Source organism: Ursus arctos, unplaced genomic scaffold, assembly GCF_023065955.2.
Source record: "Ursus arctos isolate Adak ecotype North America unplaced genomic scaffold, UrsArc2.0 scaffold_3, whole genome shotgun sequence".
NCBI lineage: Eukaryota > Metazoa > Chordata > Mammalia > Carnivora > Ursidae > Ursus > Ursus arctos.
The window spans coordinates 72,612,918-72,685,006 of record NW_026622985.1 but is presented as its reverse complement, the minus strand read 5'-3'; positions in this window follow the sequence as shown (position 1 = coordinate 72,685,006).

Genomic DNA, 72,089 nt, shown 5'->3' with positions numbered 1-72,089 from the left:
TGGGAGGCTGGTAGTCCCAGATCAGCATGCCAGCAAGGGAAAATGAGGGCCCGCTTAGACTTCTCCTTGCACGGGGGAAGGGATGAGGTAGCTCTATGGGATCTTTTATAAGAACACTAATCATTTATGAGGGCTCCATTCTCATGACCTAATCTTATCCCCACATCCCAAAGGCCCCACCTTCTAAAACCATCATATTGGGGATTAGTACTTCAATATATGAATTTTGGCAGGATGCAAACATTCAACCTATAGACAGAAACGTGTCGTACAGAACTTGAACAGCCCAAGCTAAGGGTATCACCACTTTAAGAATTTTACCAAATTGTATGTGTTTATTATGTATATATCACATTGTATGTGTACATATTTGGGGGGGACGAAGGAGTACTTAACAATGTATATGAAAAGAGGAGTTTACAAAGGCATGTTATATGTCCTTCATATAATTACAATGTCATGAGTCAATATAAACCAAGCAAAACTCTCATTATTTACTTTCCCATCATATAGTTTACTTTGTCTATAATGAGAAAATGTTCTGGACCAGTCAAGTGATCCATTTAATTGCATTTCTCATTATAAACTAATACATCTTCTTTCTGAATTTATATATGTATTTAACGATGTTTTTAAGCCTCGTCACCATCAACATCAGAATATGAACAAAAATAATTTTTAAACATTCAAAAGTGGTTGATGTCACAGGGTAAATGCCCATTAGTAGGACAATTCAGACTTGCTGACAACTTTCTAAAATTTCATCTGAAGTGCCTTACATTTACATTTAAATCTTTTTATAAACTGGGGAGAGAAAGAGAATGAAAGATGTCTTCGAAAGCAGGAAAAAACATGAGAAAAGGCTATTTAAAAATGAAGGCATATATCTAATACTATATCGATTACCTTTTTGGTACAAATGATGTTTGAGATTAAAACAAAGGTTAAGTAGGCAAAAGTATAAGAAAAAAAATCATAAGAGATTAGTGCTTTGTTGTCTAGGGCACATTATAAAAGGTGAGCTGTATCTAAGGTCAAAATATCTAAGGTCAATAATATGATACAATAGTGAGAGTAAAAATAATTAATTGGACATTAGGAAGAAAAGAAGAAATAGAGTTAAGGAACTGCAAAAGAGTTGCTGCATCTATTGGATTACTGACATTTCTTTATAATTTGTTCATTAATGCTTTAAGGTAATTCATAATTCAAGGTGATAAATGATAGTAAAAAATTGGACTCTTTGAAACATGTAACCCCTGGAAAGAGGGATATAAGGGAAAGAGGTCTATTTTTACTGTAGGTCAGTATTTTTTTTTTAAGTGGAGTTTTTTTTTTTCTCTTTCCTTTTCTTTTTTCCCCTAAGCCTCTCTTCCATTTAAGTTCTGAGACTTTTAACTTGTTTCTCTACCTACTATCCTACTTGTTTCTATTATCTTTACACAACATTTTCTAATAGTTTTAAGTTTGAGAGTGTGGGTGCTTGAGAGTGCTTTAATTTTTTATAGTAAATTGGAAATTGTTCATTGATGTGGGAAACAAAGGCAAAAGAAAAAAATTTCCCTTACTGCCTACAGCCCATTGACAAGTCCTTGAAACAGGTAGAGTGCCCTTCCTCTAGGAACTCAGCTGCCTCGATGCTGACACTTTGCTAAGGGCAAAAGGCAATATTAGCTTAACATTATCCTGACCCCCCCCCCCCAGGATCCTGTAAGTCTACTTTAACATATAAAAATTCCTTTGGAAACTTCCTTTATCTCCACCCCCCAAGATGTATGTTAGCAATCATCCTCCAAACATACGGCCCACAGATATAAAGCTGAAGGGTCTCATGACTAATGTTTTATTAGACAATAATAAATGACCTTTTCCCAACAATAGCTAGCCTCCTCAAGGTCCTGAAAACTTTGCTTCCATAATTCCTTAGGAAAAAAACAAAAAACAAAAAAACCCACAAAATTCCTTAGAGACTTAACGCTATCCTTAATCCCCTCCCAACTTGAAGGTATATAATTAGCCACAACCTCTTTCTGCCCATGGGTCTTGTCCCCGTGCTTTAATAAAACCATCTTTTTGCACCGAAGATGTCTCAAGAGTTCTTTCTTGACCATTTGCTCTGAACCCCAAAATTGTCACATCATTCACTATCATTACTGTACATCTTGACATCTTGAGTTAGGTTGTTCAAATAAAGTTTCAGTTAAATAGTCACACTCATACAATCAGAGTAGAATGGTGGTTGCCAAGGGCTGGTGGGGAGGAGGACAAGGGGAGGTGATGGTTAAAGGGTACAAAGTTTCCGTTATGCAAGATAAATAATTTCTGGAGATCTACTATACAGCATAGTGTCTATAGCTAACAATATCTTATTGTATAATTAAATTTTGCTAAGAATAGATCTTATGTTAAATGTCCTTAACACATACAGATAATTAAGGGAGCAAGAGGAAAGTTTTAGAGGTGATTACTTTGTTTATGGTTTTGATGGTGGTAAGTTTCACATGTATACACTTAATCCCGGATTCATTAAGTTGTATACATTAAATATGTATAGGCTTTGACACACCAATTATACTTCAATAAAGTAGTTAGAAAATAATGTATTTCACTTATTCTCTAGGCTATAATCTGCTTTCAACTTCTACAGTGCTTTCTTGGATCTAATAACTTCCCTGTAAGTGGAGATCCCAGATCAGACACTCTTCCCTGTCATTCTGAGGGGATCAGATGTACTTTACACATATGCTTTATGTGCTTCATGTGAATAGATTAGTGTTATTCATCAAGAGTCACAGATGCCTTGTACAATTCCTGAGACTCATTTTTGATCCTATAAAAATGGTAGAAGGATTAGCTAGACTTTAAGTAAATATACATTTTCTGAAGGAGAAAAAAAATCAGAATTCCAGTTGAAGCATAAATCAAGGGGTCCATGAGTGCCTCAGTCATTTAAACATCTGATTCTTAAACTCGGCTTAGGTCTTGATCTCAGGTTTGTGAGTTCAAGCCCTGTTTTGGGCATGGAGTTTAAGTTAAAAAAAAAAAAAGAAAGAAAGAAAGAAAAAAAGAAAAAATCATAAGGAAGAGAAAATACATTTATAGTACAGTACTGTATTTATAAAAAAATTTTGTGTGTAAGTGGGCCTGTACAGTTCAAACCCATGTTGTTCAAAGATCAAGAAACACATATACTTTACACAAATTAAATAATAATAATAGAATAAAACAATACAACCATGTAAAATCAACTATAACATGAAACAAATGATCATTTTTTAAAAATTACGTTTAGTACAGTAACAAGGGTAGAGAAAACCCTAACAAAATGATTATTATCTTGTATCATTACCCATTCTATTGCACAGGTTTTCTTATATACCTCTTGTTCTAATTTGACTTTTTTTTAAAAAAATATTTTATTTATAAGTAATCTCCACACCCAGCGTGGGCTAGAACTTACAACCCAGAGATCAAGAGTCTCATGCTCCACAGACTGATCCTGCCAGACGCCCCTAATTGGACTCTTGAGGTAAGTTTAAAAACCTGCATGCTTTTGTTAACTTGTCTGTTTAAGAACCTATTCAGCTGTCTTATATAATGTATGAAAAATATATACTTTAAATTACAATTTTAAGAAATCCTTGGCTTACTAGAACCATGCCGTGATTAGATATCATTACTAATAATTATAAACATTTGGGGAATAGAAGTGATCTTGATATTATTTTTCTTCTTTTTATTAATAGTATGTGGGAGATTCATTTCTGTACAGAACTAAATAAACCATCTGAATGTATCTATAATTCAGAATGATAAACATAATGCCGACTAAAACACTTCAATATACACTTAGCATCATATATGTATATAAATTATACACCCACATATATATGAATTTTAATGAGCTACTGATTAAGTGGAATATAAATACATTCACCCATTCAAATGTAAACATTAAAAAAGGAGGAAACCAAACGGCACTTGATTCATCAATAACAGAGTGATATAAAAAGGAAATGGAAATGAAGAAGAGTAATGAGTCTTTGATGTATTCAATGAAAAGGAATAATACTCTCTCATAATCAGGCCTAATATTTCCATATACTGGAGGAATCCAATTCTTAGGAATAGGAATAGGCTGTCAATTCAAAGCTTTAATATGGGGGTAGTTACGGGGTTACATTCATATTTCTACATACTTATCATTGCATCCACATCTCTTCATCGTTTTTTAGTTAATGGGTATATTCACCTTAGCTGTAGAAATATTTTACGTACAGAAATGTACTGCTGACATACAATTTTGCAGGATGATTACAGAACAATCTAAGACAACATGATGGGCTGGAACTAATGCTAGTTCTGAGGAAAAAAAGACAAATTGAAATCTTCTATCTGATATTTTTTAACTGAATGAGATTAATTGAGTGAAATTACTAAATCCCCTAACCTTTCAGAGTGCTAGTACTGTCTCAATAACAGGTAGTGATTATTAAAATAAAATGTTTTTATTTAAAATAACACATTAATACAAAGCACTATAAATAGGAGGATTTTACTAGTAGTTTAAAAATGTTTTCCCTCTAGTCTCTCCCTCTCTCTCTCTCTCTCTCTCTCTCTCACACACACACACACACACACACACACCTAAAAAAGCCACAGTATTTCTTTGGTAAAATTATTTTACATTTAATAATAAAGCAATCGATTTTAATTTTCTTGTGAGTACCAGGGTTAAAGATGATTCCTAATGATTCATTCAACTACTTCAGACATATCCTTTTCTCAGGAACGCAAAGCCTTCCCCAGGAAAATGCTTTCTTTGTTCCACAAGTTTACTTCCTTACATTCTTTCGGTCTTTAATCAAATGTCAACTTCTCTGTGAGGCCACTATGGACTATTTTATCTAAAGTCTTAACAAATGTATACAATTGTTAGCTTTTTCCCTTTAACACTGCATATCGCTATCTGAGATATTATTTATCATTTTTATGTTCATTTTCCATCCCTTTTCCTCTTCCTAAATGTAAGTTTTATATTAGCAGGGATTTTATATTAGCAGGGATTTCCATTTGATTTTTTTCCCTGCTTTTTTCCAGCACCCATAACAGCATGTTACACAGGATAGGTGTTAAGTAAATATGTACTGGAAGAATAAATAATGTATTATTCTTCATATACTGAGCTATAAAAAAGAAATCTGGCAATGCAGAAGATATTCTAAAGACTATTAACTCTCATTTGATGCCAATAGAGAAATTTTATCACTTTGATAATCAAAATGTTTCAGATACATATATGAATTGATAGAGAGAGGGAAGATAGAGACCCAGAGACGTATACAAAGTATCCCGACCTTCACTTCTGAACAAGACGGATATACAGGGTTTGGATTTACTTTCCTTCCTGAAACAACCATAAAACAGACCAAAAAAAGTGAAACAATGGTTTGCAAGGCACTGAACATGAAGCGATGAAGGACAGTGATCCCTGAGAGGCAGGAAATAAATGAGGGAAGTCCTACAATTGCCATAGTGAATTGCCTCGTGAGATATTTCGAGTCCCAGCACAAATGGGGCAAGCCCAGGCAGAGCCCAGCAGACGACTGGACTTCAGAAGGCAGGCTGAGGGTGCAGGGTGACAAAGGAAGCTAGATCACACAGGGAAGAGCACAAACAGAACGGCATAAAGACCCTGTGGGGAGATCGGCAGGCAAATCCCTAGTAGTTAGCTGAGTACTCATCAGTTCATTCACGTATGGAAGCTATGTGGGGAAACAACAGTGTGAATTCTCGTGAAGCAAACTAACTGCAAAACTAAATGCCAAATCCAAAAGTACAGCAGGAGATTTCAACTTTTCTTTTTTAATAAATGGCATGTCAGGGGAAATCAGAAACGAAATCCTGAAATCAGCGAATTTGTCCTGACATTTATAGAGCACTTTGTCCAACAACAGAATGCACATTTTTTCCCAACAATATTTAGAAATTTCTAGTCATTCTGATCAGAAAAAAAAAAAAAAAAAAAGTACCTGACAGTGGTAAAACAAATGTCAGGAAGGGAGAAGGTGTGAGATTCTTATATACAGTGTGGTATAATTTCACTTGAAGGTAAATGGTACTACATTAAAGATACATACTACAAACCCTTAAGCAAAGTGATAGGAAGGAACATTTGGTTTTATTTTTCCTGATTATTATGTATACATATGTCAAAATATATCAAATAGTTTAATTTAATTTTATTTACTATTGTATGTTGTTATACCTCAGCAAAGGTTTTTTTGTTTTAGTAAATGTCTTAGAAACTCACATGTGGGGAAACCTGGGTGGCTCAGTCGGTTGAGCATCCAACTCTTGATTTTGGCTGAGGTCATGATCTCAGGGTACTGAACTGAGCCCTGTATCAAGCTATGCAGTGGGCTTGGAGCCTGCTTGAGATTCTCTCTCTCTCCTTCTGCTCCCCCTCCCCCCCAAATCGTGTGTGCTATCTCTCTAAAAAAGAATGAAAAGAAAAGAAACTTACACGTGTAGTGGCATAATAAAACTTATGAACACTTCTCATAAAGTTAGTTCAGCCAAAGATCCCTTTTCTACTCTTTGGGCTCTGAATAAAGTGTTAAACTTAAAGATACGCAAGCCGACTAGATTCTGGTTATTTTCGCTTCCAATAAGATATTTTCCTGGATGGATTCCCAAAGGCCTTTAGAAAAAAGGTAGCTCTCATGCTGTGAATGAATTTGGAATTTACCAAGTCTCAAACATTAAGTCAAAAGAAAACAGAACACAAAAACAGGTCAACTTTCCTTTCTGTGTAACAGAAACATAAATTTGGAAGTTTGAACTGTAGAACTTTGTACTTACTGAGAAGAGTTATGAACCTTAGAAATTTTTTCAGAGAGAAATTTATGTGTCGATTAGTAATTGCCACCTAATCGATTTACATATATAGATATACATGGTAATGCAAGTAGTGTGCATATAGATAAGCATTTGTATGTATACATATTTTGTTTTTATACCTATACATCTGCATGCACGTGTTTTTATTTCATAGAATAAAGAGATGAGTGTCCCACTTCTCTTTTCTTCAGAGTGGGTGATCGTGGCAGTGGTAAATGCTGTAATGGAACACTCATTTCTTGCTCTTGGGAGTGTTGTCCATTGTGATGGCTTACAACTGAGTCCTTCTCCAAGGATTATTCTCAGGCTTCCCCAGGGTTCTACTCTCTGGGGTAGCCTACAGGAAATGACCCATTGATGTGACAACCCCGGACACCTTGACTCAATTAGGTATTCCTTTGAAAGCCATTCCAGCCCCTCAATTTATGGGATCCTCTGATCCCCTCACCCTTGACAAGTGCTGATCCTGAGATTACTTCTCAGTAAAGTTCCTATAAGCAAATTTCCATCTAACCCTATGTTTGTCAGGATCAACTTAAGAAAATGCTCTGAATCGTTATTTCTTTTGTTGTATCTAATATGCTGGAAATTTTAACGATTATAATTTTAATTTCTAACAGATATTTTTAGTGTACCTTATCACTTTTTTAAAAAAATATTTGTTTATTTATTTATTAGACAGAGACAGCCAGCGAGTGAGGGTACACAAGCAGGAGGAGTCGGAGAGGAAGAAGCAGGCTCCTGGTGGAAGAGCCTGATGTGGGGCTCGATCCCCGAAAGCCATGATCACGCCCTGAGCTGAAGGCAGACGCTTAACGACTGCGCCACTCAGGCGCCCCCTACCGTATCACTTTTTATCATTACTTTTTTTTTTTTTTTTTTTTTTAATGTTTTCAACTTTTACTTGTATTTGACAATTCAGATTTCTGGAACATGGAAGCCTTCTTAATTAAACCAAGAAATAGGTGAAGTCCATTCTATAAATATTTATACTTTCTTTTTAAGCCCAAGCAAGTCGTGCCAGAAAGTTGGATGATTTTTTTTTTTTTTTTGCCGAGGTGGGGGGAGGAGGTGGTGCTGGTTCCTCCCTAACCCATTCCAGTATAATTGCAGCCCTTCTAGAGTTCTGATTTTATTTGATAGTCTCAGTCACAGAACCCCAAACTGTGCTCTTACGAGGCCTGTCCTGATTGTTCAAAATACGGTTCTACGTGCTTATTTCCTGACGCTTCAGGTACGTCGGTGGCTTCAGAGTTTCATGGCAGTCTGGTCACTCACTGTCTTTCTAGCTGCACCCCCCACCCTACATGTTTCTTTATTTTCTTTCAGCCATAGTTGAGCATGATAAATCAATGTTTGCTGAGTGCTATCCTACATATTTTAGTGTTGGCTAAAAAGAATTGTGAACATACCCGTTCTGAGATACTACCAAAAAAAGTCTTTAAAGCTTCTTTAACATTAGAGATTAACGATTTCTAAGAGATACATGAGAAAATGATGCTTACCTGCTGTGGTGCTGAAGAGATAGATAATGACACATTTTCCCGGTAACTATATATTTGCATGAGCAATACTGATTTACTAAACTTTGTATCCTTCAATAAAGTCTACGTATGCACACAAAAAATAATGTTTTGAAAGTAATATTCTTTTTTCAAAAAAAAATTATCTTGGGCTGCCTAGCTGGCTCAGTTGGTGGAACATGTGACTCCATCTCAGGGTTGTAAATTGGAGCCCCACGTTGGGTGTAGAAATTACTTAAAATAAAATATAAGCGGAGGCGCCTGGATAGCTCAGTCAGTTGAACTTCTGACCCTTGATTTTGTCTCAGGTCGTGATCTCAGTATAGAAAGATGGAGCCCTGCTTCAGGCTCTGCACTCTGGTTGTAGAGACTGCTTGGGATTCTCTCTCTCTCCTTCTGCCCTTCCCCCTGCTCACACGCGCACACACACACTCTCTCTCAAATAAATAAATAAAATCTTAACAAAAATATATAAATAACATAAAATAAAGTCTTAAAAATGCATTGTCCTTTTTTTTTTCTTTTGCATTGTCAGCTTTTTAAATAACTCGTAGTTCTTAAAAACTATAAAATTGTGGCATTGTTTCTGGTTTGTTTAATTCAACTGTTTCAATATATTTCATTACTTCCTTTGATTACATTATCAGAATTATAATTACGGGGTCCAAGTGTGTGAACTTGATTGATAGGCTAGAATAATGTAGTATTCTCTGGCTCTGAAATCTCACTGAGCTAGATTTGAATCCTTACTTTGTCAAGAGTTGTATGAAGTTAGACTTTTTTAACCTTCAGTTTGTTTATCACTAAAACATAGAAAATAACACAGCCTATGTAATAGAATTGTTGATATTACCTGGAATAATGGAAGTCAATGTTTAGCAGAGTAAGAATGTGGTACACATTGTTATCATGACTGCAATCTGTTCTTTTGGTGGGCTGACATATGAGTGGCAGTGGAAAGGTTATAATAACACTTTTATAGTGATTTTTTTAAAAAAGATTTATTTATTTATTTATTTGAGAGAGAGAGAGAGAGAGAGAACATACACATGCTATCAGGGGGAGGGGCAGAGGGAGAGAGAGAACCTCAAGCAGACTCCCCGCTGAGCATGGAGCCCAACAGAGGGCTCAATCCCAGGACCCAGAGACCACCACCCAAGCCAAAACCAAAAGTCAGACTCTCAACTGACTGAGCCACCCAGGTGCCCCTATAGTGATGATTTTTAAGATGTTCATATTAAAAACTTATTTGGAGAATCTTAATAAGTTCCTTCTATTTATGCTGCTAAACTGTATACCCAGAATTCTGCCATTCAATTTTAAAGATTTCACTATCACGTTTTTAATTTTATTAAAGATAGATAATTCATCAGTTCTTATTTGTGTTTATGGAGGTCACTGTTATTCAAATTTCTTTCGACTCCTCTAGTAAGCCTGTATTCACCAATTGTAAAGCAGGGTAGGAAATACGTTGACTATCTGAAGCAGCAGCATTCAGTCACTTTCTGTTGACAGTCACGGAAGAACAAACTTAATTCTAACGCGTATCAGTGGAAAACTCTCCTTGGTCCAGCAGCCACAAGCAGAAGCCTTGTTAAACACTTTACCAAGTCACATATTGTCCTCAGAGTAATCAGGCTAATTGATTCCTGTAAAACACTTGCGAATTATTTGTCACTTCATACATTTATACGACAGATTTATTTTCCTAATGCTCTCAGTTGAAAAACAGTTAGGTTGCATATATAAATATTAAAACAGCACCTTTTAATAATGCCAACGAGGTAACACATATCAAACAATGGCGCAAGTTCATCATGAAGCATTTTGAGTGATGGAAGTAATATGTTACTAATGATACCAGTGGCACAGGGGAAAGAAATTAGCTAGGCTTAGCCAAAGCAGTTGATTAATAGACATGAGTAATGCCTTTGATACCCATGAGGTCTAATGGATATCATTATATAAATGATTGACTTGTTATCAGCCACAAGCATTAATGTTCTCCAAATCGTGGTAAAGGTCAAAAAGCACCATTTAGTTTGATTCATTTTATTAACCAGAAGGTTTTGTGTTTTATAAAGGTCTCCCCATCTGATATTATTCCTGTGATATTTGATGTAAATATAACATTTGAAAATTAAAAGTGCCTCACACACACACTTCTTCAAAATCCTTGGTTAGTGTATGTTTCTTCCACAAGAAGCTGGTCTACTTTCTCACTTCAAACTCATCTAATAATCATGAAATTTAAAAAATGATAAAATACTACGCAGAAGTCCTAATGAACAAAGATAATTCAAGCATAGATTTCCTTGGGGCACCTGGGTGGCACAGTTGGTTAAGTGTCCAACTCTTAGTTTTGGCTCTGGTTATATTCTCAGGGTCATAAGATTGAGCCCCATGTGGGGCTCTGCTTTTGATGGGGAGTCTGCTTGGGATTCTCTTCTTCTCCCTCTACCACTGCCCCTCCCCTGCTCACACACTCTCTTTTTCTCTCTCTTTCTCTCTAAAATAAATAAATAAGTCATTAAAAAAAAAGACTAGATTTGCTTTCCCTTCATAGTTTGAAAATTTTTCCAATGCAGATACCACGTTCTGTTTGGAAGTTTTAATTAACTTTAGCTTTTATTATAAAATATTTCAAACCTAAAGAAATTCATAGAACTAAAACAGATATCCATCTACAAACTTAAAAAGTGCTAAAAAGAGAACATATGCAATTGTGTAGTAGACAAATATTTTAGTAGACAAAAGACACCCCACATCAGTGAATTCCTTCATTATTCAAAGCAGTTGACTCCTAGAAGACAATTGTATAATGAACAATCAATGATTTGGTAAGGAGTAGCTCTGTTTTGAAAAGATTATTTAAAAATTTGGAAAGAGGACTGCAGGCAATTAATTATAAGGGGTTGGTCCTTGGAGAAGAATATACATTTATTAGGAATATAGATATACTAGAAAATAGTAGTTGCCTGCTCCTTCCCCTCACTCCTCCTTCTCTGCACTCTTCCCTTTCCTTCCTTCTCCTCCCCCTTCTTTCTTCTTCTTTGCTTTCCTTCATTCCATTTTGCCTCCTTCTGCCTTTTTCTTTCTTCCTTCTCTTCCTGGCAAAAAAAATTTTTAAAGTCCATACATATATTAATAGTATTTATCAATATCAATATCCTGATTTTGATGATGGCATCATGCTAATGTATGATGTTAACATTGGAGAATGCAGGATGATAGGCAGAAAGGAGCTCTATTATTTTTGCAATTAAAAGTTGTCCACAAAATACCAGGGTTTAATGAAGATTTAAAGAAAAAAGGAGTTTTAAATACATGATAATAACCAGAAAACCTATAGCACCTTTCTGAGATTAGATTCAGGAGCAAGAAATAATAAGCAGAGAGAGCAGATGAGTAATTAAAAAAAAAGATTTATTTATTTCTTTGAGAGAGAGAGAGAGAGAGAGAATGCATGCAAGCATGGAGAGGGGCAGAGGCAGAGAGAGGTTTTTTGTTTTTTTTTCCTTTAAGATTTTATTTATTTATTTGGCAGAGAGAGAGCGCACAAGTAGAGGGAGCAGCAGGCAGAGGGAGGGGGAGAAGCAGGTTCCCCGCTGAGCAGGGAGCTGAATGTGGGGCTCAATCCCAGGACCCTAGGATCATGACCTAAGCCGAAGGCAGACGCTTAACCAACTGAGCCATCCAGGCGCCCCAGAGAGAGAGAGTCTTAAGCAGCCTCTGAACCAACAGTTGAGCAATTTTTTTTTTTTAAGATTTTATTTATTTGAGATAGAATGAGCAAGTGAGAGAGAGAGAGAGAGAGCACAGGAGCGGGGGGCAGGGGGAGAGGGAGAGGCAGACTCCCCACTGAGCAGAGAGTACAATGTGGGGCTTGATCCAGGATCCTGGGATCATGACCTGAGCCAAGGGCAGATGCTTAACCAACCAAGCCACCCAGGTGCCCCAGCAATTGAGTAATTTTGAAGAAAAAGTATATAAAATGTCTTTGTGAACACATCCTACTGAGACAGATTTTTTTTTTTAAAGTTATCTTTATGCCCAACATGGGGCTTAAACTCACAACCCTGAGATCAAGAGTTTCATGGTCTTACCGACAGAACCAGGCTGATGAATAATATGATGAGGGTAAATATAATACACTATGGAAAATTGGGAAAAGTTCCCATAGGTGTCTAGACTCATCAGTGCCAAGGCCTTAGGGCCCATATTTTCACTCTCTTTTCTCTCCCTCTGTCATATATACAGATATTTAGATATAGATATATATTTTTTTATTTTATTCATTCTGCTATTCTCTGACTCCCGATTAGAGTGTTTAAACCATTTTCATTTAATGTAATTCCTGATAAAGTAAAAGTTGTCTCTGACATTTTCCCTTCTTACTATTTATTTGTACATCTCTCAAAACCTTTTAACTTCTGTTCCTCCAACAGTGTCTGCTTTTGTGTTAGATAGGCATTTTGTAGGTGTCATTTCAATTCCCCCTCTTTTTTTTTTTTTTTTTAATTAAGTTTTGAAGAGGAAAATTACCTAGAGCAGACCCAGGCCAGCAGGCCCAAGAAGATGGCAAGTCTGAGAGATATATGGGAATACTGAGGGATAACCAGAAGCCCCGCTTGAGCAAGAGATAACCAGCCATTTCTGCTTCTGTAAACAGACATCCTGCCACAAGCTCCCTGCACTGCCCTAACCACAGCCCTAACCACTGTTCCCGCCTAAAGCAACCCCCCTCTCAATTTAAACCCACCTACCAGCAGTCAGCACAGTCCTTGGAACCTGACCCCCTGCATTCCCCTATAAAAGCTCTATAACTCCGCCCCCTCCCTCCTGGGGCCCAGAATTTTGAATGCGAGCTCGCCTGGGTCGGCTGGCGTAAAATAAACCCAAGTTCTCCTACTTCTCTGAGCATCACTTGGTTTCTCACTGGTCTGATTATTTTCCGCAACATTTCCATAGTGATTTCAATTAGCATCTTAATTTAAAACAACCACGCTTGGATAATACTAACTTTATTTTAGTAGTGTAAAAAAAAAAAATTCCTTCAATATGCCATCAACACAGTTCTACAGTCATTACTTCATTCCGGATACCTGTTTACTAGGGCTGCTGTAACAAATGACAACACAGGATGGCTTAAAAGAAATTTATTCTATCACAGCTATTAAAGATGGAAGTCCAAAAGAAGGTATTGGCAGAACGATATTCCCTCTGACGTCTCCAAAGAATACTTCTTTGCCTCTGCTCGCATCTGGCGGCTCTCATGAGTCCTTGGTCCCTCCTTGGCTTGCAGTTCCATCATTCCAATCGCTGCCTTCATCTGCAATAGGATTTACTGAGCAATATGGGCCTCTAACCTCTGTACTGTGGGCCCTCTGGAGCAGCAGCAAGCTCCCCAGCACTCTTGTTATTACTGGGTCTCAGACACCTTGACAAGGCAGGCTGTGTCCTGTCAGCACTCCGAGGCAAATGAGACAGAAATCTCAGGCTGGAATGCTGAAAGCATGTTTTTCAGTGAGAAGCCCGGAGACGGGTTTTTCTCTTAGCTGTTCCACACTGTGTTGGAGCAGGAAACAAATGCAAAAGACTACGTGCTCACCCAGATCTTCACCTTTGAAGCTCTCAGTCTGGCACCCTTTCCTGCCAATGAGTGACTTCGGGTAAGACCAAAGCTAGTCCCTCATGCAGCCTCTCTACATCTCTTCACATGGGACCTATGTTTAAGTCTTCTCTCTTCCTTCTCAGAGAGAAGCTGGGAGCTGGGAGTTTTCTCCCCATATATCATGCAACCTTTAGCCAGGGGGAAGGACTATGGCTAATAGATGCCACAATTTTTCCTACCACCTTCATAATAGACGGTTTTTGTGCTCAGCTGGGGTGCAGAAGCTGCTTAATTGTTTTATGGATTTTTCACGAAGAGAATTGGCCTATGTATTCCGTTGAATCAATATCTCCATGGGTGTGGGAGGTGAGGAATGGGCCTGAGGCTTCCTATTCCGCCATCTTGCTGATGTCCCAGAAAATATTATAAGCTCCAGATTGTTTACATATGACAGATAATCAATTCTTAGAAGATATTTTATTTTTTTCCTTGTGACATTCATTTATCCAACACTTGAAATTTAGGGATGTAACAGCTGACCCTCAAAGCCCCCAAGCAGATCATGTAAGTGTTTTTTGTTTGTTTCCTTGTGGGTTTTTGTTGTTGCTGTTGTTGTTGTTAATATTTGCTTTGAGCATCAGAGAGATGGAGACTGAAGTTTAATTACATTTCCATATGCTCCTAGGCTAGCTGAAATTTTCTTTGGTTAAATAAAAATGAAAGGAAAATTCATCTGTGGCCTGATTTCCCTGTGTTGTTACTGTTCATGTTCAAAAGCTCCAAAGGCTAATTTTAAGATGGGAGAAAAGTAGGATAGGAAAAGTACCGAATAAAAATGGGAAATCCTTCACAATGATGAAAATACAGTGCAGATTTTCAATGGTCTGAAGGCAGCAGATATTTTCTGAATATCTGAGAAATACCAGGTGGGCAAGAACCAAGTTGCCTCTTTAAACACCATTTGAATATGGTTATTTCATATATTTATTTAAGGGGTACAGGATGTGACAGCCCAAAGTGTGCCTCTTTGGCATAAAGATTTTAAATTAAAAGTAATAAAACCCCAGCAGATGCAGGAAAGGCTCCTTCTCCCCCAGAACTACTAAATTTACATTGGAAAGAACCCACAACAGGAAGAGAAGTACTAGTGGAGGCACCCCTTTACCAAAGGAACTCATCTGCATAACAGAACAATCTTATTTTTCCAAACACCTCCTTTCCCTTTGCTAATTAGTTTCCTCCTTTTGTGTCCTCAGGTCCTACCCCTTCCTATTCCTTCATTGTCTTCGGAATTCCCTATTTGTGTGGATTTCCTATATGTACTCTTATTTTGGATTTTCTCCTGTTAATCGGCCTCATGTCAATTCAATTCTAAATCCAGCTACAAGAGCCATAGGGTAGAAGAAGGTATTCCTCCCCCACATTATTTTCATTAAAGTTCTCTGACTAGGTTCTTTATTTTACCTTATCTTCACATAAGACCTATGAATTTAACATTCTAGATTGAAATTCTTATAATTGATAACAGTATGCTAGGCTGGGATGGATTTGTCTTCATTGACGAGCTACACTACCTCTGATTTTTATACTCATGTTCTATGATAAATAGATCAAAATGACATTTTTGTGTTGGATCATTTCTAAGTAATTGATTAATTGCTTACTACAGGAAACAAAGACCCCTCTAAGCATTTTATGTCCGCACATGAAGATGCAGGGTTGAAGTTGTGGATTTAGTCAACTCAAGCAGTATACTGTAGGATATAAATCTGCTGTCTCCTGAGGTATTAATGGATCATCTTCTACTTGATTTATTTATTTATTTATTTATTAAAAGTAAACTCTACTCCCAACGTGGAGCTCAAACTCATGAACTCACAATCCTAAGATCAAGAGTCCCAAGCTCTGCTGATTGAACCAGCCAGGCGCCCTTTACTTGATTCTTTTTTTTTTTTTTTATGATTTTTTATTATATTATGTTAGTCACCATACAGTACATCCCCGGTTTCCGATGTAAAGTTCGATGATTCATTACTTGATTCTTAAGGAACTGATTTTCAATTAAAGATCTTTAAAGGAACTGAGGCAGATATTGGACTGTTTAAAATAAAAGAATATAGAGAAGAAATGGAAACTATTAGAATCTCAAAGCCCACTTTGGGATAAAAATCACAGATTAATATGTATCAAAAAATGCATCCCAGGGCACCTCAGTGGCTCAGTCGGTTAAGTATCCGACTCTTGATTTCAGCTCAGGTCATGATCTCAGGGTCCAGGGTCATGAGATCCAGCCCCGTGTCAGGCTCTGCAACGGGCATGGAGCCTGCTTACGATTCTCTTTCTCTCTCTCCCTCTGTTCCTTCCCTAAAAAAAATGTATCAGAAGATCTTCCATAACTCTGTGTCCTTTTGAGCACACTGAACAAATAACAAAACTTTATAACCATTCTACTGTGCTTTTTGTAACCTATGAAATGTATAGATGTTTATATTAACCTGTGCAATGAGATAGCATTTAGTTTGTCACCCTGGAAACTCATTAACAGTTTGTTATTGCATCCAATATCATTATTTTTCTTTTTGGAAGAAAGGAAAAAGAAGAAAATCCTTATTAATGTTTAAATAGTCCATAAATAATTTAAGTTACACCTTAATAAGGTAAATTAAGTGGATAAGAAGTTAAACCAATAGTATTTGCTATGGTTTTTTTCTTCCACCTTCAAGCAAACTTGCGCCAAATTAAATGAATTTCACTGAGAAGATTTTTATTGCTCTATTTTCCCTGTTTAGTAAGATGCGGGGGGGGGGGGGTTAAAAAAACCTAACATTAAATTCTTAATATGAATGAAAGCTCATATAAAATCTCCTGGATTGTGGTACATTTCCATGTTCTTTATGCTGAGTAATAGAGGATTTGATATAGATTGATTCTAGTCACCTAGTCCAGACCAGTTTCAGTCTAATCATGGCTTGTGGCTGTTTCCTCATATCAATTTCAGAGACTAACAAAATTTGCAATTGCTTCCTTCTGTCCTTGAATTGAGTAATAAGGATAATTTTGTCATTCTTGTCATGTTTCCTTCATTCATGAGTTACTGCTTTCAGTACATTTCAAGTTACAGCGTAAAATCTCTGAAAAAAAATAAGAGGAAGCCGCAAGAATTTTAAGAATTAACATATTGCCTAAGGTATCATTTAGGTTTCTGTGATCTCTTTGGACCATTAAGAATTAGTTGTAAATGTCATGCATTTCATTCACGATATATTCCAAATTTAGTCCTTTAAATTGATTGTCCTCCCATCATCTTTTTTCATAGGTTTTGTGACAAAAGTTATTTTTTCAGCAAGTCTATATGGACTCAAATATACCCCTGAGTCGTAGATTCTTTGAGATATGCAATGCACTTTAAATTATTTCAGTGTAGGCAGTGTGGTATTATGTACTCATTAGTTATTTTAAATTGTATTTTAGGATTACTCAGTTTCCTTAACCAGAAATTTATACCTGAGAGGTACTTAGTTAGCATTCTAATTAGAAAGCTCAGACAGCATAAGTGGTTTCCAAAAGTGCTCCATTTCTCTTTATATCTAATCAGCACCAGCAACTTTTTGATTAGGATAATGGAAATTAGAATTTTTGTTTGTTTGTTTGTATGTGTATACTTTACATAAGTGGAGTTCAAGGATATGGATTTTCCTAACACATCTTTAAGATAGTCTTTACTATGAAAAAAAGTAGTATAAAAATCTCAAAAACTGTGTAGCATATAATCTTAGGTATAACACAATAGACTTATTTCTTAAAGTTTCTGGGTCATTTTGAATTGGAAGATTATGATTCTGGTTGACTGAAGCCAGTAAGGATACTGAACCTCCCTCCAGCATATGGACTTGTTTACATCAAATAAGTTATTCATGGGAAAATGTCATCTGAACAGTTAAAAAACAAAAACAAAAACAAAAAAAGTCAGATAGAACTTTGTCCAGATTATAGAACACTTTAAATAATTGGTTTTATGATTGCTTGATAACCAATGTTTAGAGATAAATTAGAATTCAATCTGATGAGACATGCTTTTGTTTTAATCTGGCAGCTAGACCTTTGGGTAGTGGCCCATCGTCATTGCCAACAATGAGAGGCTACTCACATCTGCCAAAATGATCTAGTTGCTCTACATGACGAAAATCCGATATAGTCACTTTGCAATAATATGAGTCTGTTACATGCAATGTTCAGAACAGGGTTTGAGCATTTTGGGGTCACATGTCTTTTTGTTGTATATATTTGCTCCATAAGACTCTTAATCATATTTTTAAGGTCTAAAGTCTCCTAACATCTACTTTATAATCAATAGTATTTTCTCTCTCCTAGGAAACAAATAAAACATAAAACATATTAAAATAGTGTGACTGTTAAGTTACCAAGCTTTATGTGCTTCTTTCCTGGAAAAATAAAACTTACTTGATATCAACAAATATAATATGTGAAATATGCAATGTTTTTTATGAGAAATCTGCTCTCAAGTCATGCCACCTTCCTCTATAATATTGTTATTAAATAAGAATGAGGTCTTGTCATTTGCAACAACATGGATAGACCCCAGAGGGTATTATGCTAAGTGAAATAAGCCAGACAGAGAAAGACAAATACCATATGATTTCACTTACATGTGGAATCTAAAAAACAGAGCAACTGAGCAAACAAACAAAAGCAGAATCTGATCTATAAATACAGAGAACAAATTGGTAGTTGCCAAAGCGGAAGAAAGTGGGGGATGGGCAAAATGGGTGAAGGGAAGTGGGAGGTACAGGCTTCCAGTTACGAAATGAATAAATCATGGGGATGAAAGGTACAGCATAGGGAATAAATCAATGGTATTGTAATAGCACTGGATGGTGACAAACAGTAACTATCTTTATGGTGAGCAGAGCATAAGATATAGATTTATTGTATCATTATGTTGTGAGCCTGGGTATAATGCAATCAAATGTTGTGTCAACTATACTTCCATTAAAAAAAAATATATATTGTATCCACCTCAAAAGAAGACATAACTTTGTGAAGGTATGAGCAGATCTCCATGTAGCCAAGTATTTTTCTTTTAATTGTATGTTTATTTGAGAAAGAGAGAGAGAGAGCACAGAGGGAGAGTGAGAGGGAGAAGCGGACTCCCGCCAAGCAGAGAGCCTGACTCAGGGCACTATCCCAGGACCCTGAGACCATGACCTGAGCCAAAGGGAGAGGCTTAACTGACTGAGCCACCCAAGTGCCCCATGCCTTGACTTTCTGAAAGTTCATTTTTAATCAAAATTGCCTTCTTTTCCCCCTTTATTTTGCACTGTTTTTCTACTTACACGATCTTACATATTTTTTCATGAAATATATAGAACATATACATAATTTTAAACTATTTTATGGGGCCAGTATGACACAATATCAAAACCCATAAAGGACATTACAAGAAAACCAATGCCACAAACCAATATCATTTGTAAGCATGCACACAAAATTCCTTTAAAAAAAGCACAGAAATTAAAAGAAAAAGAGAAAAGTAATGATCAAGTGAATTTACCTCAGGAAAGCTGAGAAGAGCCCTGAGGTACACCATGGGAGAACAGATAACCAATTTGGTACATTCTTCTGTAGGAATATTAGTGGGCAATGATAAAGAATAAACTACTGTTACACAATTTGAATGAATCATGAAATATAATGTTGAGCCAAAAATTTCAGATATTAAAAGTAACATCCTGTACGCTTTCATTTCTATGGGGATTGAGTACAGGAATCTTAGGTGATAAAAATCAGTTCAGTGGTTATCTATGGGGCATAAAACATGACTTCAAGAAGGAAGAAAGTGCTTTCTCTGTTCATGGATATAATCTAAAGCTTGAAACAGGTACTGCTTACATGGGTGCATATGTTTGCCAAAGTTTTCAACTTAAATATTTAAGATATGTGCATTTCACATATAACAAGTTTTACATCAGTTAAAGATTAATAATAAAAAAAAAATCACAAGACTTTGGATTTGATATAGGTCTTTGAAAACTTGCCCTCCACACATCTGGTGTCTGGAAGGGCTTACTGATTCTGATATTTCATGAAGCATAATAATTTTCTAAGCACAGCCAATTATTTATTGTATTAGTTTTCTAAGGCTGCCATAACAATATACCATAGACTGGATGGCTTAAAAAAAACCCAGAAATTTATTTTCTCACAGTTCTGGAAGTTGGAAGCCGCAAATCAAAGTGTTGTTACGTTTGGTTTCTCCTGAAGCCTCTCTCATTGTCTTGCAGATGGTCACCTTCTCACTATGTTCTCACAAAGCTTCTTCTCTGTGCATACATCCTGGTGTCTTTCGCTCCTCTTTAGGGACAGCAGGCATGTTGGATTAGGGCTTCAGTTTTATGACCTCATGTAATCTGAATTACCTTGTTAATGCCCTGTCTCCAAGTATAGTCACACTGAGGGTTAGGGTTTCAACACATGAATTCTGGGAGGGGAACACAATTCTTCTTAGCTTGGACGTGGGATATCAATAGTGTCGTGATCTAACCAAGAGTCATAGACATAGTTGTTTAGACTCTCCCTAAGACTGTGGAAATTACATTTGCAGACCAGTCACTGATTCCTCACTGCAACCATGAATAGAAAACTTGAAAATGAGTTCAAGTGGAGACTTCCTCAGGAAGGACATCCCTCTGCTTAAATGACTCATCTTTTGAAAGAAATGAAAGAAGTGACTCAGAGTAAGTAGCTGAGCCACTTAGTATTTTGACCTCCTTCTGCACATGGGCTTTCTCCTAGAAGAGTGAATAGTTCTTTTGTTGGTGCTGTTGTATGCAAACAATAAACTGAACTATCATCTAGAATACTCATTGTAAGAGAAGAGGTAGAGTGCATTTCTTTATATGTTAATTCACAGAGGAATTTTAGACTTTAAGTAACTCTGGACTTCAATTTCTTTGGAAATTTAATACTAGATTTTTCATTTTCTCATGTATACCACAATGGGATACTATTTATATTCATATTTCAAGTACCTACATTAATTTTTTTGAAGTATCTTGATTTTTTTAAAAGATTTTATTTACTTATTTGGCAGAGAGAGACAGCCAGTGAGAGAGGGAACGCAAGCAGGGGGTGTTGGAGAGGAAGAAGCAGGCTCCTAGCAGAGAAGCCTGATGCGGGGCTCGATTCCAGAACGTTGGGTTCACGCCCTGAGCCGAAGGCAGATGCTTAATGACTGTGCCACCCAGGCGCCCCATTGATATTTTTATTTATTTTTCATTGCATAATTGCTGATGAGGACAAAATGTAGCATTCAATATAGGGTAGATTATAGCTTTTTTGGGGGTAAAGTCAACACTGACCACAAATGGTCCATGGAGTTTCCATAAGGGAATAGTGATTGGTTTTATGTTAGTAGTTCCATGAAGGAAGAGTATAGGCTTAATGTTTAATTTCAAATTTTTTAAAGGTAATTTATTTAAGTAATTCTACACCCAGCGTGGGGGTTGAACTCATGACCCCGAGATCAAGAGCCACATGCTCCACCGACTAAGCCAGCCAGGCGCCCCTAAATTTCAATTTTTAAGAGATCAAAGATCTGAGAGATTTTCAGGGCAATGCTTAGTACCTCCTTCTGTTTTCTCAAAGTGAGCTTTTTTCCATTAATTCTATTGGGTGTCTTGCTGCTCTTTCTTTTTTAACCATCTACTGGGGATAAAATGAATCACTTAGTCGGTAAAGGATGTTTCCTAATTGGGTGTACTAAAGACAGGTGATTATTTTTCCCTCCACCATCTTCATGCAGAGTGAAGCTATGATCTGGGTAAGGGTGCTTGCTTTGGAGATCTGAGATATTCCCAAAGTGAGACATTCCTTGGATCTTGATGAGATTTAAGGATAAGGATTAACAGATCCACCTGGCTCCTACATCAAATTATGTTTTCCAACGTCAACATCACCAGAAATAACACTGAATCTTTTATATCCATTTGCTTTTGGTTCTTATATTGGCAATAAAGCAAAGGATCTTTGTTTATTAGTCCTCTCAGACCCTATAAACAAGTAATGTGAGCAGTGTCCCTCTGAAATGAAGGCAGAGACTCTGTTTACTGTATCAGTGCAGCATTGTTTATGCCATCTGTTTTGTTTTCTGCTCTTTTAAAATTTCTCTCTCCTATTACACTATAAGCCTCTTGAGGGCAGGACTAATTCTTCATCTTATCTAATATCTTCCCACTACCTGGCACAATGCCATATATATATGTTGTAGAAAATCAGTAAGTATTTGTTTGATTACTGGTTTACAATTTAATTTGAATGAATTGAGTCACTCAATTGCACTATCAGAGAATTGATGAGTTTCTTTCAGGCTTTTGATTAAATAGACAGTATTTTAAATAAAGCACTTTGGTAAAATGTCCTTTTGGTCATGAAATGCTTATGCTTTTTTGAAAAGATTCTTTAAAATCCTTTTTAAAAAGCAGAAAGCACATTCAAATGGACATATTCAAAGCCTGTTTTTGTTTTTTTGGTTTTTTTTTAAATTTAATGGAGCATATTATGGTGGGCAAGGGAAAGAAACACCACCTTATTTTGTTCCTTTTTTTTGTATTAGTAGATAAAACTGAGGAGAAAGTTTTTGTTTTTGTGGTTTTTTTTTCCATTAGTATTTTTTATCATATAAGTTGATTGGCTACATAATAATAAGGCTATAACATGTTTTCCCACTTGTTTATAGGAGAATTGGGTAGAAGATACTTGAGGTTGCAGAGTAAGTCCAAAATGTTTCCTTTAGGTTTTCTTTCCTATTTTATTTCAGCTAAGTTCTTCTAGGGCTCAGAAGCTAAGGCTAATGTTAGGTTTAGCTTGTTTTTATACCAAAGATTGATGTATGAACAGATGAAGAAATACTCTCTCTCCCCTCTTCCCACCATATAGTATCTATTTAGGACACAAATACCTTCTATGAGTATCAATCAACCAATTAAAATGAATGGTGTTCTAAAGTCCAGGTAAAATATTTTAGTTAGAAGCCTAATGCATTGATCTTGCATTTAACATAAAAAACAATCCAGTTTCTGTTCTGTGCATTTTGTATTCCTCTCTGTTACTACAGTTTGTGAGTTTACACTTCAAATAAAAAACAAGCAGACTGAAAAGTGTAACTGTGCCTTTTCGGCTTACTTCCAATGTGAGATGAATACTAATATTTCATTCCCTTCAAACAGTGTGAAAAATTGGTCATTGAAAACCCTGAGTATGTTGGTGGTGCAGTTGCTGGGTCCAATGCTTCATTCATCCTTACTTCGCTTTAAATTGAATTTCAACTCACAGAGAGGGGAAAAAAAAAATGGGAAAAGAAGAAAAAAAAAAAGAATCAGTGAAAGTAATAAAAAGTGTAGAGAACATAAATATAAATCTGCCTCCTCTCATTCTGTTACAAAGTATCAGAAATCAGCTTGATTTTTTTCTGCAGTTAAGGATTTGTAGGGAAAAATCAACCTGTGCTTTTGTTTGTTTGTTTTTGTTTGTTTGCAAACTAGACTGTCCTCTTGATTAAAAATATGTGTACATAAGAATTGATTTCGTTTCCCAAAATTGTGTTGGGGGCAGTTTTGAAAATACTGAGACAGTAAAGTATCTTAGGTCAAAGCTTAAAAGAAGTTTTATTCTCTTAAAAAACAAAAATGAATTTATTGATGTTATTTGGTTATAGGACTATATGGCTACACATTTTTGACTACTCTCACACTGTAAAAGCACTGTCTTTTCTTTTCTCTCATACTACTACATTCACTAGATTTTTCCTTACTCTTCACCGGCTTATGTTCCTGCATGAACCTTGCATGCTTCCTGTCCTTGACATAAAATGAACGCTGTTCCTCAGGATTCTACCTCGGGTGTTCAAATATTCTCACTTTCTATACTCTCTAAGCATCTCAACCACTTCATTTACTGGTTTCAGCTACTATACATGTCTGATAATGTCCAAATGTACATCTACCAACTAGATATGCCTCTCATATAACTGACCACTACTAGACATCTCTTCTTGAAGGTATCACATCAACTCCATCCAAATCCAAGCTTATTAACTTGCTTCTCCTCTATGACTGCTCAAAGTGACAAATGTCCATGCTAGGGCCTAGGCCACCATCATATATTCTCCCAATCTCCCAAACTCATTCTCATTCCTCATAATCAATAAACAGATACTATTGATCCTATTTTCTAATTTTCTTTTTTGTTCCTAAATCTCCCCACTTTTCACAATATCCACCCTAGTCAGCATAACTGATGATTTTATGACTAAGAGCCTCCTAAGTGTTGCCTTCAAATGAAGTGGTATTTCTAAAGTGCAAACCTTAAGTCATCTTAAGACTTTCTATTGTCTTCCCATTGCTACTAGGCTAAGTTTCAAACATTCACATCACATTAGCTCTCCCATTTCTGCTCTCAGTCCTTTTTTTTTTTTTTTTTTAAGATTTTATTTATTTATTTGACAGAGATAGAGACAGCCAGTGAGAGAGGGAACACAAGCAGGGGGAGTGGGAGAGGAAGAAGCAGGCTCATAGAGGAGGAGCCTGACGTGGGGCTCGAACCCGGAACGCCGGGATCACGCCCTGAGCCGAAGGCAGCCGCTTTAACCGCTGTGCCACCCAGGCGCCCCTGCTCTCAGTCCTTTTATAGTGCATTTTGAATTTTTACCTCAGGTGACTTTACTTGCTTCTTTTTCTTGAAACTTTATGTGACATTACAATCAACTTTTACTCATTTTCTGTGTGTCTTTTATATCTCAAATTAGATATTGCCACCTCCAAAATGTTCTTTGTGATCTCTCCCATCTATTTGGATTAGTTACCTCCCAAGATAATTCTAATTCTCTATCACATGACATTACTTATCACATTTATAGTAAATAGCTGTCTTCCCTCCATAACAGATTTTCATTACATTAAGAAGTACTGTATCTTATTTATTGTTGTGCCTATATTTAAAAAGATGAACATTTTTTTTTCAAAATATGTTATTCCAGGAGGAGAGTAATGAATATTTTATTAAGCAGCATTAACATGATGGGCACGTTTTCCCGTTATGTCCTTTAGTCTTTTCTATTTTTTTTAAATGTTATTTTTAAGTAACCTCTACACTCAACGTGGGGCTTGAACTCATAACCCTGAGATCAAGAGTCACACTCAAGGGCGCCTGGATGGCTCAGGTCGTTAAGCGTTCAACTTAGGCTCAGGTTATATTCTTGAGGTCCTGGGATCAAGCCATTGCTGGGCTCTCTGCTCAGCAGGGAATGTGCTTGTTCTTCTCCCTTTCCCTCGGCCCTTCCCCCATCTCGTGCATGCTTTCTCTCTTTCTCTCTCAAATAAATAAATAAATAAATAAGTAAAATCTTAAAAAAAAAAAAAAAAAAAAAAAGAGCTGCACACTCCACTGACTGAACCAGCCAGGAATCCTGTCCTTTGGTCTTGATAGCATGGTGCAGAAAGCCCTTAGAATCTTCATATTGCTCCCTAGCGGCACAGAGAGAAGAGGCAGGTGCTGAGATGAACGTGACTGTATGGTTCCTGGCCTTGCTGAAGAACACCTCATGTCACAAGCACAGTAAGAATGACTCAGGGGCTCTGGCTGGCTTAGTCAGTAGAGCATGTGACTCCTGACCTCGGGGTTGTGAGTTGGAGCCCCACAATGGGTTAGAGATTACTATAAAAAATAATAATAATAAAAAGAATGATACAGAACTGCCAGGACCAGAGGCACTATGTGGCCTGGAGGTGAGAGTTTTGTTGGTAACCAGCCATATATTATAAATGAGAGTTTGTCCCCAATATATGGTTATTAGTTAGATGTCTTAATGACTGGGGTTGAATTATATTATTCTTCAATGTTATTAAGGACAAAGAGGGGCACACTTGAAATTTGTGGACTATGATTCAAAACCACAAGATGTTAAAAGAAAAACATCCATTCTGATTAAGCACACCATTCTCTCAAAAATATTTTTGAAAACCTAATATATGTCAGATAATGTTAGATGCTGGAGATCTAAAGATGAACAAGACCAAGCCCTTCTCTTAGGAAACCAAAGAACAGTAGTAGAGTTGAATATATGAACAAATAATCTAAATAAAATAATATCAGTATGTACAAATTATGGGAATGGAAGAAATCAACTGTGTTTGATCATCAGAATAACATTCGTGAAGAAAAATAATTTGAATTTTGAGAAATGAGAATTATAAATCATGAACGATGACAGTGCTGTGGACAAAGAAAATGCATATGTATAGTTTCAAAATAGCATGCTGTTTTTAGAGAATGATAAATTGTCTATTTTCTTGACTTACAAAAAAAAAAAACATTCTCCATGTAGGTGTTCATGTGGATGTTTGTATTTAAGGAAAAAAAGTGAAAAAACAAAAATCTCCATTTTCTCCTCAGTATGAGGGTATTTCATAAATATTTAAGAAAGAAAGCTATTCTTACTTTGGAGAATATTAGAGGAGTTTTATTGTTCCAGTGGCAACATATCCTTGCACATTTTCCATTTCATAATTTTAAATAATTGTATGTTAGATCTAAAACCAGTATCAACTTACAGAAAAACAATTAGGTTTCGTTTCATTTACTAAGAGCGTGTAGTTGGCCTGCCCTGTGTTGTCGAGTACAAGATCTCATCCAGGCTCACAAGGGACCCGGTCATGCATGAGTCGCACAAGCTGTCATTCAATAATACATATGGAAGTTTTAGTTTTTGTGTCAGGTAATCAACGGGTTGCTGGAATACACCGATGGAGGGAGAAAATGGACAAAAACCTCTGTTCTTTTGGAGCTGTATCTTAGTAGAAATGGTAGTGAAAGATATGCCAAAAGAGTACATGATGAATGATTCCATTTATATAAAATTCCATCGATAGTGACAAAAAGGAAGTCAGCAGTTGCCTAAGACTAGAGTGGAGGAAAAACTGACATTGAATGCAAGGTAACTTCGGAGGTGATATAAATATTTGTTATCTTGATGGTACTAATGGTTTCCTGGGAGTATATATACATAACAAAGCTCATTAAAGTGTATAATTTAAATATGTGCAGGGTTGTTTTACATCAACTATACTTACAAGTTACAGTAAAGCTGTAAACACATGGAGGTAAAATATAGGCACTTCTGGAATAGCAGATAATTCACTGCCAACTTTCTGCTGCATTAAAAAGTATTATAGTGACTTCTTGGTGCATAAGAAATTGATCCCGATTGGAAAAACAGAAATAAAAAGCTGTATAAGGGTAGAAGTGTAGGTATATAAAATCAATATTAAATTTAAAAACAACAAGAATAATGTCACCTGGAGCATTAAGTATATTAGGAACAAACATACCCAACAACAATACAACAGCCAGTAAATAAATGTAGGTAAATTATGTAAAATCCAAAATATTGTCTGTCAAGAGGTAGAATTATTAACTTACACTGAATCATAATAAGTGAGGGAAACATTTTAGTTTTTAGGACACTCACTAAATGAATAGTAAAAAATAATAATAGTAAATTAAATACTCCAAAAGAAGGTAATAGAAAAGAGATAACCACGAGCAGGTGAGAAAAACAAACTAACAAAAAAAGAATGAGATAGTGCCTATAAACCCAAAAATAATTACATTAAATGAAAATGGACTAAGAAGAGTAATATCAGGTTAATTTTAGAGCATTTTTTTTCCTCATAAACTTGAGTGATTTAATGTTAAATTATGTTCATAAACTGGAGAAAGTAATTGACATTTGTGGCTACATTTATTAGTTTAATAACTTCTTTTTTTTAAAAAGATTTTATTTATTTATTCGACAGGATAGAGACAGCCAGCGAGAGAGGGAACACAAGCAGGGGGAGTGGGAGAGGAAGAAGCAGGCTCATAGCGGAAGAGCCTGATGTGGGGCTCGATCCCATAACGCTGGGATCACGCCGTGAGCTGAAGGCAGACGCTCAACTGCTGTGCCACCCAGGCGCCCCAGTTTAATAACTTCTTATTCAAATATATACACAGGAAAGTACATAGATCATTAATATTAAAATTATGCTTTCATAATGAATTTGCACAAATTGATGCAACCATATAATGAGAACACAGATCAAGGGACAGAGCATTACTATGACTACAGAAGCTTTTAAGTTTATTATGTATAAAATAATTAATTAAAATATTTAAAAAATAATTTCCATTGTAAGTTCTTATTTGATCTTTGAATTATAGGAGTATACTTTTTATTGTCTATGAAATAGGAGGTTTATTTTATGTATATTTACTATGTCTAATTTAATTTATTTCTGACCAAAAACAACTTCTGAACGATAGCAAAACCTTTTATATTCTTTGAGACTGTCATTATTAGCCAGCATGTTGTTGACTGTGGTAAACAATCCCTACAAATTTGAAAATAATTTGAATTCTATAATCATTGAATACAATTTTCTATATCCATAAACTAGGTCAAGTTTACCAATTGTGTTCATCAGATCTTCTTTAAACTTTTTTTTTGGTTTGTGTTTCTGTTGAGACAGGTGCATTAATTCCTCATACTATTGTTGTACATTATTTTTCCTTTTAGTTCTACTAAGTTATGATTTATATATTTTGAAGCTATTGGTTACGAACAACTAGATTTAAGATTGTGATTATCTTCTTGCTGAATTTTGGTTTATTATTATGAAATGTCCATTTTTCTGCATTAATGTTTCCTGTCTTAAAATTTACTTTGTCTACATTTGTCTAACTAAAAAAGATATCCTTTGGTCAATGTTTTCATTATAGTCTTTTTGTATCCATTTGTGGTCATCTTTCCTCAGTTTTATATTTTGAGTGTGCCTTGCATTATGTGTATATTTATTTTTGGTTTCCCAGTTTCAAATTTTAGTCTTTTTATTTGGAGTAGTCAGTCTATATATATATTTTTATTACTGATGTAGTTGTGTTAATATTTCTCATTTTCCTACTTTTGTTCCTTTTTAACCCATCTGTTTTATGTTTCTCTTTTGTCCTGTCATAAGTATATGTGTGTGTGTGTGTGTGTGTGTGTGTGTAATTTTATTTATTTTTTCGTTTTTTGAGGGGGAGAGAAAAAGAGAGAAGGAGCAGAGGGACAGGGGGAGAGAGAATTGCGAGCAGGGTCCATGCCCAGCACAAAGCTAGGTGTGGGGCTTAATCTCACAACTCTAAGATCACGATCTGAGCCAGAATCAAGAGTTGGATGCTCGGGGCACCTGGGTGGCACAGTCGTGAAGCGTCTGCCTGCGGCTCAGGGTGTGATCCCAGCGTTCTGGGATCGAGCCCCACATCAGGCTTCTCTGCTAGGACCCTGCTTCTTCCTCTCCCACTCCCCCTGCTTGTGTTCCCTCTCTCACTGGCTGTCTCCCTCTCTGTCAAAAAAAAAAAAAAAGAGTTGGATGCTCAACCAACTGAGTCACCCAGGTGCTCTTATCCTGTCATATATTTTTAATCACATATTTTGTTACCACATTTTTCTACCAGTCCATTTGTTATTTATCAATTATTATAATTTAGTGGTTACCCTAGAGAACTTTTTCATCTTGGCATTGTTGATATTTTGGTCTGAATAATTCTTGGTTGAGGAGATTCTCTTGTGTTTTGTAGAATGTTTAGTAGTATCCCTGGATTCTATTCACTAGATGGCTATCGCTCCCTTTCCCCACTGGTGACATCCAGACTAAAATGATCAGATATTGCCAAATATCCCTGGGGAGCAAAAATGCTCCCTCACTGATAGTCCTAAAACATATAACATGCATTCTTAAATATTGCAGTCAGTAAAAATCATTCATTTTACCAGTTCTGTAGTAGAGTTGAACCTGGAAATACTTTAAATTCATGTACCCCTTTCACCTTTTCCTCATTTTCATGTAGTTTAGCACAACATAAATTTTAAACTCCACCATATATTGCCACCACTTTTGTATAGTAATTTAGCCATATATTTATATATACATATATTTTTATTGTCTATTTTCGGTTATTGTTTGTTTGCTTCGATTTTGATGGGTAAATCAAATTATATTTTCACTGTAATTTCCACTCTCAAAAATCTTTTTTTTTTTATTTAGGTATAATGGATATATAACATTATATTGTTTTCAGGTGTAAAACATAATGATTCAGAATTTGCATATATTGCAAAATGATCACCACGATTAATCTAGTTAGTATCCATCACCATACATAGTTACAATATTTTCTTCTTGTGATGAGAACTTTTAAAATTTATTCTTTTAGCAACTTTCAAATATGCAAAAATACACTATTATTAACTATAGTCACCATGGTGTATATTACCAAAGTTATACGGATGCAATTTGAAAAACAAAGACTTATACATCATAGTGACAGGAAAGAAAATTAGATATGCACTGTTATAACCAAAGTTTTATATCAAATAACCCTTCCTCTTATCATGGGATAGAGTGTGCACTGATTTTGTCTCAGGCATTTTTAATCTCATGCCTACTGGTCAAAGCTCATTTGGAAATTGGGAGAAATATAAAAATTAGAGAAGTAGTCAGCACACTGTTGATATACGGGAGGTTTTGTTTTGTTTTGTTCTTTGCGTGTGCTGTTCTAAGAGCATTTCATCACTGGTGTAAGAGGATACGTATGAAAGAAAGGATAACAACATAAACATAACAGAGATCACAAGGATGCAGGTACAACCATAATAAACTCGGCTACAGAGGCTTACAAAAGTTTGCTTGGCCTAAAATTGTAATTTACCCTCAAGTCCATTAATATTGATTTATTAAATGGATATAGATAAGGAAATGCTACTCTTCTACACTGATTGTCCTATTATTTGTTTTCTAATTTAAGTTTCACTGCATTAACTAAGAGGGTAATAATCTAACCACAATTGATTGGTAGCAGTTTTCTTGATATGAATACAACCCATCGTCAGCTGAAAACTTACTTTAAAGTGAACTATGGGAGAATTAATGATGTTGTTTTTTTATTTCTTTCTTTTCCTCTAGGATTGGAATATATGGAATTTATTTATTTGTTTATTTATTTATTTCAAGTTTTTATTTAAATTCCAGTTAGTTCACATACAGTGTAATACTGGTTTCGGGGGCAGAATTTAGTGATCCATCACTTACATACAACACTCAGACCTCATCACAACAAGTGCCCTCCTTAATCCCCCATCACCCATTTAGCCCATCCCCTGCCCACCTTCCCTCCAGCAACCCTTAGTTTGTTCTCTATCGTTAAAAGTCTGTGCAATTCGTGGGCTTTACACTGATCTCACTCATGCCCCCTTTGGTTATGCTTTTTGACCCCATATTTAAAATTTGGGAAACTTCAGATACATCTTTATTCAAAATTTATTTATTTGTAAATGGTATTTTTATAATATCATTTACTACATAAGGTACATTATAGATTGTCAGGAAACAATGCTCACATATCCTTCCATCTCTCTTAGATCCCTTCTCTATCCTGACCTCCCTTACAATATTTCGTTGAAATAGGACACAAAGATTACTTTAAATGAAATTTAGTTAAAAAGTACGGAGAAGAGGAATGAAAAACGTATGGCAGCTGAGAAAGAGGCATAAGTGAGGGTGAGGCGGAGATAGAACAAATGGAAGGAGGAAGGAAAGACCCCAGGATGCATTGAGGAGAGTAGGGTGGTAGATTTGGGCAGATGGCTAGCAAGCAGAACTAATTTTGAAGAAAAATGCTATAATTGTATAAATGACAGCTCTGAAATTGCATATATATATATATATATATATATATACACATATATATAAATACCTGCATGACAAATGGAATTAATAAAGCTAATTCATTATAAGGAAAATCACTTTCTGGTAGTAAGGTTTGCACTTTGCAGGACCTTTTAATACCATTATAAAAGTACTGTATTTTGTACCCTATGAATTCTGTTTGACACGTGTGTGATTATAGAGTTACTACCAGTTATAGAGCAGGGAATCATTAAACACTTTTGACATATACAATTATGCAGCATTTTGAATACATGTGTAACACCCTTAATTAATAAATTAAAGGCCACGATCAATGTAAGGGAAAAATGGAATAGTACAGAAAAGAAAGAAAGAAAGAAAGAAAGAAAGAAAGAAAGAAAAAAGAAAAAGAAATTAAAGACAGTGCAAACCAATCATTTAAAATACAGTCAATCCAAATTCCAATTAAAATATCAAGACTATATTAAATCAGCCTTCAGCATACAAGAACTTGGAGATTCCTGTACCCACCAGCCTTTCTTGAGAAATTTACCACATCAGGGGGTAGCAGACTTTTTCCATTAATGGCCAGACAGAAAATAATGTTCACTTTGTCAGCCATATGATCTCTGCTGCAACTTTGGTAGTTTTGTGTGAAAGGAGATATAGACACTATGTAAATAAGTGGGTATGACTCTGTTTCAGTACAACTCCATATCTGGCCCATGAGATGTAGTTTGCCAGCCCCTACACTGTATGATAAGCTTCATTTAGCCGAATGATGAGTGGGAAAACTTCAGTACAAGAACAGATATGGGACATTTAAAAATATATGACTGTACATACAAAACAAAGGTGAGGATGATGGTGATCCATTAATGTGCAAACATTATATATTGTGTCAAAGTACAAATAATGCAACCAAATATTAGAAGAAGAGAAGAGACAGAAAAAAAAGAAAAAGTATGGGGCGCCTGGGTGGCACAGCGGTTAAGCGTCTGCCTTTGGCTCAGGGCGTGATCCCGGAGATCTGGGATCGAGCCCCACATCGGGCTCTTCTGCTATGAGTCAGCTTCTTCCTCTCCCACTCCCCCTGCTTGTGTTCCCTCTCTCACTGGCTGTCTCTATCTCTGTCGAATAAATAAATAAAATCTTAAAAAAAAAAAGTAGAAATAAAAAGCCATTTTTTTGGGTACAGCAAATACGTAGATGTGAAAGGATAACCGAAACAAGTAGTAAAACAAATAGTAAAAAATAAAATAGGAGAACGAGATCAAGGATATTAAAAAGTGTAAGCATGCAAATTTCACTAGAACAAAAATACAAACCCTCCTAAATTATTTTTAGGAGCAAAAAATACGTATCAATTAAGAACCATAGACATCTAACAAAATACACATTATCAAATACTTTGATAGAAGGGTGCCTGGACCTCAATTGGTAGAGCATGTGACTCTTGATCTTGGGAGCATAAGTTTGAGCCCCACTTTGGGCATAGAGTTTACTGAAAAATAAATAAATAAATAAATATCTTCAAAAATACTTTTATAGAATCAAGACAAAACATGATAGCAATAAAAACATGAAGGAAATAAATTACTTATTAATAGAAAATAATTTCAATTTGCCCTACTAGATAAAAATCATCCATATGCTGTATACCAGAGATGCATGTAAAATAAAGTAATTCAGAAAGGCTAAATATAAAGAACAAGACAAAAAAATGCAAAAAAACCTACAAATAGCAGGTAAGTGATCCTAATACCTAAGCAGAGTTCAAAACTATAAGCATTAAAGATATCAAAGAACATGATTTAATGTAAAATCTACAGTGTTCAGTGGCAATACAGGAATAACATAGGAATACTTAGGAATATTTACGCATCAACAATGACTCTTAGGAAATTAAAACTGCAGTTATTTCAAGAAGACTACAAAGAAAGTCACTAATAAGGGAACTTACCAGCTCTTTCAATAGATTACAGATCACACGGACAAAAATAAGCAAGAAGATGGAATACCTAAATAAATAATCTATAGGATTGATGTTAATATGTCTTGCAGATTTATTTTAGTCCCATAAGTGTTAAAAAACATTTACGTTTTATTTCTGGAAAAAAAAAATCTTATCAAGACACATTTGTCAAAGGAGTTAGAATAAAGGTTTAGCCAAGATTGTGTACTCTTTCATTTACAGTTGAATGAATTTCCCCAAATCTCACACATTACATTCTACACTTATTTCTTGCTCAACTGCATGTTCTCTAGAGACTGGATGATCTTTCCATTCTCCAGAAAGTTAGAGGAAGTTTTTTTTTTCATTATAAAAGACAAAATTTGCATGACAAAGAACCATAAATTAAGCCAAAAGGTAACTGACAAACTGGAAGAAAATACTGAAGACATATACTTCAAACTGCTAATATCCCTAATATACAAAGAACTCAAAAAAAAAAAAATTTGAAGGACACAAGCAGGGGAAGTGGGAGAGGAAGAAGCAGGCTCCCAGCAGAGGAGCCTGATGTGGGGCTCAATCCCAGGACCCTGGGATCACGCCCTGAGCTGAAGGCAGATGCTTAATGACTGAGCCACCCAGGTGCCCCTATTTTTAACCTTCTTGCACTTCTAATTGTCTTAGACATTTACTCCTGGTGGGGAAAGAATGATTATTTATGAAGCTTTTTGGTCACCTACACTAGGCTTCAATTTTGAATCAAAATGGGAAATGAATTTGGCAAGAAACCAATTTTTTATAGAAATAGAGCCACATAATAATTATATCAACACTAATTACAAATCACAGTAGCTTAAGGAAAATAAGTCAGAGGTTTTTAGGGACAGAAGGTGACTAGATGGGGCGCCTGGGTGGCACAGTGGTTAAACGTCTGCCTTCAGCTCAGGGCGTGATCCCAGCGTTATGGGATCGAGACCCACATCAGGCTCCTCCGCTGGGAGCCTGCTTCTTCCTCTCCCACTCCCCTGCTGTGTTCCCTCTCTTGCTGGCTGTCTCTCCGTCACATAAATAAATAAAATCTTAAAAAAAAAAAAAGAAGGTGACTAGATGAGTTCCTTGAGAAACTAGAGTGTAAATTCAACATAGAAAATCAGCGTGCTCACGTGCATGTGTGTATGTGTGAAATGATTACATCTGATAGCTTTTAGAGATATATATTATATATACCTTAGTAATGGATAGTTATATTATGAGTTTATTCAGTTTTATGAGTTTATTAAGTTTATGAGTTTATTAAGCTAGGAGAAAGGAGTCAATTTTAGGCAGAATTTAGAATATGCAGTGAATTTTTGATGCCATCAATATTCCCTTAATACCATCTTTGAAATCTTATTCTCTCCTTCCTACTTTTTAAGGTCTATTGTAATATCTCTTCACACACACTAAGTATTACCTGACTGATCAGGGCTTAGAGGACTATCCGAAGGGCATTTGCATTTTGCAAAGTACTTGAAGTGTGAATGCCATGGGTCGGATATCAGAGAGACAATATAAAGGCCATCAGACCTTTCCAGAATTCTTAAAACCGTGTTATGGTTACTTTGAGTAAAGCTGCCCTGTGCACATTTAGTTTAACCTAAAGCATGGCTATACATACCAATTGCCTTATCTCGAGACTGCTAGAAGAGTGACCAGTTCTAAGTCATCCTTCTTCCAACCATCTTTGCTCTAATTTAATTCAAAAATTCAAATTCTCCTTATTGTTTTTAGCTTTTTATTTAGACTAAATAATATTCACTTATCAATTTTTAATAAAAATGAATTTAGACAAATGTCAGAAAATGTTCCACATCGTAAATGAAATAAATTTAATTCTTTGAACTTTCTATGCCAATTTGCTTCCTAATAAGCTCATCCATGTAAATTGACCTAGTCACTAGTCACTCTATGTCCGGCTAATTTTGTCAGCTGCAGGGGAGATTATCTCTAAGATAACATTATAATAATGACATTTAAAGATTATTTTTAAAATAAAAAGACTATTATTACATGTCATAATAAAGAAAAGATTATCAGCTTCCCTCCTCTATAGCATATATTTTGGTTATTGAAATTTGGTAGGGATGACAACTATATAAAGAGGAACTATACATACTCCTGAGTCCATAAAATTTATTCAAATTAGCAGAATTAAGAAAAAAATGAATATAAAGTGAGCAGAAATGGTTTATTCATTTTTTTCTCCTGATAAGCTTGTATTAATTGATCATTCTCAGAACTGAAGGAAATTCAAAGAAAATTCAAAAATTCCCCAGCTATTAAGACCAATATGGGGTTACTTTTTGAAGGACATAGCACATAAAAATAATGAAAGCTCATTTTGCTTTCTGATTAAAAACATAATCTTTTTTTTTAAAGATTTTATTTATTTATTTGAGAGACATACAGAGAGAGAATGAGCAGGGCGAGGGGCAGAGGGACAAACAGACACGCGGCTCAACATGGGGCTCTATTCCTGGACCGTGAGATCATGACCCAAGCTGAAGTCAGACGCCTAACTGACTGAGTCACCCAGGTGCCCCAAGAACATAATCTTTACTCACAGTTTGCTTTCTTCAGTGGAAAAAAAAGTATTATAAAAAGCAATGGATATGTTTTTCCCCCTGGTGTGTGTGTCTGTGTGTGTGTATTTTTTATTGTGGTTAGAACACATGAATCTGCTGAAATTTTAAGTGTACAGTATGGTATTGTTGGGTATAGGCACAATGTTGTACAGCAGGTATCTAGAACTTATGCATCTTGCAGAACTAAAGCTACATTCTTAAGATTAGTGGGATGAAGGAAAAGTTTCTGGGAGATTCCACTGCTCTGTGCAAGAGTGCATGTTTGTGCATATAAAGAAAAAGAATGATAGCTTTTGCATAATGTAGCAAACTGGCAAGAGCATTGAGTGACTGCATCATTTCTGAGTTTGAGTCTAAATATCGCCACTGACAAAATGTGTAACTTTGAGATTCTTTTTAAAAAAAATCTTTACAATAGACATAATAGTAACTGACTATCAGAACTTTGAGAAGAAGGAAGGTAAACAATGTATACATTTTGTTTTAGTTTTAAGTGTCAAGTACTAACATACGTAAGTTCATGCGTTTTTATCAGAACCATGTCTGATATTTTATTGATGTACAATATTCCTTAGGGTATCCTATCAGACAATTAAAATTTGCCACTTAGTGATAGCTTTTCTGGTGTTGTAGGAGCAATGTTTCTGCTTGAGAGAAATAGCAAGAATTGATATGGATACAGAGATTCAGACCAATGCCACTTTACACTTTAAAGTTAAATGTTTACACAAACATTCATAGATTGTACATTAGATATATATTTATCTCCTGATACATCAGGGCACCTTATTTTCATTCTCAGTTCTATTACTAATTTGCATTTCACTGGTCCTCAGTTTTCTACAAATGTAAAATATTCAAAGGAGATATTCATTTTATTCAGACTGGACAAGATAGTGACAAATGGAGGGTCAAGAAGATGCGTCAAGAAGAGGGTCAAGAAAATCACAAAAGTAGGCTCTGGAGAGCCCTACCTACGTCAGGTCAGGCAGTACAGATCTACTTTTATCTTCCCCAGTTTCATGACAGATCGACTACACAAAAACAGTGTCAAACATGAAAATATAAAGATCCCTGTGGCTCTGATAATCTGTGATTAAAAAATTCTCTATATAGCTCTGTCATAGAAAATTCAAAACCCTCACATGTATACGATAAATATCGTGGTTGTATGACTTTCAACCAAAAAAGGTTAAACCAGTAGTCCATATGCTTTACTCCCATGGTATGATAAATGCATGTTCACACATGATATGATGCATATCTCTCTTCAACGACGATACTTTTACATTGATAATGATGGGACAGAGCTAACTAGAAAAGGACTGGAATATTCTGCAGGTAAGGCAGTCAAAAGAGGAAGGCAGAAACTAAATTATTAGACAGGAAAAGAGGAGGACGTAAGTAATAAGATTGCTGCAGGACAATCTGAGACGGTCAGGCATTAAGGGTTTAAATCAACAAGATCCAGAGTACAAGTAGACAGAGGACCAAAGTCCTCTTTCCGAATCGCCCTAGCATGGGATCTAGTTATAGCAGCTGTGATCTCTGAGAGGTAGGAAAAAGTGATGTTGTGTGGGAAGAGTGGCAGGAGTAAAATCTTTGTTGGCAAAAGTGTTTTCTACTTTACATTGACATCCTTGTACTGGCTCTATTAAGGACTACTGTTAAAATAGCAACTAATATCTAATTTATTTCAGCAAAAATTATTAGAAAATGGAAAGCATTTGGGAGGCACCACAGAAGTAATTAAAAAGAATTATGATGAATCTTGAAAGACACTGATCTTCACGGTGAAGCATGAAGAGAAAAGCAGATGAATAGTAGACTTTCAAAGTTTTTCATATTGTTTGGATTTAACTTGAATGTGAATGTTTTATGCATTTAAATGAGACAACATTATTTCTATAATATTCCAGATGAAAATCCTGTGAGTGAAGAGAAGACAAAAAGACCCTAGTAAAATTCTAGATTTTATTTCTGTCCATTTTTCAATCAAGAAGGACCTATGGCATGCTATACTCTGGAGTATGAACACAAGGATGAATAATACAGCCTACCTGCTTTCAAACAACACAGAGTGTAAGGGATATAAAAAGAGAGTAAATGGAATGTGATATTGTAAACCTCACAATAAAAAAACCCCCAAACTGCTGTGTTAGCATAAATGAAAAATCCTTTTCCTGGTGTTCATCTGACATCACTTAACTTTTTATGGGTGAGAGGATTTATATTTTAAGTGTCCATATTCAAATATGGACAAGATATCAGCTGTAGAGTCCAAAGTGGAAAATCATTTGAATCTAGATAAATACCTTGCCAGTCACTGCTGTCAAAAGCACAGTGTATGTTAAGTTGGAAAAAAGCCAACCTGAGGTTTTAAGATAATAGCATGTTGCAGTTTGATAGGGGATGAATCAACTGCCCTATCTCCAAAGCAGCATTGTATAATTTGATATTGGAGTTCATTATTTAAAAATAATCTTGTTGAGAATAAATTGATGTTAGTATAAATTGGAAATTATTTTAACTCATAATATAATGCATATTCCTTATATCACTCTCTTTTTCTTTTTGAGCAATAGGTTGAATTTTTATTCATGATTGTTCTTTTTGTTAAGAAAGCCATCTTTTTAAAAAATTAGCATTTTATTAGCAAAAGTAAATTTGCTTTCAATATTAAAAAGCAAAAATATTTCTAGAAAATTAAAGTTATAAGATTTCAACTTTAATTCTTTAATTGCTATGCTGGCATATCATTCTTCATTGGCAGAATTAGAAAAGATTGATGGACTACACTTTGCCAATTAGGAAACGACTAAATTCCAGTGTATAGACCTACTGTTCCCTAGTGCTTTTTCAGATTACAGCAATACAGCTTACAATATAATTGCAAACTGAGTTCTAAATCAAATGATAATGTTTCCCAACTGTGTTGATTATGATTGTCTTCTTATCCTAATGAGTGTCATGGCATTAAAGGGGACTAAATAGGACATCAGTGATGCTCAAAATGGGACATGATTGAAAGTCTGGTGTGATCACACCGTTCATGAATGTTACTGAAATTTTATATTGCCTTCCTACCCTCCTTCCTGCAGCAAGAGATCAGTAAAACACACACACACACACACACACACACACACACACACACACACACACACAGAGTAAAGCCTATAGAGATAGATAGATAGGTAGGTAGATAGAGATCTATCATCACTAACTTTGTTTCTATATCTATATATAATGAAATGATAATTGTATATTTTTTCTTTCTTTGATCCTCTCAGATTGGAGAACAGAAGTAAGTTTTTTTAGTTTATTTAGCTAATTCCTTAAGTTATGACTTATTTAGAGATGATAGGTAAATTATTAATTTCCTACTTTCTTCACTTGTAATACATGAAGCAAAGACACAGCAACTTCTGGAACTCAAATTAGAACAATTTTCTTAAAATTATTCAACCCTATATATTTTTGCCAGGAGGCAAAAATAACCCTTGCTTCTTTTTCAATGTGGTCGTCATATGATGCTATTTTGTTTCAGTTAGCCTCTTAAGTCTGATTATGCAGTTTGGTATTTTAAACAGCTCTCTGTTCATACAAATAAAACAGACCCAACAAAACTTTTCAAAATACCTGATTCACTGGCCACAAAAACATGAAGAGAATTAAAACAGAACCAGGCCTGTATACAAGCAGAAAATGTGCATGATTTTAGCAAAATCTTATATCAATTAATTACTTAATCAGCTCCCTAATATATTTATGGTATCAGGATATATGCTACTAGGTTCTTCCTGCAAAATACTAATTAGCATAATGATTTTGGAAAGAATGTCAAGTCCACCTCTGTCACTGAGGGAACTCGACGTTGTTGGGCTTTGTCAACTTCTACAATCAGTATTTCAATTTAAGAAAATATATTGACTGCAAACGCATTGATGCCCTTCACTGTCCTACTATAGAGTTGTAAAGCAATGTTTATCTTTTCAGAGGGTGGGTATATTTATTTCTCGTTTCAATATTTCTTTTTTATTCATATATGATTTTAATAAACTAAATTAAAATACATTAAAACCTGGAAGAAAGAATAATAACAAAAGTATTTATTTATTTATTTAAAATATTTTATTTATTTATTTGAGAGAGAGGGAGAGAACATGAGAAGAGGAGAGGGGCAAAGGGAGAGGGACAAGCAGACTCCTTGCTGAGTGGGGCTTGATCCTGGAACCCCGGGATCATGACCTGAGCTGAAGGCAGAAGCTTAACTGACTGAGCCACCCAGGTGCTCCAACAAAAGTATTTATAATCACATCACTTCAACATGCACAGGTTCTTAAAAACTTTTCTCCTGCTAGCTAACTTTATATAATTTTGTGCAATAGCGCTAGGGACACAGTTATAATTTCAAATTTTTTAACTTAATATTTTGTCACTACCAATTCTTCTAATAACTTCCAAAGTAATCATAATAAACATAGTAACATTTACATCAAAATGAGTACATCGTATCTTCAAGTTAGTGGGCCAAAATTAATTAAATATTTTATACATTTATGATGTTTATATATTATTAATAACATGGCAGTGGATATCTTCAGATACATCTTTTCCCATTAAATTATTTCTTTTGTATAAGCTTTTTTTTTTTTTTTTTAAATAAGTAAGCTCTATGCCCATTGTGGGGCTTGGACTCAAGACCCTGAGATTAAGAGTCATGTGCTCTACTGACTGAGCCAGCTAGCCACCCCACTTTTGTATGAATTCTTATGAAGAAATTGGGGTCACATTGTGTAGCCATTTCCGTGGCTGAGAAACATTTTACCATAGGGCTTTTCAAAAGAGTTTCAATTTAAACTATTATATTTATGAATTTACCAATTCAACAATGAACTTGCCAACACTAGTTGTCATAATCTTTAACCACAAATTAATATGTACCAAATGGTAACTCATTAGAGTTAAAATTTAATTAGATGCATATATTTGGTTTTTAATTACCTTTGTTCATTTTCTGTGAATATTTCAAGATATACATTACTATAGAAAGACACATGTAAAGCAAGAAGCAATACGTGGAAGGACCTTTGAAAAGAAAGCCATTAAATCAAAAGAGTAGAGGAGAGGTTAAAAGGTAGTACACAAAACATCATGTCATAATTTTGGTTTGGCTTGTAGAAAGCTTATGATCAGGAGCTGCTTAATTAATTAGAATGCCAAAAAAGAGTACAGAGGAAAAGGACATTACTGGTGGCAGTATGAGACTTATTTGTTTCTTCCTTGAAATCTGACAGTATGAACATATGCCATTTTCAAAGAGAAAGAAAGGTTCCTAATAATTTGATGTCCAGACAGCTGAATTGAGTTGATCGATATTATATATTTAGCCACAAGTACAGCCAGGAATTTTTCTATATTTCACTGCTTTCCTCCCACCACCCACCCTGAACAGGTAGCTATTTGATGTGCTTGCCATTCCAAGAACTTCAGAAATGGTTAAATGTAGGGTACAATTTGAGAGTATGTTCATCACGTGGAAAGAACACCGTTAACATAATCTGAAACTTCCACTGTTAATTATTACTTTGGTTACAGCATTCAAGGTCATTGGTAGAATTAAAATAATACTGGGAAGCGTGGCTCGAAATGTAGGCGGTTGTCATTTAGCACATGTAGTTTTTCATTTTATTCAGTCTTTTAAAGAAATGGACCACTAAACGTATAGGTTTTGATGCTATAAACAACCAGAATCAATGTACTTTTTAGAGGGAAATGCTGACAGAATGCCTTGATGACTGCCCTATAAGCTGGAACAACAGCAGGAATACACTACATTTCTCAAGTGAAAGATGGCTGGGTGCTTCAGAAGCTAAAATGGGGAAGAAGGAAAGCCATTTGGTCGGGCAGAGCAATAAGCTTATATATGTTAAAATACTGCTTATAGGGGCACCTGCGTGGCTCATTCGGTTAAGTGTCCAACTCTTGATTTTGGCTTAGGTCATAATCTCACGGTTGTGAGATTGAGCCCTGCATTAGGTTCCCCACTCAGTGTGGAGCCTCCTTAAGATTCTCTCTGCCTCCTCCACCCTACTCACGTACTTTCTCTCTCTCAAAATAAAATAAAATAAAATAAAAATAAAAATAAAACACTGCTTATAGGTGAATCAAATAGCAGAAGCATAGGGGCACATATGGGCATACATGCACATCTATGTAGACATAACTATAAACATAATTGTTTCGAAATACCTAAAATATTTAAATATCTATTAAAATGCCATTTAAAACTCCACTAAATCTCATGTATAAAACACGCACCACACTATTTTTCTTTTCCCAGATCTGTTTGACCATATACTAATAAGGTCAAATCAGATGATACCTTGCTAATCTCCCATAATTCTTGTGTAAGTTTCTAACACAGCATTTATCACCTTTTAGTGAATTACTTACTTATAGTGTTATCTTTGTCATTAAACCAGTAGATTCTAGAAGGCAAAGAAATTACTTATTTGACGTTGTATTCCTTGATCATACCTCAGTTCCTGGCACATAGTAGGAAAGAATAAATGCTTTTCATGTATGAATGAAAAACATCTATAAATACTAATGATGACATTAATAGAATAAAAAGACATTTTTATCTCATTTTAAATTTCAGTGGGTAAGAACAACAGTGGTAAATAGTATATTTCATGAAATCTATCATGTATTTGTTCAGCAATAAAGCACTACATTTCCTTTTGTCTCTATCTTATAGCTTTTTACTCGACATTGACTAACGGTAGACATTGCTTGAGGCCTGAAGAAAAAAATACATGTCCTTGATAGCTACTGGCAACTGTGTATTTCCTTTAAGAAGTAGATTTTATGGTCTATAAGACAAATCCCAATGAGAATAAATTTAACCTAATCCTAAAAAGCATTTATCAGATCATGAGTTGGTGATTTGGTGTTATATAATTTATTTGCTTTTAGAGAAATGCTCATAATACCTAGAATTGATATACTGTTACTGAGAGAGATGTACAGAATTTCTAGAGAAAGAATACTGTTATAGAAGAAAAGAGTCAGAAGTATGTTGTATTTAGATTTTGATGGGCACTGGGTTCTGAATAACAAACCAAGCAGATGAAATAAAGGAGACATTGGAAAGTTTTTTTGTTTGTTTGCTTTGATTCATTTTTTGCTTGTTTGTTCGTTTTTTCCAAAAACCACATTTCAGTGTGCTGCTGTGGCCAAGACAGCTGACAAAGGAATTTGTCATACAGAGTGTTATAAAAAAAAAAAAAAAAGAAAGAAAGAAAGAAAGAAAGAAAGAAGAAAGAAAGAAAAAGAAACAACAAAACACTTGTATATTGACTCTCCTAAACCATGTTCCTGTTCTGCTGGAATACCGTATGCAGTGAGATTTTGGTTGCTGTACATCAAGAATAAAAATGAGAAACATTCTGCAGAAAAAGGAGAAGAGAAGACGTTTCTGTTTGTGGGAAGGAGAGACCTATATGTAAAGGTGGTGAAAATATCCCCCTGTAGTGCATCATTAGAAACTGGTATTGTTTATCATTGTTTCTAATTATGTATGCTATAACTGACATCAGAGTTCCAAAGAAAACCATCAATTTTATTTCAACCAAACATAATTTGAATCATGGACAGGTTTATTTTATTGTTTCATTTTCTTTTGTGGAGGTTTTTTTGTTTCATTTTGTTTTTGCTTTTGTTTTTGTTCTGGGAGGGAGAGAGTTCTATTTTTTAGCTGAAATATTGTGATGGGGAAAAAAAAATCTGCTGAGGAACTTCTTATTCCTGGGTGTAGACAATAATCTGATTTTAACCAACTGACAGCTATGAAAGTTGGTAAAAAAGTTAGACTAAATTTCATCAGTATATATATGTGTATATATATATATATATACACACACACACGCACACACACAGATCTGTGTCCTTATACTGATGAAATTTAGTCTAAATATAAATATAATATATATATTTAATTTACCAGGGCTAAGGTTTTTAAAAGCATTTTTTTCAATGAAGACTATTGCATGTATGGCACGTGATACATTTCTCTCTACCCTAGAAATAAAGGGTTCAATAAACAGCCCATATGCCATAATTCTTTGCATTTTAGAGCTACTTTTATCTCAGAATATTAGAGCTATTTTTATCATGAACTATACATGCTATCTAGGCTAAGTATCTATACATACTTTATTATTACTCATTCTGTACAAATATTTTGCAATAGAACAGACTATGCAATTTGGGAGACTCTACCCTGAGGAATATTGTAGTATATAATGGGGAATACAGCATATAAAAAGGTTACAATTAAAGGTTGAAAGTGGGTCAAAAATGTGGTATAAAATTATAAATTTCTGTGATAGATAAAAGGACTATATGACTGCTTCCCTTACATATGGGGATGATTTTTGAAATGAGATTACACTTGATTTGAATCTAATAGCATGGAGACAATTTGAATATGAGATGGAGTAGGCGTGATGATATTTGAGAATCTAGATGTACAAGGTATAAGAAATTACATGGACAAATTCTCAAAGCAGGAATATGTTTAGTGTGTGTAAAAATTAGCATATAGTTAATTTGGGAAAAATAAAGATAGGCAAAATAGTAGGGAATAAGATTTAAATATAAGAACATTTAATAAAAGAATTCTAAATAAATTTTATTTCTATTTAAAATTGGAGATGAACAGATTTTATTATCTCATACATAATTGAATTAGAAAGCTGTTAAAGCAAGTACACCTTGAACAAAAGAAGTGGGCAATATAATATATTGGCCAAACCTGAAATACTGTCTTCCAGAGAAAATGTTTATCTCAAGGGATGAAAATTATACAGTTTTGCTGTTTTGTATTGTAGGATAGGAGGAAAACAATTTCAAAAATTTTAAAGAGGGATTTAAGTATGGACAATTTTCCCCAGAGGACTTACATATCTTAAGGAATCTTTTTTGTGACCTGAAGTAATACTGAAATATTTCAGACTGGGACCTCATCCAATTTCTGGGTCAATAATGTACAAAGCACCTGTATTATGCTGAAGAAATATGAGAATCCATAAGCACATCTGAATCATAGTTATTTCAGGGTAAAGCTTATATTAAGGACAACATATTCCACTCAAGTCACAAGTAAAACATGGTTATAGAATCTCTAACCCTGTTGCCTATTTGAGCATGGGTTATTCGATTTTTCCAAGAATGTATATTTACATTTACAAATTCAAACAATAATTAGTTAATAGTTTTCTAAATCTGTCCTATCATTTGAAATGCATGATAATGAACATTTTAATGACTTAATATGAAAATGCATGTGTATATATCAATTTAAAATTATATATATTAATTGGAAATTAATCAATAAGCAAGCATCTATAAATTGTGTTTATTTTTAGTGAAGTTCCAGATGATCTAGGGATGGCTCGTTCATGACAAATATAAGGCATTTTACAAAAGCAGTACTGAATGTTTCAGTTCAAAGTATTTATTCTATGCTGAAGATTTTAAATAATATGCTGAGATTATAATTATTTGTTTTATTCATATTTGTTATGTTTTATTTATTTATTTGTTCAGAACTCTTACTGAAATGTGTTTGTAACTTGAGTTGTCATACATAGCTGCAACAATGGATTGGGGCTGAAAGTCCAATGTGACTATAATTTAGTAAAGTATAGAGTAATTAAATATACAAATAGATTTTAAGTAGCTCTGAAATTACCCATAATTTAAAAAATCACATAGATACCTAATACATGGTGTAAATTGAAAACCTCTAGCTAATATAATACTTAATGGAGGTATTATACTCCTGTATCAATTAGGGTTCTGGCAGAAAAAAACCCAAACTATTAACATAAGTAAACAAATAAATAAACAGATACACACACCTCCACATATACATATAATATATATACATATATATCCATTTTATGAACTGACATAAAGGCAATTTACATAGATAATGCATATTATATTCATTATTATTACTACATTATTATATTATCATTGCATTCATTATTATTACATTATATACCTTATTATTACATTATGTATGTGATTTATATCAGTTATGTCAATTCATATAATAGATATATAATGGAAAAATGGAATAACCCTTAAATAGGCAATAGAGTTAGAGGTTCTATATCATCCAATTTATATCCATATTTTACTTGTGAGTTGAGTGGAATATACTGTCCTTATTATAAGCTTTACTCCGAAATGAATTGGCTTATGTGAATGTGAGGTCTCACCAGGCAATTCTGAAATCCATAAAGCATGCTGTCAGAAAGGGCAAATTGGAAACTGTATAGAACCTGTGAATGTAGTCCATGGACTGAATATTTTCTTTCTCTAGGAATCCTCAATTCTGCTCTGAAGCTCTTTGAACTGATTGGATTAGCCCCACCTAGATTACCAAGGATAATATCTTTTTATTTAAAGTCAACTGATTGTAGATGTTAATCATAGCTACATAATAGTTTCACAATACCTAGATTACTGTCTGATTGAATAGTTGGGGTCCATATCCTGTCACGTTGAAACATAAAACTATTACAACACCACAAAGTCTGGGAAGAAGGCAAGGGTAATCTCTCTTTTAAATATTTTATTGGAAATCCTAGCTAGTGCAATAAAGCAAGAAAACAAAAGTTATACATGTTGGAAAGGGAACAATAAAACTATCTTTACTCACAGTTGACATGACTATCTTAGAGAAATTCTGAAAGAATCTACAAAGAAAAACCATCTAGAACAAATAAGCAAGTTTATCAAGGTCAATAAGCAGTGTCAATTGTTTACCTTTATATCAAGAATGGATACATGAAATGTGAAATTAAAAATCAATACTATTTACAATAGCACCCCGCAAAAAGTACTATGCTGTTAAGTCTAACGATGATTATGAAGGACCTATACTTAGAAAACTACAAACACTGATGAAATAAATCAAAGAATATTTAAATAAATGGTGAATGTTTTATGATCATGGATGAAAGAACCAATATTGTTTGTGTCTAGTCTTCCTAATTTGATCTCTAGATTCAATGCACTCCCAATCAAAATTCCAGCAAAGGTTTTATAGACATTAATTCTAAAATTTATATGAAAAGGCAACAGACTGGCAAAAATAATTCTGAAAAAAATAGGAACAAAGTCAAAAGACTAATTTTACCCAACTTTAGTTACCAAGAAATTATAGAAGGATTGACATAGATTATAAAAATTTAGTTATCAAGATATTGTGCTAATGGCAAAAGTATAGGAAACAGATCAATGGAACAGATGATAGAGCAGAGAAAGAGGCCCAAACAAATACAGCCAACTGATTTTCGACAAAAGTACGGACTATTCAATGAAAAAGATTATCTTCACAACAAATGGTACTGGAACAATTGTCTACCCATAGGCAAAAATAAGCAAACAAACAATAAATAAATAAATAAATAAATAAACAAACAAAAAAGCTTTGACGTATATCACACAGTATACACAAAAATCAACTCAAAATGAATCTATTACCTAAGTTTAAAACTCAAAACTTCAAAACTCCTACAAATAAATATCTACAGGACTCTGAATTGTTGGTAAGATTTTAGGTGCAACATTAAAAGCACAATCCATGAGAGAAAAAAAAATGATAAATTTTGATCTTTATAAAAATTAAAGACTTCTTCCCTGTGAAAGAAACACTTAAGAGAATGAAAAGAGAAGCTACAACTTGGAGACGGTATTTGCAAATCATATATCTAACATATAACCTTTACCCAGAATTAATATACATACATACTCATAAAACTCAACAATAACAAACAACCCAGTTAAAAAATAGGCAGAATATCTAAACAAAATGATTTAAGAAAAAAGATATACAGATGTCAAACAGGCATATGAAAAGTGGCCACTGCATGTTTGTCATTAAGAAAATGAAAATTATGAGATCATTTTCTGTCATAATTCCACAATCTAAATTTTGCTCTAATGTTACATGCCCATGACACTATCTTTCTGATATTTCCACTTCCCTTGGGTCTTCTGACTCCTAATTCTCAGAGCTCTACTCCTTAACTTGTGCCTTCTTCATCAAAAAAGTGTGATTATAGTTTCCTAGTTCATACTTCTACCAGTTTCTTTTTTTTTTTTTTTCAAGATTTTATTTATTCGAGAGACAGTGAGAGAGAGAGCGGGAGCAGGGGAAGGAAGAGGGAGAAGCAGATTCCCTGCTGAACAGGGAGCCCGACATGGGGCTCAATCCCAGGACCCTGGGATCATGACCCAAGCCAAAGGCAGATGCTTAACCGTCTGAGCCACCCACGTGCCCCCAGTTTCTTTTTTCTAATGTTTTCTTGCCTTCTAATCATTTTTGCATTCTTACATCTTAATTCATCTGGAGCAAGCTTCAACTTCAAACCCTATCTTATTTTTAGCATTTTAATTGTTATCACACAGTAAGCAGTACAAGTTTTATTAAACTTGAATTATTTAAAGTTTCATTTGGGTATTCTGTAGAATTTTAGATATGTGCTAGTTAAATAAGGTAAGATATATATACATATATATTTTTGTATACTACTTCAGTATCACAAAACCTGTAAATACCTTTTCCTTTTTTAAAAAATTTCATTAACATTAATATATGTTTTATTTTAAAATGCATAATAACACAGTCATGTTTTGGCAATGAAAATTAGGAATATAGGTTTATCTTCCCCTCAGGAAGTATTATTTAGTCAAATTCGTGCACATAAAGTGTTAAAAAATAAGACTATCTAAGCCTCGACAGATCAAATTCACTTTCCAATTTCCTTCCCTACATGTGAATAAAATCAGTATAAATTCTGGATCTTGTCAGGGCTTGAGACAAATTCAGAATTTACAAACAGAAACTGAAGTAGAAAGGTGCCTAGTAACAAATTTCAGAAGTAATTCTTTTACCTCAAACTAAATAAATAAAAATGAAGTCACACTATTTACAGGATATTGGAAGTTGCTAGATCGGGGGGAAAAAAAAGTGAATTCTCTTTAATAACCCTCTTTAAGGGGCACCTATGTGGCCCAGTCCGTTAAGCCACTGCCTTTGGCTCAGGTCATGGTGATCTCTGGGTTCTGGGATCCAGCCCTGTGTTGTCAGGCTCTCTGCTTAGCAGGGAGTCTGCTTGTCCTTCTCCCTCTGCCCCTCCCCCACCCCTCTCGTGCTCTCTCTCTCTTTCTCTAATAAATAAATCTTTAAAAATTATAACACTCCTTCAATATCAACTTTCTTGATTTATTATCTCAAATGAAAATGGCATACATGGCTACTCTATTTCTCATACCCACGACACCAGTTGCTCCCATTTATTTCAATTCAAGTACCGTATTTTTCATTCTGTCGCACAACAATGTATCTGTTACTATACCTAAAAAAAGATCATTCTAAAGTAGAAGGAAAACAACCAAATACACAAATGCAATTTTGTATGAAAATAAAAAGTCTTAACTATGGTAAGACTTATTTAGGAAATCTTCTCTGAAATATATCTGAATGAGTATAAATAATAATGTTTATGCTAAAGTTCCATGTGTTTGGGAGGGGAGGAAGTTGTATGGATACCATATTACTAGAGATTAATATTTTTAGGTTTGTATTTTCCATTACAATTGATAGTTATACGTGCAGTGACAGTTTTTAATTATAATTACCTAGAATATAAACTCTAAAATAAAAAGAACATAATGATTTCTGTATTGCACATTTGTACACACATATTAGGCCGATAAAGCTGCCCATAATTCTGTGCATTTTAAGAGAAGAATGCAGATAACCCCTCCAACTGCCACCATGACTAAATTCCTTGTTTGTGCCACCATTGCGAAGTGCCTAGAAACCACCAACACTAAGACTAAACATAAAATTAAGTTATCATTCTCTAAAAGATCATCAGAACTAATTTTATCATGCATCTTGTCACTGTTTATCTCAATCACCACTGGAATCCTACGTCTCTCAGGTCATTAATAATCACCTGAAATTTATTTATACCCCAAAGTTATCCAATTTCCTACTCTATATTCCCATCGCCTGCCTGGTCTAACTGAAACTGCTATGGCCTGATAACATACTTTCTACTGGATTTCTTCCAAGTATGGACAGATATTTTCCTGTTATTTTTTTTTCTTTCTACTGCATTTCAAGCAAAATGTCTAAAGGCTGTATAGCTTTTTGTTTCTGCTCCTCACTGATACTTTCCTACCTTTTCTCCTGCTTCTCTTAAAGCCCCATCCTTATGGGTTCATGAATTGAGTATTTTAGCCCATTTCTTATCACTTCTCGTCATCAAATTGCTGTCAACATTATTGGTGACCATGTAATCTACACATCTCCATGGCTATAGCTCAGAACATGTCATCACCAATAGCTTGTCACTTCTAACATCTCAGTATGTCTTTCCACTTTGAAAAAAGTTTCATAAATTTTCAGCCTAAGTATCCTACTTCTCTCACTCTAGGTATTCATTGACTCTATCAGAATCTCCATTCAAATTATCTCACCGACTTCTTTTATTATTAATAGTAAGAATTATTACTCAGAATGATTTTGAATTTCTAGAAAACTATAAAGATAATACAAAGCATATTCCACTGGAATACTCTTGTATACTTTGTATATATGGAATACTCTTTGTATAATACAAAGTATACCCTGCTACATTTCCCCATTACTGATATTTTACATAAGTATGTCACATTTATTGTAATTAATGAAGCAATGTTGATATATTATTATTATGTAAAGCCTATGCTTTATTCAGATTTCCTTTTTATGTTTCAGGATCCCAACCAGGATATTGCATTACATTTAGTTGTTGTATCATCTTAGGTTACTCTTGATTGTGACAGTTCCTTAGATTTTTCCTTGTTTTTGACCTTAAGAATTTTGAGGATTACTTGTCAGCTATATAGCAGGATATTATTCAATAGAATTTTTCTGGTGTTTTTCTCAAAAATGGCCTGGGGTTAGGGTTTTTGGGGAGGAAGAACAGAGATGTAAAATGCCATAATCGTGATATCATACTAAGAGTACCTACTATCAGTATGACCTATTACACGGTTATCTTGACCTTGGTCACCTGGATGAAATAGTTCTGTCATGTTTCTACAATGTAAAGTTAGTATTTTTATTCCCCTTTCTATAACTCACTGGAAGGATGTCACTTTGCACAGCTCACACCTAAAGAGTAGAGTTATGCTCCATCTCTTTGGGAGTAGCGTTATTATATAAATTATTTGGAATTCTGCATGGGAGGTTTGTTCTTTCTTCCCCAGTTATTTATTTATTCAATTTTTATTTATATCTGTACAGAGTCATGGGTATTTAATTTATGCTATGGATTATAGTCCAATATTATGTTATCTTGTTGCTAAAATTTTTCCATATTTGGACATTGGGAGTTCTTTCCGTTGCCTCCTGTGTCCATTTGACATATCACAATCATTGTGTGTGTGTGTGTGTGTATGCATGTGTGTGTTTTGAACACTTTCTTACTGGCACTATAAAATGCATTAGGGTTTTCTTTTATCTGTTCTTCCGTAGCCCTAGAATCAGCCATTTCTTCAATTAATTCTGTCTCTTTGTATTGAGAATGGCATTAGAAACAAAGATCTTTGTCTTAAGTGTACTCATTGCTACTGGGGATTTTGTGCTATTAGGCACTCTCAGCTGATAGAATGGGAAATGTAGGTATGCATAGTAACCTGTGCACATAAACATATGTATAAATATTTCTATGTGTAATCATCAACATCTATATTGAAGCAAACACAAATTCATACTGATGACTCTAGTCCATTACCACATTGATCTGTCTAGCATCCTCCCCCGGCTTATCCGTCACCTCCCACCCCAACAGTGAGAAAGTGACCCTTATCATCTACCATCCATTTACTTAATTGCTTGGTTCCAGTATGCATAGGAGTTTCAAAATTTTTAACCCATGGGAAGGAACATTAACAAGGAGAGTGGAGTGTTTATATACACTTTTTTTTTGTTTTTAGTTATTTGGGTAACATTTTTCACAACACTTTCAGTGAAGTTGTTGCACACATTAGCAGTGTAGTTTGACTGTTTTGTCACATTCTGCATTCAACTGCAGGACCCCCAAATGCCTGACTGATTATTTTTAAAACTCTGACTGATTATTTTTAAATCTGTACATGTTAAAACCTGCTCTTTGTGCCGTAACTTGCTGTTGGTTGTTAGATGGGATACTATACTGATCAGGTCTACTATATCCCAACTGATTTTCTGCCTCCATGTCCTATCAGTGACTGAAAGTGGAGTGATAAAGTATCCATCAGGTTAGTGGATATGTTGATTTCTCCTTTCTGTTCTATCGATTTTCACATCACATACTGTAAGCCTCTGTTGTTAAGTACATACATGAATCGATTTTTTGGGGGGACTTATTTATTTATTTGAGAGAGAGAGAGAGAGAGAGAGAGTGCATGCATGTGCAGGAGGGGGCAGAGGGAGAGGGAGAGAGAAACTCAAGCAGCCTCTGTGCTTAGCGCATAGCACAACACTGGGCTCGATCTCATGACCCTGAGATCACAACCTGAGCCAAAACCAAGAGTTGGATGCTTAACCAACTGCACCACCCAGGACCCTTAGAATTTGTATACATATTTTAAAGAATTGACCCTTTTATCATTATGTAATGTCTTTGGGTTTCCCTCCTAATTTTTCTTATTTTGAAGTCTTCTTTATCTGAATTAATACACAAAACCAACTTTCTTTGAACTCGTGTTAGTATGATAAGTCTTTTTCCATCCTTTTACTTTTAACCTATCAGATTCTTTATATTTTTATTTGATTTCATGTAGACAACATATATTTGGGTCCTGTTTCTTTTTATGCATTCTGAAAATCACTGTCTTTTAATTAGTGTATTTACACTACTCACATTTTCAATATCTACCATACCCGTAATTATTTTCTGTCAGTTGCCTTTTTAAAAACATATCTTAAAAATTTATGTGTGTATGTATATCTGAGAAAGTTTTTTTCCCCTTTACATTGGAAGGTTAATTTCTCTTGCTATAGAAGTCTAAATTAATGGTTTTGTTTTTGTTTTTATCAACACTTTAAATATTTCATCCCATTCACATTTTGCTTTATGTTTTCTTGTGAGAAGTACATTGTAATTCTTATTATTGTTCTTCTATATGTAAAGTGCATTTTTTTGTTACTCTGATTTCCTTAAAGAGTTTGGTTTAGTTTTGTGTAGTTTAAATATTGCATATGTATAGTTTTGTTTGTTTTGTATTTGTCTTGCTCGATTTTCTCTGAGCTTCCTTGATCTATGATTTGTTGACTGTGTTAATTTCAGAAAATTCTTAGCCATTATTTTTTCAAATACTTCTTTTCTTTCTTTTTTCCCTTTCATCAGGCATTACAATTATAAATATATTGAACCCATGAAAATGTCTAACAGTTCTTGGGTGATTGTTCTTTGTTTCTCTCTCTCTCTCTTTTTTCTTTTCTTCTCCTTTTTATCTCAGAGAAGTTTCTCTTGACCTGTCTTCGAGCTCAGATTCTTTCTTCTGCCATGTCCAGTGTATTGATGAACGCATCAAAGACATTCTTCATTTCTATTACAATGTTATTATTGATTTCTAACATTTCCTTCTGATTCTTTCATAAAGTTTCTTTTCTCTGCTTATATTACTATGATGGTTAATTTTATGTCTCAGTTTGGATAGACTATAGCACCCAGTGGTCTAGTCACACCAGTCAAGAGGTGGCTGTAAAGGTATTTTAAAAATGTGATTAATACTAGACTTTGGGTAGATTATTCTCCATAATGTGGGTAGTTCTCATTCAATCATTTGAAGGTAGTAAGAAAAAAGACAGGTCCCCAAAGACAGAAATTTAGCCTTTACACTGTCTTTGGAATTAAGCTTGCAACATCAACTTTTCCCTGGGTCTCCAGCCGGCCAGCTGCCCTGCAAATTTCAGACTTGCCTGCCTCCACAATCACATGAACAAATTCCTTAAATTATCTGTCTGTCTAGCCATTCATCTCTTCATCTCTCTCTCTATATATACATTTATTTTCCACATAGTACCATGTTGCTTACTCTTTCTCTTAGAACCTTTAACATATTAAAAATAGACTTTAAAAAATTTCCCTAATAATTCCAAAATCTGTGTCATATCTTTGTCTAGCTATACATTAGCTCTGTCACTTTTGACTATGTGTTTTTCTGGCCTTTTATCATATATAATATTTTTGTGCCAAATGCCAGACATGGTATATTGAGAAAAAAGCACTAAGGTGAATAGGCCTTTAGGGTGAGATTTTACGTTAATCTGGCCAGGAATTCGGCTTTTTTTTTTTTTTTTTAAATGTTTGTGTAGTTGAGGGTGCCAGGATTTCACATTCCTCAAGTGTCCTTGTTTATCTCGCCCACTTTCTCTGTGTTTCCTTAAAACCTCCTTAAATAGAATGGGAGATTTTCACCTCTTTCAGCTGTAATTCACTGCCATCATACTGCAGCCCTGTTGATGTGGTCAGAGGAGGTTGGAGAAGTAACTCATTCAATAACCTCATGACTAAATCTCAGTCTTTTATTGGGTCTGTGTCCTTGGGCTAAGAACTTCAAAAGTGTTTCTGAATAGCTGCTATATATTCCTCGTCTATTTAGTTTCTCTGTGTCCGTCACTACTGCATCATCTACTTTGTCATCAGATGTCCAACAACCTTACAACCTCTTTCTTATAATTTTTGTGAGAAAGTATAACAACCTAATTTCTTCACCTCAAATTTATCAGTCTACCTGCATCTTACCTATAAATTCTGACTTTATTCCACTTTCGCTAGAAGTATGGACCCTCAAGTCATAAGGGGACCCTAACTTTCTTGCCTATTACTAAATGGTTTCTCCTGTAACTAGCTCCTCTATTCCATCATCGGTTTTCTTTCTCATGTGAACATTTGTGAAGATATACTAAATGCTGTAATATTCCTTAGATGCAAAATTCAACCCTCCCTTTCTAGCTCCTGCTCTTTTTTGTTCCATATCATAGAAACATATTCAAGAATGCTTTCCATGCCCATTCTCTTTACCTTCTCATGTTTTAACTTCTTAGCAACTTTTAGCAGAGCCAACCAGTCAATGATTTTAATCATTATGTTGTTCAGCTCATATTTAGTAAGTATGCACTTGATGCTAAGTGCTATTCTAGGCACAAGAGAGCAATGAATAAGATGATGTCTGTGCCTTCATGAACATATTCAAAATGAAAACCTACATTTGCCCTCTCTCTGAATCTGTGCTTCTCCTGCCTTTCCCATCTCAACATCCCCCATTATACCTCCAAATACTGAAGCCTTAAACTCCTACTCAGAAAACTACCAGATGACTTCTGGCAGCCATTTGGCTAGGGTAAGCACAGCTTCACAGTGTAAGGAGTATATTGGTGAGGGCGGAGAATACTCCACGCTACCACTACCAATCAATAATGCAGAGAATATGGCGGCAAAAGTGTCCAGTCTCTTAGTCTCTTATCTTTTATATGGACTAATTCTGGAAGGCTTCTTCAGAGATCCCAACAGAATCAAGTCCTGAGATCAACACATTCTTGGACTTCTATATCTTCCTTCTTTGTCCCACTGTCCTCACTCATTCACACATATTTAATGAGATCAATTAATCCTAAAGCATCTGGATTGAATCCTTTTTCAGGGTCCACTCTTTGAGGAATCAAAACTAAGTCAGTCATCTTTTATTTGTTGTATACTGAGCACCTACCTTCAAGCCATCAGCTTGGACCTCATCTGCAACTCTACTTTCAAAATATATCTCAAATCCAGCCATGCTTCACCATCTCTACTGGTTCTTTTATAAAATACAAAATATTTTTTAAAAAGATTTTATTTATTTATTTAGAGAGAGAGCATAAGCAGGGAGAGAGGAAGAGGGAGAGGGAGAAGCAGACTCCCCACTTAGCAGGGAGCCCAATGTGGGGTTGATCCTAGGACTTCAGGATCATGACCTGAGCTGAAGGCAGATGCTTAACTGACTGAGTAATCCAGGCATCCCTAAAATCTTTATTTTTTATGATTGGATTACAGGGACTCTATTCCTTGGAGTACATCAATAGCTTCCTAATAATTCCCTTTCTTCTACTCTTTTTACCCCAGAGTCTCTTCTCTATACAGCAACCCAACTGAGCATTACAAAGTACACATAAATCAGCTCCCTTCTCTAAATGTATTTTATCATACATCAAGTCTTTTTCAAAAGCCATCATGATTTGTTTCTTATTTATGTCTGACTTCATCTCAAAACGTTATTTCCCTTTCTTACTATGCCCTTGCCTTTCTTGTCTTTTGTCCTATTTTTTGAGTATTCTCACTTCCCTGCTGAAGACCTTAGCATTTGTGTGCCTCTAAGGCTCTTCTTCATCTTTTTTGTTTGGCTTCCTCTTTCTCATGCTTTGGTCTTTCATTACATGGCAACACCCCAAAGAGACTTCCCCTGATCATCAAATTTGAAATTTAGATCACTCATACCTTCTTACCAACCTTCTTCCTAACCTTCTTCCTTTCCTTATCCCTTTGTACAATATTCCTCACTATCTGGAATTATATTAATCGTATTAGTTTATTTTTTTTATTGTCATTTTCCTTCACTAGTATATAAACTCCTTAAGGCAGACACTTGCCATTTTAACAGAAGGAATAAACTCTCTGATGTAAAATGTGAGTAAAGTAGCAGACATCATAAAACAGTTTTTATCTCTCAACATATTCTGAACATAGCAAATAGGAAGTAATGTATTACAAATAATTATAAATAAATTATTATATAACATGAAGGTATGATGGCAAATGAGATATTACTTGGAACATGCTTAAATGTTATAAATCAATATAATCACATTGGATTTGCATTCACTTTACATGGATATAAAATATATACTTTATTGAGGGGCTAAAACTTATACCTTAAGGAAAATGTGAAAATATAATTTCTAGTCATTTGAATGAAGATGGTAAGTTATCAATGTGATAAAATCATGAATTGAGTTGAGTTTAATGTGAAATCATTTATTAGAAGAAAGTAGCAATAGATCAATAGCTGCTCTGGGAAACAAACACGTTCTGCTCAAAACATATACATATTTAGTAGCATTTTTAGTGCAGAAAACTTTAGTCACCTAGATTATATATGATTTTATCTCTTTGTTCTGCAGATCTAAAGTATGCATTGTGAAATTGTCATTTACATTAATCTTGAGAATGACTGATAACTATTGGAAACACAAATGTTCGCATACATAATTTAAACTGATGTATGTTATATATTCTGTAAACTAAATGAGAAGAGCAAAAATCAATTTATCAATACTAACATTTGCGCAAAAGACCTCTTAAATTAATATTGACATAACTCTTTAAGACTAGCTGATGTTTTCTTTGAGGAAGCTAGACATTTTGCTTTGCAGCCTGTAACTATTGACAGAAATTGTATAGTAAATAGACCTCATATTATTCAACTAAATGTACAGTCTAAAAAATATATTTTATATTGCGTAGAACATAGAAGATTAAGATAACAAAGAAAGATGGCTTTAGTGTATTTCTTCTTTTCATGATATTAATTCCTTTCTGCATACATTAGTTTTCTATTGCTGCTGTAACAAATCACCAAAAATTTAGCAACTAAAACCAATACCAGTTTATTAGCTTATAGTCAGTGGGTGAGAAACTGGACCACTGAGCATGGTGTACGGAGGTTTTCTGCTCAGGGTCTCACAGGGTGGAAATCAAGGTGCGGTAAGTACATTATATTTGTAATGTGTGCCTCTAAGGCTCTTCTCCATTTTCTTTGTTTGGCTTCTTCTTTCTCATGACTTTGGTCTTTCATTACATGGCAACACTCCAAAGGGACTTCCCCTGATCATCCAATTTGAAATTCAGACCACTCATATCTTCTTTCCAACCTTTTTCCTTTCCTTACCCCTTTGTACAGTATTCCTCACTATCTGTAATTATGTTAATCTTACTAGTTTACTTTTTTTATTGCTATTTTCCTTCACTAGTATATAAACTCTTCCAAGGGTCTTCCAAGCTTATTCAGGTTGTTGGCAGAATTCACTTCTGGATTCTATTTTTCCATGGGTTGAGGGATTGCCCTCTTTATCTTCAAAGCCAGAAGAAATTTACTTACATTGTTGAATCCCCATCATGCTTTGAGACTCTGACTTCCTCCCTCTCTGACCTGTAGTTCCATATTTCAGGCGCTTATGTAATTAGGTCAGGCCTGCCTAAAGAATTTCCCTTTCTTAAAGTCCATGGTTACATGTAACATATCTTTACCATGGAGTAAAATCCACCAAATTCACTGTTTCAGGAATTATTCAGGGCATGTAAACTAGGGGACAGGATCTTGGCAGGCCATCTTAACATTCTGTCTGATTTCTGAGTAATGCAATCTGTCTCAAACACTTTATCTTTTTCCTACCATTAAAAAAAAAAAATCAATTATCATTCAAAAGCAGTGTTTACTAAAAACCTTTAATCTATTTAGAACTTTACTAGGATTTATAGGGTGTGATATATATATGTATATTTATATATATATATCTTATATATATAACTATATATAACAATAATTATATATAACATACTTATTCATTATATATAATAAATATAATTATACATGTAAATATATATTTATAAAGTGTATAAAATAAGTCTTCCCTAGAGAAATTTTTTGGGATTTTTTAATAAGTGAATGGAGAGGAGGTAGGATGGAAGTTATAAGACAAATGTGTCTCTCTAATATAAGTATACAGAATATATCATTTCTTTTCATGAAAATGTTCATATTAATCCTTTAGCACACTTGCACTTGGAATCATATATGACATTCTCTCTGCATTGTTTAACAATTCAGAATACAGTTAGATTATACACTCTCATTAAGATAACTTCTCCAAAAAGTGTACACCGGGGGCGCACAAAAGTTTATACCGGGTGGCTCAGTCAGTTGAGCTTCCAACTCTTGGCTTTGTCTCAGGTCATGATCTCAGGGTCTTGAGATCCCCACACTGAGTGAGAAATCTGCTTTAGGATTCTCTTTCTCTCCTTCTCCCTCTGCCCCTTCCCCCTCAAATGAATAAATAAATTAAAAAATGTATACATCATGTTGTGAAGATGATGTACCATATTTTTTCTTGACATTATACAATTAAGCAGCTTCTGTTTCTATGTATGTATCATATGCTTATTATTATATTCTGACTAGAACAACCTCCTTCTAACCATTTCTTCACCTAGCTAATTCTTACTTATTTTATTTCAATAGCATGTTCAGAAGTCATCTTCAAAATTCTGTGGGTGGAAGTTTAAAATGACTACATATATAATTTTATATATATATATATACACACACACACACACACATACACTTTTTTTGGTAGCTCCTCCCATTAGAAGGTGGATACCATTTCCCTCTTCATTGACTTTGGGATTTGCTTTGACCAATAGAACTCACAGAAATGAATTTTGTGTGAATTCTGAGAAAGGGCTCAAAAAGCCTTGTATCTTCTGCTTTCATTTCTTGCTGCTCTGTTATTACCATGTAAAATCAGACAGCATATACATTCTAGGAGAGAAGACCACATGGAGAGAAAAGTCCCCTAAGAACCACCACAAGCCACCCAGTATTTTTAGTTGCCAGGTAACCAAATACTTAACTGAAGCTTACTTACAACCATGTGTTTAATTTAGTAAATCATTTGAATTAATTATATTCACATTAAATTATACTTTGTTGACTTGATTGTAAAATCAACTCTGTATTTTGTGTTATATTAATCAAAACCATTGTGTGTGTGTGTGTGTGTGTGTGTGTGTGTGTGTATAAACAATAATAATTTGTAAGCAAAAGTTATTGAAAGTATGAAGAAGGATTCGCATTCCTGGTTATTATGTCAGTCAAGTTTCTAAGAACAATGTTTCAGCAAAGGAATACAGCAGGGTTTTAACAGCACAAAATATGAAGATCACAGTCCTTGTTTGGAATCTTGGCTTGGACATTTACCAACTCTGTGAACTTGGATAAATTATTTAGGCTATCTTATCCTTAGTTTTCTTATCAGTAAAATGTAGGTGATCGACTCATAAAGTTTGGTGAGGTAAATGTGTATGAACCTATGTAACAGCTTTATATTGTTGTGTAGCAAATTATTACACACTTAGCTTAAAGCAACACACATCTATTATCTCACACTTTCTGTGGGTCGTCTGCCCATGGCTTAGCTGAATTCTTAGCTTCAGGTTCTCATCAGGCTGTGATGTGGGTATCAGTTAGTGCTGTGGTTTTATCAGGCTTCACTAGCGAAAAAACCTTTTCCAATTCTGTCAAATTGTTAACTGCATTCATTTCTTTTCTGGCTGCAGGACTGAGGGTTTTAGTTTTTTGGTGATGGCCATGCTCAGCTCCTAGAAACCTCCTCAAGTTCCTTGGAATGTAGGCTTCTCCAATATGGTCATTTAATTTATGACAACTTGCTTCTTCAAAGTCAGCAATGCAGAGCAAACAAATATACCAGCATGATGGAGTCTTATATAACATATCATAATTATAGGACTGACGTTCCATCATCTTTGCCACATTGTATTGGTTAGAAGTCATAGGTCTCACCCACACTGAAAGGGAGAGGATTAGTCAAGGGAATAGATATAAAAGAAGTAGGAATCATTAAGGATCATTAGGATCTCTCCATCCAAAAGTCCAGTGTGTGAAATGGAGTAAGTACATAATAAATGTGAACTAACAATTGTTATAAATGCATAGAGTGTAAAACAACAAAAATTTGACAAAAATAGTCACAAGTTACCCATTTTCGTCTTGTGATTCTTAAAGCTCATACACACAAAGGAGTATTAAGTGGTAATCAATTTAAAATAGTCACATGGAAAGAAGACTAGAGAAGACAAACTTAAAGTAATTTAACTCAAGCCACTTGTCACTGACGATCAGCACCTAACATACTTGAGATTGTGGGGTTTACTCATTTTGGCAAAGTCTAGAATACAGAATTTAGAAAAAAAAAATATACCTAAGGTGATACAATGGATTTGAATTGAAATCCATTTGTTGTTCTGATTAGGTTTAAGATAATCTATGATTCCACTTGTTATTGCTGGAACAGGTTTTTTTTTTTTTTTTTTCCCCCACTGGTTTTCAAAATCTCTGCTCCATGAGGCAAGATAACTAAAAATCTAATAATTAATTAGAAGGGACTTATCTTTTTATTTTAATTTCTTTTTCTATAATGGCTCCTGAGAGTTTTACCAATTTCAGGTTTGGCAGACTTTGTATGAGAATGATTTGCATTTATTTATAATGATTTGGCAGGATTGAAAAACAATGCTTAGTTCATTTCCAAGTAAAAGACATAATTTTTCCTCATTTGCACGTATTTTTATATTTAAATAAGCAGAGTTTTTGTTATTGCTGCTTTCTTATTAACCCTTTAATTTATGATTAATATCTTTCTCATTAAGTAAATTTTAAAAGAGAAAAAAATCGCCAAGCAATTTAATATGAAGTACAAAGGACAAAATTATCTGCACTATCCATAGCAGTAAAACTGGCACCACTGAAAGTGCTGAGTAAAAATCTGTTAAATAAGATCATTTTTCTTCCCAGTTATATTTCCCAGCGCTGTGAACATTAGAAATTTATAGATCTTTCTACACACTGGTTATTTCTTGTAACATCAAATGAAGCCACAGTAGTAGATCTGTGTTTTCCATGGAATAGTAGATTCATTTTGATGATACAGAGCTTCCATGGGGAGAGATGTGTGGGGACAAGCGTATCACCATTTCTGTCAAATGAAAAAAAAAAAACTGTCTTAAAGTGCAATTTTCTGTGTAATATGAATGTGTGCTTATTACGGAAACATAGGTCACCAACATTTTACTAAATTCAGAGGTGTGAATTTTTAATTTTTATTTTTAAACCAAATAAAATGATTCTATCAACAAATCATTAGTGACTATCCATAAGAATTTTATTTCAGAGGATTGTATGTATAACCTCAAGAGGCGGTGAGAAAAGGGTGCTGTACAATAATAAAACTCTATGCTCTAACCAGAGTATTTTATAATATGGGAAATTAATGGATTTCATAAAGCATAATTGTGGGAATATAAAATGTACAAGAGGAATATTGAAAACTTCTAATTTATATGTTACAAATATTAGAAAGCAGGAGTTCTGAATGCTATAATCTGCTCTATGCACACGTTTTGGTTTAGTACCTAAGAACTAATTTTGACTGCAGTAAAACTGGATTTCTGAGACTACAGTAATTTGACATAAAGAAAGTGGATATCTGGATATGGTTTAGTATCTGAATTAGGTAAAAAGAACATAAATATTAAAAAAAAACTTTTTCAAACCCACAACATTTATAATATTTTGCAGTGGGTGACATCAGACATTTAACACAATATTTCAGCTTAACAATATTGTTGAGAGATGACTTTGATCATGTAATAACATTCCAATAGTCAAATTAGCTGGGAAGTGGTATGAGCACATGCCAGTTCACAGTAAAATTCACAAAGCTTCTCTTTTTTCATTAAATAAATCCTGTCAACTCTCTCACAAATGAGATTTCAGGAAGTAAGTTAATGAGCACATATGGTCAAAATCCTTAATTTCTTATTATGTAAAAAATAGCTCTGCTCTAGGGAAAACACTCATAACTTACTTTAAAATACATAAATTTGGGGTGCCTAGGTGGTAGAGTCGTTAAGCATCTGCCTTCGGCTCAGGGCATGATCCCAGCGTTCTGGGATCGAGCCCCACATCAGGCTCCTCCGCTGGGAGCCTGCTTCTTCCTCTCCCACTCCCCCTGCTTGTGTTCCCTCTCTTGCTGGCTGTCTCTCTCTCTGTCAAATAAATAAATAAAATCTAAAAAAATAAAAATAAAATAAAATACATAAATTTATACATACACACACAGCACATGTTTCTGCAGGGACAATTTCATTGAGAATTTCCACATTGTCTATCTGTGAGGGAGGGGCATTAAAGATACCTACAGCTTGACCATCGTTGCTAATCTTAGACATATGGGTAGGGTAGGTACATTGCAAAGTCTACGAAACCACTCATAACCAGGAATAGACAGTGTGAGGAATGAGGTATTTTAAAAGATGAGAATTCAGTTATGTAAAGGTGAGGGGGTAATTGTAACAGATGGAAGATAGTTAAGAAAAATGATAGCATAGATGAAACTAGACCTCAAACATTGAATAAGGTCATTTACAAACGAGAGAAACTCAAGAAAAGCAAGGACTCATTTCAATTGGAACTCAAAGATAATTCAGAAAATAAATGATCAGTTGGATAATCACCCTGAGTTCTCTGAAGATTCTGACCAAAATAACTGTAATGATAATGTGAATTAGCTCTTCTCTGTATCTTTTCTGCCTCTTCTTCCATTATCAATCATCTCCTAATATCCCATATTTAAATTCTGAAATATTTGAGGAAAGTTTTTAGGCAACACAATCTCATATTTTCAGAGCTTCACAAAGGTCAGTTTCCTGCCCCAGTCTATTTTGCAAATCTATTTTGTTCATCATTGGTAACTCTCCATTCCTTAATAGTATCACTTATCAACAGCTGTGACCACTGAGGAGCTTCTAAATGATGCAAGTGTGCCACTCACTCACGAATTCCTTATTATTTCAGTAAAAGGCTGTCTTGTGGAATTTTCCAAGGAAAATAGTAATCTAACAGGTCCTTGGATCTTTTAAAATAGATTTATTTGAATATGCATTTGGTTCCTTCCTCAAAAGTCTTCCAATAGTAAAATTTACAAGTTCTGACATTTCCACCATACGTTGTGGGCCATCACTTTTTTCCAGTCTTTCAAGTTGCATTCCAGCATTGTGTTAAGATAGGCTTCAGAGGCATTTAAACAATGAAACAGGGATTGTTGTCTCTGTATCAACAAACTTTCCCTTATTCACATTTATACTCTACTTTTCTTGGCCCAGGAGTTTCGAGATTATTCCCAGTCATACTTTACATGACCTTATTGCTATTTCTTTCATGAATGATCCACATCCTTCCCTGGCAGAGCCTGCATTCCCCCTTTTGAACCATGCTCAGCCCCTTTGTTATTTATTGGCCAGTGGCCAAGGTAGAAGTGGGAAAAAGTCTTGAGTACAATCTACAGGGACCTCATTAAGGAGGAGCCTACCATCTTTTGGCATTGGGGATGGGAATTGGGAGTTTGGTACTTTCAAGCTTGTCTATCTATATGCCCCCCATCACAAATTTCAGAGTCCAATTTTTATTTTTTTATGTGAGGGCCCAATTTTGATTAGCAACTTGCTGAAGCTGTGAATATGAGCTTTTCTGAAATTCTGACACTTATAATCAAGTTGTTTCCCTGGTCTTCAGCATAGTCTGTCCTCTAGCTGTAGAAGATGAAGATCTCTGTAGAGATTGCCATAGGTGCTTCTTTCATCCATTAAGTTGGTAATTTTCTGACCTATGCCTCTAAATATCTGTAGTCAATATATATAGTTAGAACATTTTTTGGTTCTTATAATTATAATTTTCTACCTATCTGTTAAATATTATAGATAGTACATAATCCAGTGCTTTTAGCTTTTTTGCAGTTTCTGTCATTAGTACCAAAGATAATTCTGGGATGAAACTCTGTCTAAAAACAAAACAAAACAGAAAAACTCCTTCATCGGCTCCAACCTTTGTTACTAGGGTGGCATGCTCGTATATATACCATTTTCTTTTCAGCAGTGTGTGCTAATGAGCTATTCCATCTTAATTAAAATTTCTGTCTGATATTAATCATGACATAATAGCTATTTTTAACTCAGAATTTTGTGATACCTCAGTGCTGGGAGCTGTTTTCCTCTAAAGTCCAGTAGTAGGACAGTTATTTTACTTTGAAGGATATATATATAACTGATGTGTTAGGTAACTTGCATCAAAGGTAGAGAATACTACTCGTTATTTTAAATAAGCAAACAGAATGCTGATTTATCTGCCTTCCAAGCATGGAAGAACTGCGCTTGTGGGGCAGATCTTCAGGTTCTATAAAAAAATCTTACAGCAACTGAGAAATATTCCCACTTAAATCTGGAAGGATCTAAGGATGCTCTCTATCTACTCTTCTATTCAGTCTTTACTGTGATAATAAATTAAGACAGAGTTTTTTAAATATACGGAATAATGGAAAGGGAGTTGAATAAACCTATCATTATTCACGGGTGACATTATTATACTCACAGAAAATTCAGAAAATAATCTAAGGATGAACTGTTTGAATAAACTAGGAAAATGCATTTGACATCCCAGTCAGTATTTGTATGTGTGATTACGTGTGTGTTTGTGTCCAACTTCTAAATAATGTCTATGTCATAGAAGAAATCATAATAGAAACAAATTAATATTCAGAACTAAGAAATAATATTCAGCATATCATTCCGGGATTATAAATAAAATAGAACTAAGATTTGAACAAAACAAAAGTGTCTATTAACACTGTATCTATTCAACATTTTAAGGTAGGTCCTCGCCAACACAGTAAAAAGTTAAGCCTAAAGTATTAGAGAGGAAAAAGGAAAGCTGTTGTTATTCAAGGGTGATATGCCTACACAGAATTCTGAAAATCTGAAAATCATTGGGATACAAAAAGAGCTTAACAAGGTGGCTCCATACAAGAACAGAAAGTACAAATCATCTGCATTTCTATACATCAGCAGTAAAATTCAGAAAAGTAATTTAGAAAAGTTATTATTTATCCTAACAACTAAAATGATAAGGTGCATACAAATAAATGTAGCAAGAAGTGTGCCAAACTTTTATTAAGAAAATTAGAAATCATTCAAGAAAATAGAGGTAAATTTAAACAGATATAATGGCACATTGCATTCATGGATATGAAAGCTCAGTGAAGACAAATCTGAATAAAATAACTTTAAAACTCAAGAGTTTTTATATATAATTTCCTAAAGACATATTAGTGGAACTTAAAACAATGTTAATACTTAATTTGTATTAAGAATAATGATCCATTTATACCTGAAACTAATATTATACTGTATGTTGATTGGAATTTAAATAAAAACTTGAGAAAAACAGAACAAAACAAAAGAATAATGATCCAAGGACAGAAACAACAACAGCAACTAAATAACTTTTTTTTGAAGAAGAAACTAAGGGATTTTCCTTAATTATATAAAGATTAATTATAATGTGATAACTAACAAATGGATTTTACCACTTTACTCTTTTCCCATCCATCATCTTCCTGCCTGAAATTAATGTCTATCATTCTAGTACTCTCTTTTCAATATCCTAAAGGTATTATAGCTCACTCCTTTTCTTTCTTTCTTTTCTTTCTTTTTTTTTTTTTTTTAATTATATTAAAGTAATGAAAGCCCACAATCCTCCTCTTTCTCCACGCTTGTCTTGAGTTCTTGAATACTCTCAGATAAAATTTCCCATTGGGACATTTCTCCACCTATTTAAGTAACGGTCATTAACCTTAATGAGACTCTAAATATAGTTATCTTGCTATTTAAAAAAAAAAATCACTTAGCTCTCTGACTATTTAGGAGTACCAGTAAAGCTTCACTATATTTTTTAAACATTTAACCTACTACCATCTTCGTATCCCTTTACTTTTCTTAAAGGTGATGTCTCTTAGTGTTCTATCACAATATCAAGATATTTTCTTCTTTCAGCCCTTTTACAATTGTGTAAGAACATTTCTCCAAATTTCATGAAAATATATCCCCGTTTTCACTCTATACTTCCTCCTCTTTAACCGCATCAAGGACTTTCACTTTAAATTCTCCCTTCCTGTTGCCGTATCTTCAATTTATCTGTTTCCATTGGAATATTCTGAATAGCATTTATGTGTGTTCTCTCCGATTTAAAAATAACAACACACTTACCAATAAAACTTCTTTCAATCTCACTCTACCTTCAGGCACTCCCCAATATTTGTCTTTTCTTTAAAACCACACTTCTAAAATAAATTTTCTGTACTTAATATTTCTGTACCTCAATACCAATTTCTCAATGGGCTAGTATCTGGACTCTACCTCACTTGTTCAGCATAACTTTAATTACTCAAGTCTCAAATTATTTACACGCCACTAAATGTAACGGGCACACTTTCCCATTCTCATCTTTCCTGAACTCTCGTGATACTTTTCTTTATTTATTAATCATCTTCTATTTGTTAGGCAATGTATTTGGTAATTGGTATACAATGGTAATGAAATTCATATATAATCCTTACCCTAATGAAGTTCACAGCCTAGAAGCAAAGACATATATTTATCAAATATTCACAGTTACTAAGTGCATTACAGGGAAGTTACAAATACATTCTGAGTATAAAAAAAGAATAGGTAAAAGTCTATGAACTGGTATCTGAAAGAGAATTAGGATGGCAAACAAAGGGTAGAGTGTTCTAAGCAGAAGAAAAAGCTTCTACATTAGCCAGGAAGTTAGTAGGGGCATGGTGAATATGGGGATCCAGAAGAAAACCAGTGTGAGAATGAGAGCAGATCTCTAGAGAATAGACTGGAATTAACAGAATTAAAGTCATAGTCAAAGATAATAGAAAAACACATTCCTGAATTAAGACTTTGATTTGATTATTTACATGACCAATATATACCAAAAAATAAAAGTGTCATGATTACTTTTTATTAATCTCCAATTACTCAAGTAATATAGTGTCCTTCTTATGAAAGGGAGATACATACAAAATTTAATTTCTCTATAAATAGGAACTCTCATCCCATTCTGCTATTGCCTTATGATAGCTGTTTTAATGTATTTTAATGTCCTTCCATACCCCTTTCTTTGATAATAAAACATGTCCAACAAATAATACATAGTTTTATTTTATATCTTAATGATCTGTGGGAGATTATCTTTTCTTTAAGATTTATTTATTTATTTATTTATTTATTTATTTATTTGAAGGGAGAGGTGCAGAGGGAGACAATCTTCAAGCAGGCTTCACACTGAGCATGGAGCCCAACGTGGGGCTCAATCTCATGACCCAATCATGATCTGAGTCAAAACCAAAAGTTGGATACTTAACTGACTGAGCCACACAGGTGTCCCATCTGTGGAAAAATTATCTTTATGCAATAGAAGCCCAAGACATATTATCAGGAAAACTGTTCTAGAGGTTATTCCTGATAGAGAAATTGTCAGGCCAAATTAAGATTCTGAATGGCATGGTTTACAAAATCAGTTAAAAACATAGTAGCAGGAGGCAAGGAATAAACAAGAAGATACAATGAAAGACCAAACTACCTGAACCCTAGGTTACAAAACATCATGTGTATCTGTACCTCTGTCTCTCATGCCAGTCTTGCCAGCTAATGGTGGTTTGTGGGGACCAGACTTAAGGTTTGAGTAAGGAGCTTAACAGAATGACGGTGCCAAAATAAATATACTTGCCCTATCAAAGAGATGCCAAACAAGAAGCCCTGGTCACAACTACAGATCAATAACGAGTCTACTGAATAGTTACTTCTTTTAGCTGTTTCTTGTTCTGAGCCCATGAGAGACCAAATGGGAACATAATGGGAGTCACAAAGAGCCAATTTAAAGATAACAATTGTCAGCTTATTAGTGACATAATTATAGCTTATGACTTAATCTTTCCATTGATTTCTTTTTGAAAGTAGCACTTTAGTTTGTTCTAATTATTCCATCTTTCTTTAACATATCTTGAGTTTACTAACTTGTGATCTATATTTAACGTATATTATGATTTCTTTTTATTGCAAACAACTCGTTTCATCATTATATATCTTTTTTTTTTTTCAAGATTTTATTTATTTATTTGACAGAGAGAGAGACAGCTAGCAAGAGAGGGAACACAGGCAGGGGGACTGGGAGAAGAAGAAGCAGGCTTCCTGCTGAGCAAGGAGCCAGAGATGCGGGGCTCGATCCCAGGTCCCTGGGATCATGCCCTGAGACGAAGGCAGACGCTTAATGACTGAGCCACCCAGGTGCCCCTTGTCGTAATATATCTTAACACAACTTATAAAATGCTGTTTATAGCTCATAAGCTGCCAGCTTATTTTCTCTCTTTGCTTAGCACTTCTTATGTATTTTATCAATTCTGTTTGTTTTTCTAGTCTTTTGAAGGAGATTAGAATATTCTCAAATAATATTACTACACAAATTACATTTAACCATATTCTATTACACTCTTTATATTATTTGGTAACTTTTTTCTTTCTCTACATTACATTTGAGAACTATTAAGGTTGACTAATCCATATAGATCTGGATCATACCTTTATAGGATTTATATTTGTTCATTTCCATTGTAGTTAGTCAATCTGAAACTACGAAAGAATGGTTTGAGGTGTTACCCGACTTGCATAATTATACATTACTACGTTATACAAACAGAGGATCAGTAGTTCCTTGTATCAGAAACCAGACTTTTGATTCACAAAATACTTTGGACCAGTTCCCATGTTCCAAATCACCATAGGGTGAAGGGATGAAAGCAGATGTCAACTCTATATATTTCAGGGTATGAATCACAGGAAAGTAACCCCAAAACTATGAAACTGGAAGCTTATAAAGGTGGCTGGCACACCTATCTCTCCAGAGATGGAAAGAAATTGATGTTTGCTCTAGAATATAAATACATACTCTCTGGAGGGAGAAGGTCTTTAGGTTTACAACCCCTGGAATGTAAACAAATGGCTCCAGGGAAGATTGTCTATAAATTCCTCAGAAACTTCCAAGGCTTATTTTTTTTCCTTCAATCATCCTTTACATAGGTTGTCAGTAATCTTTGCTCAGGAAGCCCTGAATGTGGGGAAACATGAAAATATTTATGGAGCATTGTTTCCTGACAGCTGCAACAAATATATTCACATGTCTTTTTCTTTGTGAGTTGACTTTTTATTTTTCTGCAGAGTAAGTTTCTGCAGAAGTAAGTAAAGTAAAAATATATTTTTAAGTAAGTAAAGTAAGTAAAAGTATGTAAAGTATAATATAAGTGAGTAAAAATAAGTAAAGTAAATAAAAATAGGTTACTTTCAACAAAATAAAAATCAAAATAGGAACATATTTATTCCTTCAAAATGTCAATTACAAAGAAGATAATTGAGAGTTATCATAATGATTCTTGGGAGAAATGCTATGACTCTAGAATTCTATATGCATCCAAAATCTCATATCATGTGCTAAAAGAATGTGAAAAATCAGAAATATTTTAAAAACATTTCTCAATTTCACACTGTCTCCTCAGAAATACTAAATGGAGTAACACGTTCTGAATATAAAACTTTTGTTTTTCCAGCTTATATATACATATTTAAATAAATTATTCTCCATTGTTGGTAGAGATAGGTGAAAATAGTATATACTCCTTACATTTTATGTGTATAGTTTATCTAGTTTAAAAAATTATATAACATTATAAAAATATTTTTTATATTAGGTAAATGGAAAACAGGGACCTACCGCTTTTGTCATTAAAATAGATAGAAAGGCCATGAGAATTTCATTTGTTAATGACATCCTGAGTTAAAGAAGAATGTAAAGTACACACATTACTGAAAGAAAAAACTGTGCTAACTCCTATTTTATACTTCTTGACAAACTCTTTTTATTATTATTATTTTAAAATTATTTTTCCAGCTTTGCTGGGAAATGATTGACAAATAAAAATTGTATATATTTAGGGTGTGCAATGTGATGGTTTGACATTTGATATATGTATACATTGTGAAATGATTACCATAATCAAGCTAATTAACACATTTATCACCTCACATAGCTACATTTTTGTTGTTGTTGTTTTTATTTTTGGTGCATTGAGAACACGTAAGATCTATTCACTTAGCAAATTTCAAGTATACAATACAGTATTACTAACTATAGTCACTATATTGTATATTATATTCCCAGAATTCATTCATCTTATACGTTGAAGTCTGTACCCTTTGACCAACATCTCCTCATTTTTCCACCCCCCCCCCAAGACACTGGTAACTACCATTTACTTTCTGGTTCTGAGTTTGACAATTTATAAATCTAGATTGTACAGTATTTGTCTTTCTTTATCTGGTTTATTTCACTTAGCATCACGAGCTCCAGTTTCAATCACACTGTTGTAAATAGCAGATTTTTTTTTAAATGGCTGAATAATATGCACAACAAAGGAAACAATCACAGAATAAGAGGGAACATACAGAATGGGAGAAAACATTTGCAAACCATATATCTGATGAGGGATTAATAAAGGAACTCATACACTTCAACAGAAAACAAAATAACCCAATTAAAAGACGGGCAGAGGGCCCGATGAGACATTTTCCCAAAGAAGACATACAAATAGCCAACAAGTACATAAAAAGGTGTTCAACATCACTAATAATCAGGGAAATGAAAATTAAGCCACAATGGAGATATCACCTCATACCTGTTAGGATGGTTATTATCTTAATAAACTCTTTACTCTTCAAACCACATAGAGTTTGTCTAAATGTGTTTACATCATAATAAAGAACTAGGATAATTTGTGTAGGAATA